Source organism: Thunnus thynnus, chromosome 22 (assembly GCF_963924715.1).
Source record: "Thunnus thynnus chromosome 22, fThuThy2.1, whole genome shotgun sequence".
In the NCBI taxonomy this organism is placed as follows: Eukaryota; Metazoa; Chordata; class Actinopteri; order Scombriformes; family Scombridae; genus Thunnus; species Thunnus thynnus.
The window spans coordinates 14,684,589-14,756,677 of NC_089538.1; the positions used below are offsets into that span (position 1 = coordinate 14,684,589).

General features: G+C 39.2%; 1 long non-coding RNA gene across 1 annotated transcript; it reads left to right on the forward strand.

Annotated features, from left to right (window-relative positions):
- Positions 1 to 16,583: 16,583 nt before the first annotated feature.
- On the forward strand, positions 16,584 to 20,827 carry LOC137174330 (uncharacterized). The gene is made up of 3 exons (XR_010925339.1): positions 16,584 to 17,150; positions 19,977 to 20,196; positions 20,288 to 20,827. It is a non-coding gene; the product is annotated as an uncharacterized lncRNA (long non-coding RNA).
- Positions 20,828 to 72,089: the final 51,262 nt, after the last annotated feature.

A 72,089-nucleotide genomic window follows, 5' to 3' on the forward strand; every position in this document is an offset into this window, starting at 1 on the left:
GACACTGTTGTCATTTTGAACCCGTGGCGATGTAATCCATCAATGAGAGGTGCGGTGTCATTGCTCGTTTGAAGATATGATTTCTTTTCTTCCTCTGTGGCAACACCTTTGACAGCCGGCAACAAGTTTGGAGATAAGACTTGAAACAATGCGCTAGGGCAGGAACATTAGGAGCTTGTTTGGGGATTGACACCTGTGCTTCAGATGAACTGTTGGGTATCAAGGCTCAGATAGCCGACACATCTTTAAATCAACAGCTTGTGACCTTTTCTGAATGCCAAACCGAGGGGCCTTTGTTCGAATCACAGTGACAACAGAAACGCCCTTGCATTAAAGAAGATGGAACTCCTCAGCTCTTTAAACTGACTTTTATTACAGCGCTTTGTATTTTGGAGAGGCCAATTAAAATACTGTGTATTCTGTTAACTCATCACATGCAGTTTAGTGAGCCACATGCAACACTCTAAAAGCCTCTGTGTCTACACAACTGTTGGCGCATCCACATGTGGAAGGGTTTTTTAAAATTCATGCGGGGTGTTATGTAGCTGAATAGCTTGTTTTTATCTTTTTGCTGTATTTTTCTCTCTCTTTCCATCCATCTTCCTCACTTCTACTCTCATGTTTACTGTCTAACACCCTGTCTCTTTTTTTTTTTATCACAGCTTCCCCTTCTTTCCATCTGTTTGGGTTTCTCCCTCAACCAACCTTGGTATCACTCATTTTCTTCCCAGATCACCTCTGTCTCTCTCTCTCCCTCTATGTTGCTCCCTTTCTGACACCTCTCTCGACTCACTCCGCCGTCTCTCGCAAGTTTTTCCGTCCCACATTCCCCAGCTCACTGATTCTTCTCCGCATCTCTTTCTGTCCTCCCCTCTCGCCTTCTCTTGTTCTATATCCACCTCTCCCTCTCCTTCCTTCTTTTCTGTCTCTGTCATCCTATGTGTGTGTGTGTGTGTGTGTGTGTGGAGGCTCATTGCCATGCCTAGGAGCAGGTGCGAAGTCCAGGGAGAGAGGTTTGGATAGACGAAGCGCTCCCTGACAGAACAGGAACAGGATCGGTTGAGGAGAATTAACCCAGCAGGCCTCTCTCTCCCCACCTTCCCTCCATCTCTTTCTGTCTGTCTCTCTCTTTCACTCTCTCTCTATCTCCATCTGTTAGGACAAAGCTTCCAGAGACACACACACACACACACACACACACTCAAGGTGCAAGTGAAAAGACAGTGGTGCTGGTTCACAATGAGAATAGAGTCTAGTACAGGTGCAAAAAAAAAATCTTGTTTTGCTCTTTTCTCACTCATTTCTCAAGTTTGTTTCCATCTTTTCTCACTTTTTTTTCCTGCAACATGCAGAGAGAGAGAGAACAAAACACGCAACGTACATGGAAGAAAGAGTCATGAAAATGGGATAAATGTGGAATTCAAATCTAATGAATACATGTGAAATCAATTTTCCACAGCGCCTATATCCTATTTTTCTGTCACTCTCCAAGGAACATCAGAAAGCTGTAGAAGTTTAATCTGCATGCCGCACCATCACATGTAGAAGACCGATGGAACAATATGCAAATCTGGCTTCCATATATCACATACAGTATCACTCACCTGATGTGGTGAAATCCACAGTGAGGGAGTTAACCAGAGGTGTCTGTATCATGTGTTATTAATTTGTCTAGCTGTCAGTGGAAACACACATATGTCTGTATTTATTTTGGTGCCCTCTCAGGCTCCATTAGAGGGTCAGGTTATTGCTTTTTGATTGTATTTATTCCCCTCTGCCTTTCATTTCCGCTATCTTCACCGAGCAATATTACCTGGAAATACACTTCCCCTCCGCTGTTGTCAAAATTTGACTGATTGATCTTTAAATAAATATATAACTGTTAGTTTATTGCTTTTCTATGATGAAATGCTGTTACTGTACAGGGTAGGAAAGATCAGTGTTGAAATCTGTCTGTCTATCCTCATACTGTATATTACATTCAGTGTATATAACATGAAGATTATTGGCATGTATGTAATACTGCATAACAGTGTTTCATGTGCTGGCGTAGCTGGCCGGACTGGCTTCAATCAGTAAAAATAAAATACAGTACAGTCCATGTCATTAAAGTGTAATTATATTAAGTATTAGTTATTAGTTAGTGCTACTGTTACACTACATTTTAGCAATTACCATTATCCTGTAATCACCACTTGTAGCTGCAAGGGCAGGTGTTCAGCGAAAGTTACATTGTGTCGCTTTAACACTCCAAATACATGTGAATATATGTATTATATGGATTAAATTAAGTGCAGTACAATGCATTTGACAGCCAAAGCACAATTATGTTGTTTTTTTCCTGTGCAGTGAATGGATGGTCATGAATAAGCATGCTACTGTTTTACCATTGTCTTTGTTGGACACCCCAACTTTTTAACACATTGCTAATTTTTTGTAGTAATGCTTAAAATGTAAGACAGCGAATCAGAGTGAGGTATTGCCATGACAGCGGGGTCACTGGTTGATTTTCTTGGGCCTGTTTAACTTTTGCCAGCATATCTAAAGCCTTGATTATGAATGTACCAAAAAAAACCCCCCCAAAAAAAAACGATTTTCTGGGCTATTAGAAAAAAGAAAAAGAAAAACTGCTGGACAACATCAACAGGCTTCAGATAACTAACAAAACAGTAGTAGTGACTGCAGACTGTGACTGAGGAGGATGCTGGGTCACTGCCTGCTGCTAATGCAAAAATAAGAATGAGAAAATCAACAACTTCCTATTTCTGTTCTACTATTCCTATTTCTTTTCTTTTATTATTATTATTATATTGTTTAATAACTTGAACCCCTTTGGACCCCTTTCAAAATCAATTCCTGGTTGAGTCATGGTAGTTAACGAACCATTTGATCAGATAAAAATAAAAAAAATGAAATCAGATTTGTTTTTTTATGATTCACAGTAATGATGCTGGACTGAGGCGAGAAAGAATTGCGCGCAGGGTTTGCAAAAACAGATTTCTGATATGACTGTTTATAATGATCATTAGAGCCTGTATCTCACAGTAGCGGTTGCTCCTTATAAGCTTCCAGGATCTCACAAGAAAGGCGCCCAGCAGACAGTGCAAGAGGCGCCGTGGAGGTGCAGAGGAGGAAGTAGGAGATGCAGTTAATAACAACTCTCAATATAATCCTGTCCCCAACCGATGCCTTTGGATAGAAGCCAGATAAGAAGGGACAGGAGCGAAATCAGCGGGAGGGTGGGAGGGGAGGGACTTGGGATGTGTCACACTGCGTGGGGATAAATGTGGAAGCCTGTAAATAACAGCACAGTGCACGAGTTAAACAGGCAGCGATAAGTCGAGAAAAAATGTGTTGGCGCTTCATGCTTTCACCCGTGTGTGTGTGTGGTCATGCAGGATCCCCCTTGCAAATGCTGTTGCGGAGGAAGTGACACGGTGAGATAACGGGGGAATTGATACAACGTTGTTGTTTCGAACGACAGCATGAAGAAGCGTTGGGTCGAGATGTGTGCTGTGCTTTTTTTTCCTATGTATGTTATTTGCTGTATGTCCAAAGAATTCCTAACCCAGAGAGACTGCAAGCGGAAGAAAGAGGAGAGCCATTGCGACAGTCTGCCTGCTGACTGTTTAAACTGACTTTGATTGACATTGTGGGCTTTACCGGAGGCATAAATCCAAAGTCACAAGAGGAACACATACTGTAAACAGCAATAAATAAACAGGGAAAGACTCATCCTTGCACCCTATAGCCTTGTCTCTCTACATTACTCCCTGGCAAGTAAGATGATCCCCCTAGACTTTTGTTCAACACAACCGCACTGAAAAGCACAAGTGTCGCCATGAGAATCCCAGCCTTGTTTTACCTTCCTGGTTTTTGGCGTACAGACAAGATTGGGGAATTGTTGACTTGATTGCACTCTCGGTAGTGGTATGCCAGGAAAGAGCATGCAATCATTTGTAATTTACTTAATTTACGGATGGCAGTTCAGAGCATGCAATCGAGAACAGTAGTGTGCTTGTGTGTGTGTGTCCCTGTATCTGTGTGTGCTAGTGGAGAAAGCTTTGTCAAGTTGCATGCGGCTCGGCTGCAGAGCCCCATAGATGTATTTGTTCATCCCTCTTGCTCTTTGTATGACGTAAATGAGCTGCCCCTCACAACTGCTTTAAAGAATCCGCACTATGGTTGGGACTGAAGGGAGGCTGACTCACTTTTCAACCATCCCGATGATGATGGTCTGCATCTGTTGATGCATTTCTGTGAGTGTGTGCCTCAGATGCCTAATTTTAATTGTAATGTCAGTAATGCACTATTGATGACTTCATTCTTGAGTTGCACAGACATAAACAGCCATAAACCCCTGAGGTAACCATTACAATAAATCACAAATAAACATGTTTTGGCACACTGGAGACTCGTAACAGAAATCGCTCAGAGAGTAAAATCAAACCAAGTGTGTGCCTCCGTGTTTATTTCTATCATTGTTTGTTCATGTGTTTGTCTACCACAATCCTCTGTGGTTGTCTGCATGTTTGCATTATTGACTTACATGTGAGTTCATCAATAATTAACAGCTTTAGCAGCCTTGCCACAGGCTGGCATTGTTGCCAGAAACACACTCAACCCACACTCGACCCAACACGCATGCACATGGACAAGGAGCCTCCGACTGTTGACCAAGGGCTCCTCCTCCACCTCCTCCTCCATCATGGTAGCTGTCAGGTCATCTGAAATTGCACATATTTATTTTCACATACACACATATTGTATCAGCTTATTCAGTTACTGACTCATTAGAAGTCCAAAAGGACCAATTTTACAGGTAACTATCATGCAATATTAGTCAAACACCTCTACAATTTGTTTAAGTATTACCATTAGATTAATAGTTCATGAATTTGACTCAGCTTCCATGGTTTTAGTCAATAAATCAACAGCAGCATTACATAACATTTACTGTTGACAGCTTTCTTTCTTTTCAACCTTTTACGGATGTTCAGTCACAGAGGGTTATGAGAGATAACAAATAAAGAGGCAGAACACAGACAACAGAGGCAAAAGAGAAAAGAATCCAAGCAGTCTGACAGACTCTGCATGAGAAAAGATCTCCCCCCCCCTCCCCAATTTTATGCAGTTATCTCTAATTTTCAAGAGCTGGAAGAGGTATCAGAGAGATTTAATTTAATTAAACAATGGTCGTGCCATGTTCAAGGTCAGATGTGCTGGCTCGGACGTTACTGCAGAGGCAATGCAGTGGAGGTGAGGACCTGGCACATACAAAGACCTTTAACAATTTCTGTGAATGATACATAATACAAATTTTAACACCACATGAGGCCAGTGAACCACAGGCAAAAATTACACTAATTACACAGGTACAAATTGGCCCAATCATATTTTCCTCTTGGATAACTACATTTGAAGAAATGTAAATATGGGTGGTTTTAGGCAACTGAACTAATGATAACACTGCTGTTTTTCTGATCAGGGGCAGTCTCTCCTTGCAAGATGCAGTACTCTTCCCCACACTGTCATGTCGTTTGGGCATTACCAAGTAACACTTCCAGCTATCACAAAGGAAGTATGGTGGAATTCATTAATTGCAGTGACAAAATACAGCTTATTTTTAGCATTGTGAGTAGTGTCATGTTTTCTACTCAATGTTTGCTACACTATTCAGTACTGCTGACTTCACTGATATACTAGTAACTCAAAGTCGACTTAAATGCACAATATGGAACTTCTGCCGCTAGGGGTCTCTCGATCAAAATAATAACAAAAGACGGAGTTTAATGAAGTTGTGAAGTAGGATGGGATCATGGGAGACTTATTGTTAAACAACCAGCTTCTCCGGGTTGGGATTACTTCAGTGTTTATCGTTGGGGATGTTTTTACTCGGAGCCGAATTATCCACAGCAATCTCCTCCTCTCCAGAACAAACAAACCTGGTGATTAAAACAGGTAAAAACACTGAATAAAGCAGTATCACATAAAAAAATCAGTGTTTCTCCAACATTGTTTGGCAGGCACAGGGCATCAAGTAGGGGCTGCTAGCTGAGCTGCTGCTAACGTTAGCTGAGCTTGTTTTTCTGATAATTTAAGATCCAGATTAAGATCCAGGACAACCACAAAGCCGATGTATTATCTTGTATGCGTATACTCTTTGGTAGATGCCATTGCGGTGGACAACCACAACGCCAATATATGCACGTGTACTGTTTGGTAGAGGGGGTATGATGCCATTGGCAGACGACCAAATGAAATGGATCGTTACCTTGATTAAAATTATGGATTTCTCTGAGTTTGAAAATTGTTGGACACTTTTGGGGTAATGTAAGTACACAACTCATAAAAATATATAACATAGGTCAGGTTGTTTTTAGACATTTTAATGCGAAAGAGTTGCATATTATAGCTTTAACTTGGAAGTTGTACTGAATGCTGGATAGACTGCTCACTTTCGTGAGTGCAACTGCTTAGTAATTTATTCAAATACACCATTGGAATCTTACAGCCTACAGATGCTGTGCCTGCAGGGTTGGCAAGGAGCAAAAATTGGCTGTTGGTCAGGTTACTTGTTTTGCATAATGGTGTAAATAATACTCAAATTCATCTCCAGACAATTCTTTTTTTCTGTACATCTCATGATATGAAATACTCAAGTTGAGGTGGGTGTTTGTTAATTGGTTGGAACATAATACACAAATTGAAAGAATACAGCAAAAACCTAAAATGAAATGTCTTATTGTTATGGTAAAAGTGTTAATACTGAAAATGATCTTTTTGGTGGATTTGGTGACTCCAGTGGTATACAGATGCTAAAGTACCATTCAAAACATGTGGTACTCTCTGTCAGAAAAGGACACATATCTTAGTGTATAGTGGGTCGGAGATTCATCAGAAGACAACCCCCTCAGTGTAGCCTCACCCCCAACTAAACCAGCAGGGTTAAACCACAAGTCCAATGAGTGTTTCATTAAGATAATCCAAAAATATTCTACCACTGCTGGCTTGTTAATGGCTAATGAGCCAGTTCAATAGCTGTTAGCTACTGGCTCCACTTTCCTGCATCTGACATGCATCATCAGGAGGTCATCGGGGGATGTTATTGTGGAACATTTTGCAATTTGCATATGACTAATTAGATTTTTGCCATAACCATTAAGCAACATGTGAGACTGCCCCTTTCAAAAAATACATTTTATAAATGCAAATTTGAGTATCTTTTAAAAAAAATGTTGTAGAATGAACCAAGCAGACCTACTTTACTGCAGTTTGCCATTATTAGCGTGTAGCTCATTAGTCCAGGCGCTAATGGTAGCTTGTATAGATAGAAGCCAAAAGAGACAACACAGGAAGAGAGGAAGGGGGAATGGAAGGAAACCAAATACAATACTTGGCCAGTTGTCTGTTTGGAGAGTTAGACTGGATAGTCCATTCTGGCAACAATATATATTTAGTATTTGTTGGCATCTTTTGGGTGGGTTTTTGCAAGTCACATAGATCCTTAATTGTAGGCCTGTAGCGGCCACTGCCAACAAAAGAGCCTCTACGTTTTGAAAATAACAGTTATAGAACCAATAAAACATTTAAACCATATACTGTACAGTCACAGGAAACATATGAGACAGTGTGAATAACTTTTTACATTGTCCACAATTTGTTGGCCAATCAATTTCCTCCCCTTTCCGTATCGGAAATGAAGTCGTCTGTGATCTGTCTCTGTGAAACTGATCCTCCCCCTTAAATGGCGCAATGACCGCAAAGCCAAGTGAGCGAGCAACCCTCAACATAGTCCCTCAACCTCTCTCCCACTCCGTCCATCTCACCCCTTAACTTTGAACCCAGATCAATAGCTCTAAGTGTAACACAATCAATAGTATGGGTATTGCCTTGAAGCCTGCAGCGCCAAAAATATACACAGAAGCAGTTAGGGTCAGGTGGCCATTTTTATGTTTCCTGGAATGGCAGAATGTGATGAATCATGAAAACAGATTAACTGCAGTTTACAAGCATTATTAATTCATTTGTCTCCTACTTCGCTCTTGGTTTTCATACTTCATTTTCCTTTTTTGTTGCTCAGCTTCCTTTCATTTTCTTCCGCCTCCTTCTCCTCATCCCTCCCTTTCTTTCTTTAGTCACTCCTGCACATGTGATTGGTGTGAGGGATCATCTAGGCTTCAGCATGGATGGATGCATGGGTCAATATCTATCTAAAGAGGATTGGAGCTCAAATGAGGGCTGGACTACCTGAGAAAGCAGCCAAGGGAGAAGATGCTGAAAGCTAAGTGAAGCACAAAGCTCTGAAACACAGGCAGCGGCAATTTGCAACTTGTGAATTTTGCCCGGCAGCCAAATTACAGTTATGTATTGATTTTTCTTTTTTTACCCTTTCCTCCAATTTCTGTCATGCCCTCTTGCCATAATATTTTCTTTATAGTAATTTCTTTTCATTATTCTCTTTTCTCTTTAGCTGTTCTTCATGTGCCTGACATAAATGTGTGCACAAGCACTCTACAGAGTTAGGACTTCTTGCTTTATCCTCCCACTGATCCAGATAACACATACTGTAATGCTGTTGACAACACAATGACAACGGATGTCCCTTTTTGAGATTCAGAGGTCTATTTTGAGATTTATAAGCGATTTAAACCCATCTGCTCCTCCTTACCAAACTATATTAGAACAGTGAAAAGTGTCATATTAAGTGTGATTGGTAACTTGCTTTAATCAATGTGCAATTAGAAGTGTTGGAGAAACTGCAACAGGGTTAGTCACTCGCTTATTGCTATGCTTATTGATGTGCACCACTGTATGTTAGTTACATGCAACTAAATATAACTTGGTATCTCACAGTTCATATTTACATACATGCACATACACATATAATGCACATACACATTTAATAGAGTAAAAGTAGTAATAACATTTTTTAATGTTCTTTAATCAAAAAAAAAGAATTATATTTAAGAAGAAGAGAAGAAAAGTGATATTCAGCAGGGCTTTAGTTAAAGATTATTGACACTCAGGTCATGTCTGTGTTGTTTTTTGGCAATAGTTTGTCATTTTGGGAAATACGCTTATTTGCTTCTTTACTGGAGTGTAAAAATTATAATTTGGGATTATGGGAGTTATGTGCTGGACTATTTCTTGGCCGGAAGCAGTGATTTCCTTCTGTGGAGACTCCAGGAAGTCACTGCTCCAAGAAATTGTCTGGCACATAACTCCCAGTAGAACCATAACTGTTTTACACTTTGTTATTTTGGAAAGATTAAACAAATTAGATATAACCTGTTATGAGAGATTTTGAGGTGTTAGTAGGCAACCAGGTTTTCTGTTTTGCAGTCTTTATCTCCAGTCTTTGAGCTAGCCAGCAGCTTGTTTCGTATTCGTCTTTCCAAACTTGTCAAACTTGTCAAACTCTTCAGCAGTCAGTACTTTTTCACCAGAGTTCGATTGGTAACAGTGTGGAAAATGTCTTTTTTAAAACAGCATTTAGACCAGAATTTGGACTATTTCTAAAATGCTGGCTATGTCTTTGATATTCAAAAGGGACAATTATGATGATGACATGAAATATTAGACAAATATGGAAATCAAAGCCACTTGGTGCTATTTTCTATTTTCTGTAAAGAAGTACTGTATGTCATTACAAAGCCAAAAACAAAGCTCAGTACACTATGATTAATATATAGTATTCCTCAATAATGCAATTGAAACAGCTGAGTGTCTCTGGAACAACTCTTTAAATAATTTCTTGGAAATTTCCCAGCAACACACTCCAACTAATGTTGACCCATGGTGCTTAAAGCAGGCAAATATAAATAAATAATGCAAAGAATAAAAAAGGAGATCCCACATAAATCAAGTAAAGTGCTTAATTATATAATTAATCATGCATTGCGCAGTGCAAAACACTAAAATAGAATTGATTACAATGCTAAGTGTCTGTAATTGATTCATATAAGTGGACACAGATAATTATCACCAACCCAATTAAAAGAGAGGCAAACAAGTGATCTCATGGAGGAGCAATACTTTCTGTCTCATTTCAAGAGTCCAAATAATTTATGAGCATAGTTATTACTCTTGTGGCTCTCAGTGAAGAGAAGTCCACCAGAGGGATAAAGCATGGTAAACCCAGGGGCCGCTTTATGAAAAAATACAGGGCAGGGCAACGCTTGTTCAGACATGGCTGACATGGTTTTGATCACATGGCCGTATGTTTCTCCTCTATACTTTACTAAGCCCAGGGTGCTCTGGGAATATGCAACTGTGGCAGGTGAATCAGCGCAAGCATTTGTTTGCTTCACGGAAGCAGGAAGGAGAGCTTGACGGACTGCTCAGCATGCAGACCAAAGGCTGTGGAGAAACATTTATTTATTCCGTCCAGGAGGAGGCTCGATCCCAGGAGGAGGCCCAGTCCCTCCAAGAGTGCGCACTGTTCAGTGCTGTTTGTGTGTGAGTGTTTGCATATTTAAACAGCAGATATGCTGGCAAAATCACTCTACTTTTTCACTCCATACTAACACAAATACCTTGATTTTCCTTTGCCCGTGACTCTCTCTCAAGGATGTCGTTAGGAATCAGATGACAAGCGGAGAAATGATCAGTTATCTCTAATTCATGCTGATACAAAAAAGTTATGTATTTAAAGTTACTGCTTTCACTTTGAATATGTAATAGGAACTTCATCCAAGTAGCTATTATCATTGTCATAAAAAGAGGGATTCTTCACTTTCCCTCCCCCCTTCTTTCCTCTGACATTTAGGTCTAAAAATGACTAAATGATGAAAAAATCTTATGCCTTTGCAGCAAAAAAATGTACTAGTCAGTCCATTACAGTATTAAGTAATTTTTGGAAATGTTCAGTTTTTAAAGCTTGTGAAAGAAAAGAGACACAGGAGGACATCAGGTGATTAATGTGTTTGATTTAATATTATCATTGCCATGCACTCCAGTGTATTTTGCAGGCACATGAGGAAAGAATTCAGATCAATTCAATTCTGTACTTTATTGCCATGCCAATACAGTTGATAGGAATTTGCCTCAGTACATCTCTTAAAAACAGACAAAAACACACATTATGTAAAGCAGATAAAACAAGAATGACAAAAACAGTTATCACATTTATACATTAAAGTCTACATGCATAATAAAATAATCTATCTAATATATAAAAAAAAAATCCTAAAGAGCTTTGTGCTGCTACATTTGTTTTAAAGGGCTTGTTGCTTTGTGCTGCTGCCTACCTACTTTTATAGTGCTTGTTGGCTAATGCTTGCTCTGCTATTACAAGTGCTTGTGCGTTAGAGTTCAAGTATCAAACAGCCTCATGATGTGTGTTGTTCCTGAGGTGGGATGTCCTACACTTAACACTCTGGAGTCTCCTTCCCGAGGGGATGAGTTTGAAGAGGAGTTAGCAGCGTGAGAGGAGTCGGCGATCACCTTTTGCGCCTTGTGTCTGATATGTGTGGCATATATAGAGGAGACAGAGGGAAGGTCACAGCCAATGATCTTAGATGCTGTGCGTACCACTCTTTAAAGCTGTCCCCTCTCAAGGGCTGTTGTGTTTCCATATCACACTATGGCTGAGAAGACGAGGACACTCTCCACTGTAAAAGTGCAGCATCGCCTCCGCAATCACACCAAACTTTTTATGCTGTCACAGAAAATGAAGCCTCTGGTGGGCCTTATTATTTATGTAGCTGATGTTAACCTCCCACTTCAGTGTGTGGCATTTGGTGGTGCCAAGGAATTTAAAAGTGTCAACCCTCTCCACTATCTGGTCATTAATGATCAATGGGGGGAAAACTTCTTTACCCCTCTGGTAGTCGACTATCATTTCTTTTGTCTTAGCTACATTTAAAACCAGGTTGTTTTCCTTACACCACTCCACTAAGGCCCCCGCCTCAGCCATGTAGGCTGATTTATCACTGTTCCTTATCATGCCTGCCACTGTTGTGTCATCTCCAAATTTAATAATGTGCACAGATTCAGAATGGGATACACAATGGTTGGTATATAGTGAGTACAGCAGAGGTGAGAGAACACAATCCTGAGGGGCCCCAGTGTTGAGTGTCAGAGGCCTAGAGGACATGTTACTTACCATAACCACTTGCTTCCTATCAGACAGAGAATCTAAAATCCCGGTTGCTTAGAGACTGATTCATTCCCAACACCTGGAATTTATCAAATAATTAAGGGGCACAATGGTATTAAACGTTGAACTAACGCTGACCTGTTAGCCCGATAGGCAAACTGAAACATGTCCATCTCGACATTGGATAAATGGTTATAGACCAGTCGCTCAAGCACCTTCATAACAACAGAAGTTAGAGCAACAGGCCTGTAATCATTCAGACCAACAACATTAGACTTCTAATGTTGTTGGTCTAACATTAGACTGACAACAGCAGATTGAAAACATGCAGGGGCTTTGCATAGCCTGATAGACCAGATAAAAATATCTGTGAAAACAAAGGCGAGTAGGGTGGTGTAGTACCTTAAAGTGGATGTGGACACATTGTCTGGCCCTGCTCCCTTCCTGCTATTTTGTTTGCAGAGCAGGGCTTTAACCTTGTGCTGTTTCACCACAATAGAAGGAATTGCAGTCTCTATCTACTGCTCCGAATTGTTCATCTGACAGCAAATCAAATCTGCAATAGAATTCATTCAACTTATCTGGGTGTATGGGGTCCTCATCCTGAGCTGTCAGTTTGCTCTTGTATCCTGTAATCATCTGAGACCTTACCAGACCCCTCGGCTGTCTTTGGATTGTAGTTTGTCCTGCAGACCGTCTTTATACTTAGCCTTAACTTTTCTCACGGCCTGCTCAAATTCATATCTGGCTACCTTATAGAGATCTCTGTCTCCACTCTTAAAAGCCTGTTTTTTCTTCACACATTAAGTTAGCTCCTTACAAAACCATAGTTTATCATTACTGAAAACAGTCACCATCTTTGATTGGATGTATGCATTTTCTGTGAAATGAATGTATGATGCAATCATGTCAGTAAATTCATGTAAATCACAACATGTATCTCTAAAAATAGTCTAATCAGTCAAATGCAGACAGTCACTTAACATATTAGCAGCCTGGAGGGGCCATTGTCTCATAGGCCTAATGGTCCGCTTGATGGTTTTCAACTCATGGTGGTACTGGGGGATGACAAAAATCATATTGTGGTCTGCGAGGCCACGGAAGGCTTGCATCACAGCATGGAATGCCTGAGGGATAGTGTTATAGCATTGATCAAGCATTTTCTTACCTCTGGTGGCAACATGTATCTGATGTTTAAACCTAAGCAATGACTTTTTCATGTTCACAAGTTTGAAGTCCCCCAGTATGAGAACAGCTGAGTCCAGGTGTGCGTTTTCTACCTCCATAATCCGTGTAGCTAGCAGCCGGGCTGCCAGCATGGCTCCAGCCTCAGGGGGATATAAACAGCTACCAGGATGACTGAGGTGAAGTCCCTCAGTAGGTAAAGGGTCTGCATCTGATGGCGAGAGTCTCTAGCTCTGGCGAGCATGACTGATATATTGTTTTGGTGTCGGTGCACCACCTTTTGTTCACATAGAAGCAGACTCCACCACCCCTCCGTTTTAGCAAGTTCTCAGTATGGTCTGCTCGGTGAAAGGAGAAGCCCGTTTGATGTAACTCAGAGTCGGGCAGTCCCTTGTTGAGCCTAGTTTCTGTTAAGCACATTACAGAGCAGTCAGAGATGTCCCACCTGGAGCTGATGAGGGCCAATTAATCCTTCTTGTTGGCCAGGGATCTGACATTAGACAAGATTATGCAAGGCAGCGGACAGCAATGTTTGAGTCTCTGTAGCTGCACCAGGGCACCTGCTCTTCTTCCTTGTTTCCTGGGTTGAGCTTAGTGGTGGTGTCAGTAGCCTTCGCCAGTGACTGCCACTATCACCTAACAAAGTCACACAATGAAAAAAATAACCTAGGTGGGAATTGCTGTGTTCTGTCCTGAATGTGCAGTAGTTCTTCATATTTGAACAAACAATCCACTGTTCAATCCTCAGACACACGACAAACAAATGGCAAGCCAAAGCAGCACCATGTGTTGCGAAGAAGTGTTAACTGTTACTATTTTCAATAAACAATCTCTAAATTAGTACTAAGAAATCTGTAACACCTCAAGTTATCTTGATGACACTGCAATTCCAAAAAAGAAAATAATTTTCCCTTGGGATAGAGCATTGTTTCTCAACTGGGGGTCCGCTGACCCCTAGTTGACCATGGTGTAATTGCAAGGGGTCCGGGAAATAATAAAATATATTTTTCAAAAAGGTCCTATGGCCTTTACAGACATACTGTATTTCCTCAAATAGTGACCAGGACCTTTATGTACCTCAACTACAGAAGGTAACAGGCCTTTATTTGAAGCAGGCTTGTGTTAGAGGCAGGCCTTTGTTTCTAATTCCCTCTGTTTGATAAGTATAAATGGTCATATTTTAGTACCAAGCCTCGCTTTGATCTGCTCCTGTTTGCCCTATTAAAGTTATTGCATTACACCATTAATACAAACTCAACACTTCCTGTATCCATTTCAAATTAAAAGCCCTCTAGAATTTCAGTAGACAGAAACCCTTCAATTCTTAACAAGGCTTTAATTGTGAAACATTCACAGGAATGTGTTGTGGAAAACTCTTTGACTTGCATGGTTCAGCATATGGCACTTGAAATGTAGCTACAAACAAACAAACAAACACACAAGCACAAAGAAGTTTTTCACCGTAGCATTAGAAATATGGAGAAATGGCTCAAACTAAACAACTAACGGTCAAACAGACTCTGGTCCACTGGAGAAAAAATCCAAGATGGAAAACAAGAAGAGGTAATATAAAGAGGATTACATCATGTTCATGTTGATTGTGCATAACAATAAAGCACTTGTGTATTACAATAAAGCAATGTAGGTTTTCCCTACAATTAATTGAATGCAGTTTCTGTATCCGTCAAATTATTTGGGGGTTTTTTTGGGACGGGGTTGATTTCTCAAAATATGCAAGGGGTCCAGGGCACAGAAAAGCTTGAGAACCACTGAAATAGAGAACAGGCTACTTAACCATCATTTAACCCCAGGTAACTATCCTCCCATCAAAACCAAAAAGGAAAATTGGAGATGGGTGAAAATCACCAAGGGCAAAGGGGTCCTTCTAAGCAGATAAATAATGTACTCAGGCACTGGTTTGAATTCATATCACGCAGCCACTGGATAAAATCATATCGCTTTTATTCTGGTTGCAGGAGAAAGTTCGTATCACATTCTGCAATTGTGATTAGATTCCCTTAGCATGGCTGGCGGGAGGGGGGGGGGCAATGAGGAAGTGGGGGGTTTGGTTTGGAGGTCAGACAAGCCACACTATCATAGGATTCCCCCCCAGTAAATGATTTAACTGTTAAGGTTAAATTCAAGGGCATCTGTAGAGTGTCTCAGTGACTCAGATAGAGAAGTCTATCAGACAAGGGGGTCCTGATACTGTAGTCATCTTCAGATTGGGGCTTGGGTCAAACCAGATCACCCTCTACTAAATGGCATTGGAAAAAAAGGACATCCCAGTTGTTACTTTTAACGTATATAATCCAAATATACAAAGAACAGAGTGAAAAGAAGTATGGTATTTGTATTGCTGTTTTTTTCTTTATTTTAAAATGTTTTCTATCATTTTAATGTTTATCCAATGTTTTCATTATATTATGTAAAGCCTCTGTGTATGAAATGTGCTATATAGATAAACTAATAAAGGGTCAATACCTTGACCCAACTGAAATCATTTAATTATTCGTTCTCCAACCAATAGACACATTAAACTGATATGATAAAAAGACTGTAATGAAGCATTGATAAATGTACTTTGCCGTTGACATCTACTTAAAAGCTGTGTAAAGGTATGCCATTTAATTTCCTTGAATTCCCTCATTCATCTTCAGGTAGCAGATACCTTATCAGGTTTATCCATTATGTGTACCAAGATTTAATTGTGACAACTAGCAACAGGCAGCTTTAATATACCCACACAAATGTCAAACAGTTATAAATTTGTATTCTTTGTCATGCTTTGCAGTGTATTCAGTGCAAATCCTGCATGTAGGAAAAGATGACATCCCGGGGATGTTTCAGATGCAGCTTTATGAAAAATCTATCTCAACTAGAGTTGTTTGTTCTCTGTGTATTAGTACATAGACCCACCTTTTCCCACTAATGCTCTTTCTGCATTCTAATCAAAACATAGAACTGTGGCTCAGATCATCAATAAGATGTGACAAGACTGTTAGGGGTAAAATTGATAGTTGTGAACACATTAATTTTTCTTTACCAGTTTTATTAATTATACTTCTACTATACTATATTACCATTACATTAGATGAAAAATGAATATATGTTAATGCAGTAATGCCTGAAAAACATTTGAACTGGACTTTCAATAACCTCAGAACCATTAATTAATCTTAAAATAGGCACACTATAATTGTGTTGCCCCCAATTTTCTGCAAATCCCAAAGAGCAATATTATTTTTATACATGGAGAGGTCAGTCTGAATATCCCTCTTTATCCCAGCTTAGTCATTTTTGTCATGCAGCTTTATGATTTGTTGATTTGTTAGTTGGTCTGTATCAAAATTCTACATTAATGCAGGCATAACTTACATATTAGACTAACAATGGTATTAACACTAAAAACACTAAGAATGTATACTTTACATAACACTTGTAAAATACGCAAAATAGCACTTTTCATAAATGGTAATGTGGTACAAAAACATCTATGTAGTACATTAATCCCATTTTTAACCCATTCAATCATTTAATATATTTTTGATAAACTATACCCAACATTTAGATGTGTACTCAAACAAAGTACACTTTTAATAAGTGTGCTAAATAAAGTTACACTTACAATACAAGCATTCATGATTCATGATTGTCATATTCATGACTGACATCACTATATTTTCATTGAAGTTGAGGTCAAATTATGAATCGCAATATAAAAGAAAGGGTAGAATCCATTTTGAAATGCATTTTCTCCCCGCTTTATTTGTACAGGTTACTGCATACTGTTGTGTCAACGTGAATGATGAGCACCGAGAGACTTGTTGTCCTTTCAGCGTGCCTGACATCTGACTTCACTGTATGTATTATCCGTCAGTAGTGCCTGGTGATGAGGGCATACTAAATGTGACATTTGCGATTGCAGATGAGCTTGCAAATCAAGGCTTTACTGCCATCACCAACCAGGGCAGGCACATATTCATTTATTTATACTCGTAGATTGCTACCATAAATCAGAGCATTATAAATCTTCCCCCTCATCAATAGGCAATCTGCTAATGCATGCAACCGATCAATTCCTGACTAGCAGAGCCAACATGCAAAGCAACTCATCTCTCTCTCTCACACACACATAGCTCTCTCTAATATATACAAACAAGCACATTCATACCCTTAGTGCAAACACACATCCCATTTAGGGATCAGTAGTTTGATCAGAACCAATATGTTGTCACATTAATTGCCTCCATGGGTATAAAGAGGCTTAAGAAAAGATGCATGAAAGGGGCCCTGTTGTATCATAATGATTTGATTAGTATTTATGCCAACCAATAAAGATACAGTCGAGATCCCCGGTGGCTAATAATGAAGGTACTAGCATAAGAGAATAACTGCAGCTCAGAAAAAATAGAAAATCTTAATGTGTCCCAGAGTTATTGCTGTTGTTTCTTCCTCATTCAAATCACGAAGAAAATGTGCAGCTGCATGAAATATATTTTTGCAGCCCATGACACCTGACCTACTGGGAGCCAAAGGACATAAAAAGAAGGGAAGCAAAGGCCATCATTCCTCTGCTTCTATATCTTGCTTTTAGGAGTCGGCGCCACACATGCAAATAATTGGACAAAGGCAAATGTCAGAAGCGGCTTGTTTGACTGGGGACAGTCAGCGACAGATTAACATGACAAGACTTTTTTTTTTTTTTTTTTCTATTGGCTGACACAGAAGCTGACTCTCATGACAGGTTAATACATGCATATTCAGATTCGCCTCTTGTGTTTAGACCTAATAAAACTCCCTAAGCTCAAAAGCTGTCAATTGCTAGCTGTATGGTATTACAGTGCCCTTGCATGGAAATGCCCATTAAAATTCAGCATGATTTAGACAGGTTCAAGCAGGTTCAATGGAGGTCAGGGCAGTGGTTTAATCAATCAATCAACAAACATACGTGAGTATGCAGCCTTATCATGAGTACAGACAGTCTTTTGCCATTTTCTATCAAATCATTTACCTTCACTGTGTATGATTATTTGGCTGATTTTCAAGTTTATTACCATGTTGTAGTCTAAAGAATGTTATGTCCTTATTGTAAGATCCACAAAATACTTACCAAGGCTACCTGAAGTTTGTCTGTATTTTGGGAAGCCTAGGAGACATTGAGAAAGGCTTTAGTCAAAATAACAAAATACATGCAAAGAAAACTTTATTTATTTATTTTAAGTTTTTTTAAGAGTCTACAGCCATGCTAGCAGCTCTGTCAAGCTGTTCTTGGGCACAGTAGTGTTTTTATTGCTAATCAAAACACCATGATTGCTAAAAATGCTTATCATAGGCCCTAATGAGACGGTAGCTGGTGCCTGCTCTTTTCACACATAACGTAGCTTTTGTCAGGCTGGTCTATATGTTTTGCTATTTTATACCTCACACTCCATATACTGTAGTGTGTCCAAGTGGTTAATGTTATACTTGCCAATATACTAGCACTACCAGTACAGAGTGAACATCAACCTACTGTAATTACAGGACAGGCAGCCCAGTAAAACTGTGAGAATATGCGAAAAATGTGTTGCAGGCTTTTGGCAGAAGCACTCTGAACGCATGTCTCAAGGGCTCTTGAGAAATGCCAGAGCTGAATAAGATGAGTAGAAAGTGTCCTTGACGATTCTTCTGACATGGGATCTTCCTGGAAAAGACAGCTACAGTGACCGAGAACAAGCTCTGAAAATATTGGTGTGAAATAAGGACAGACGCTGTCTCCCATAAGTCACTAAGCATATATTATATACAGTAGAATTTTATGCGATGATTCAAGTTGCTACAAAGAAATACAGAAAAAGAGATCCCAGGGTCATTGGCACCAATGATAAAAAAGAGTCCAAAAAGCTGTAAAACAACAAAACCACACATGAAAGAGTTTTCCCTGAAAAACACATCATTTCACCACAAAGACAAACATAGACAGACGAACATATCAGCAAGCAGTTTAAAATATAGGGTGTCATCTTAAGCTGCCATTGCAATATGAAAATGTATCATTTTCAAATACTTAGTATTCTTTTTCTGTGATTTTTTTCTGAAATGTGTCATCCTACATCATTTAATCCAATAGATAGATAGATAGATAGATAGATAGATAGATAGATAGATAGATAGATAGATAGATAGATAGATAGATAGATTTTACAATTCAACAATTCAATGTACTTGTTTTAGAACAAACCCAATTAAACATTTGACCTATTTCTAAACTTTTACCCACTTATCAAAATCCCTGTCTTGTGTTTTGGCCAACAGACAGTTGATGCGCATCTAACAGCCCTGATTCAACTGATGCACATCAGTAATAAGAAAAGCTGAAATGGTGTTTACAAGAAAAACACACCTAGTTTATCCTGCAGACAAGATAACATGGCCAAGGCAAACATAAACACAAACAAGCAAAGCTGTCCGTGCATGCAGACACAGGAAGGTATTCACAGGCACACAAAGGCACAGACTAAAAACACATAGCCAACCCCATTAACCGCCCGCCTACCAAACAGAGAAGCCAAACAGAGTCTGTGTATGCAGCGCTCTGCTTTACCTCACAAGGCGTGCACTGGAAGATTTACCATAGTTACCCTTGACTGCCCCTGCCCTTTCTCCTCCGCAATACAAAAGCAAATATCACCGTGTCTCTCATCAGACAGGACCCCCCATTCAGCTCGGACCCACCCTCAGCACTGCGACTCCGGGCAGATTAATCGGCATAACAACGGACACAAGCGGTTCCCAACACCTCCTGTTGGACATAAGTTAAGGAGATGACATCATGTCGAGTTATTAATGCTGACATTAGTGGAGGCAGGAAAGGGATCAACATGACACTTCTGGTGGAGGATAGAGCCCAGACCCTTGCGCCACAGGTAGGGATGGGAAATGTCACTTTAGCACCAAGTATGCTAATTATGTCACTTAATTAATGGTTTTCATTGCTTAACATTTTTTGGATGGCAGCCAACAGGAGATGTAACAAGGATCCTCATGCAGGGTTATGGAATGCCATCCCCCAGTGCTTTAATCCATTGTACAATGCACCTGGGTATGTTGTGTGTTTGTTTGTGTGAGTGTGTGTGTGTGTGTGTTGATGGCCTGTAATACCTAAACAGGTGGGCATTGGTGGTTAGCAGCTGACAGACTGGAGCTTCAATAACCGCACAAGCACATGCCACGGTGTTTGAGATGTTAATACACAAGTCATGTGGAGAGGGAGCTTCCCTTATTACAGTGGAAAGGAACTTCAAGCTTGTAATGTATTCCATTTTCTGTACAGAGGGGCACCACTGTCCACATACTTGCCTGTGCACTTATCTAGAAGATTAAAAAGTGTATCCACTTGGCTGATACCAGAATATTTTCCCTGAGAACTTGATTTTGAACAATGTAAACATAACTAGACACTCATAGCGCTCACTACAATGTTATTGTTTAGATCGAAATTTTAAAAAAGGAGCACTCCGATAGTTCACTGAAGTCAGTAGGATGTATCCTCCGGTGACAATGCAATCCATCTACTAGCTGTTGAGATATTCCAGTCTGAACCAAAGTGGTGGGCCGACCAACTGGCCTTTTAATGTGGCTAAAAATACTCTATTTTCAAAGGTACAGTGATGTTGCTACTGCACAGCAATGTAATATCTTAAAAGAGCTCCTGTATTGGAAATCCACCCATGTACAATGGGTATGTAATATTTGTCACCCACGACCATACAAAGAGATAAATAGAATTACATTCTTCTTTGGTAAGCACTGTCTGAACTGCAGTTTGTGTGATAGTTGTATACGCTTACAACTTTTCTACTAGGCTGGTTTCTGCCACGTCAGTGGCAGTCTGAGACTCTCATCTCCACAAATCAAAAGTAATGAAATGCAATGTCAAGCCTGTAGTCAGCTCCATGAATCACAAATAAAGTATTAATACAAGAGTAATTAACTTTCTAATTGGAGATTTTGCTGGCATTGGAGTGTCCTGTGCAACACCTCCTCCCTCTGTCGAGACTTAGCATAGCTTCAAAGATACAGACTCTTTCTGGCCCTAATGTTCATACTTTTCTTTTGATGCAACAACTATGCTTTGTTCTCTAACTTCTACAAAATGTCTGATCTTTATGAACCACATTGAGTGTTGTTTATTTGAACAAGCACTCTGAATGCAAATCAGAGTTCTTCCTGTGAACCGAAAGACATGTCAACCTCTGCCAAGATTCTTCAAAATAATATCACAGTACAGTGCCAGCAAAGACCTGCCACTGCTGTTTGACATTTTCTGGAAGGGATGCAGTTTTCTGTGCCTCACAGACTCATGTTTGACAGAATGTAAACCAGCCAACCGAATCGGGCCACATGGGCTCCATCTGAAAGGTCAGGAACTCCTCGCAGCAACCGCCCAATCAGAGCTGAGATACAGCTGTCATGATTGGAGGAAATGGAGGCGTGGAATTGTGTAGCCATGGGGCAACACTTAGCAGAGCGGTGCAATTACAGCACCAACACAGTGAGACAGTTTGAAAGCTAATTCAGCCCTCTGGACAACACAGGGTAAACCTACTAACCTTTTATTGTTGAACATAAAGAAGAATTCTTATCTGTGACTAGTGAACTTTGAGCATTTGTCATGATATGTTTGTTTTATATATATGGTACATTTGTAACATTTTGCACCATCCGTGTGTTGACATCACATGAATTCTAATAACAAACTGATTTTTTCCAATCAGTCAGTTTTGATTGGTTTTGTGAATAAACAGAAAAGCCCCTCCTTCTCTCTGTCTGTCTTCGCTGACAACGTGCCACCCTAACAGAACAACACAATTAAGGGTCACTTCTCATTTGTCTGTGTCCAAGAGGGGACATGGAGACACACACAGTTTGGTTATTAGCATCTGCCTTGAACAAACTGTCCCATGTGCTGTCACTAATAATCCATGGTCATAATCAAAGGTTTTGATTCTTTATATCACAACTCCTTTTAGTTTGTCTACCTGTGTCACAGTAACAAGTGTCCTTGACATCACACCAATCTAGAGTGCTAAAATATAATATTATATTGCTTTTATATACCCATACTGACAAAATAAATCTTTGTCATTCCAACTTCTCAGTCTGTAAGAGTGTATTTTTCAAATTATCAATACATAATTAAAGAGTGAAATCAACTGCTATGAAACATTTAATTGCTATGAATTACCAATTTTAATAATTCCTACTTTTCTCACTTGTCAAATTCATATCTTTCTTTCCAAGAGACTGAACACCACAGTGGATAGGAGTGCAAGGTTAGGGTTACAAACAATGTAGTTATATATAGTATATTATAAACATTTTAGTCTAGTTGTATGTGAAATTTTAGTTCATTTTCATCCTCTAAGCATTCTTTGTCTACAACTGTCACCATATTTGATGTGTGCAATTAACATGCTAACAGATGTGATTCTCTTCTATTGTGAGGTTAGCAAAAAAGGCATTGTTTACTTATATATACCAGACTGTAATGGTTCACATACACAGTCACACACATACACGCACTCTGTCCATGTCACTCTCTGCTGTAATACAACAGACAAATACAGTAGTCATTCCCAAACTCTGGCTTTTTCAATACAGCCGTTCATTCACTGTTGTTCATGCTCACCTAGCATATGTAGCTAAATGTGCGCCACGACAGAGCAGCATGATTATTCAGAGGGTGGATTGACTGACTTTGTTCACCAAAATACTATTCACTATTTCGGTTTAGCTTTGGCAAGCAGCTAAAATGTGATATAAGATAACTTAGTATAGCAAATGTCTATTTGAGAATTTTCATGGTTACATCATGCACTTATTCCTACTGATAGCAAGTTGAAAGATGCTGACTGAAAGTACCGTTAGCCTAATGTTACATCCACCTTCACAGTCCTTGACAATGTTAGGGTAACGTTAGCTTACTTTTTTGTTAATTTCTTTTTTATGAATGTCTGTATGCTAGCATGTTTTTGTCCCTTGTTGTAGCTTCTTGTCTAATTTTAAGTTGGATTTTAGTGCACAGATCTGATACCCTTTTCCTTCCGTAAACTGTTAATGTTAGCTAACATTACTGGCAACGGCAGATTGTGACTGAAATGTGAGATGCTGCTGATTAGTGCAACAAGTCAAGTAGCTAAATCAGCTACTTAAGACAAGATATTTTTGAACAGCAGAGGATACTGTTACTTATCACAAGGGTAGTTTTCACATTACTTCACATTTTGTCATTATCATTTTCAAAGATTACTTTTTATTTAATTTTAGTCTTGTTTTCCTTGTGAAAGAAAAAATTAAAAACTTTCAACACATTTTGTCATATATTTCATTGATGTAATTGGCATTCCAGTGCAGTCAAACAATTGCAAACCTAGTGCAAAATTAAGAACATTTAAATACGCTTGTAATGACCTAAACAAGAACTGAATTCTTTTGAATACCTTTGTAAGAATGTGGCATCAAGAAATAACGGTTTAAATGAACTGTTTTACTAAAGCCGTAACCCGCTGACAGGGCATATAGCATCTGTTCAGCCTAATTCATAATCCCAAATATGACACAATGATAAATTTAGCACTCTAATGTTGCTTCAGAGGCTCAACAGTGATATCCACTCTGCAAAGCTTAAGTTTCCCGGCTTCCTTTTCCTTCTCCCTGGGGCCAAATTTGCAAAAGCGGGTCATCCCAGACTTCATCTCCTCCCCCTGGTAGAGTAGTCTTATTCATCTATCATAAAGCTTCCCAGAGGATTTCCCTGGCAATGTAAATTGGGGTTCTCAAACAGCCAGAGTTTAGGAAAAATGCATCTCATGGCAAGCTACTCCTCTTTGCTCTTACTTCCCTCCCGCTCTTTCCCCGGCCCCTTCTTCCTTATCTGTCTGCTGTTTTATCTGCTTGCCAAGGTCAGACAGGCTTGAGGCGATCAGTCCTGATAAAGACAGGATGTAGAGATGGGTTGGGGATGGGTGGGGGGGTGGGGATAGAGGCGTTGGTGGCAGGGTTGAGACAGGCCGTGGTCAAATGGGTCATGTCCAGCTGTTGATGTCATATCTAAACAGTCCCCCAGATAGCGATGTGCTTTCATATTTGCGTCGTATTCAGACTACCTCCCAGATGCACTGAATATCCCAAAAAGAGATTATCATGGTGTCTCACTGGGTCACAATGCATTCTATTTATCAGGAATGGATATGATTTGCTGACTTGCTGTGGTTTATCTAATTTCGTTTCAAGTCTTTCAGAATCTTTGATACATGCTGTCAGGGAGAGACAGAGAGAAAGGGAAAGTAAGGAGCAAGTGAGCTGAAGAATGTTGATAGGGAAGAGAACAGGAGATCTTGTAACACCTGCACATTCCCACACGAGGCTCTGGGGAGAGATAGCTACACCACAGAGACTAACTCATCTCTCTCTTTCTCTCTTTCCGTCTCTTCCGTGGCAGGAAATGGATCGGGTTTGTGAAAGCCCAAGGCCCAGATCCCTTCAATATCTTCTCTGTGTTCTACATTGTGATCCTGGATTGACTGATTCACCCCTGGGCACCTTTAGGAAAGATCAATTTCACTTTTAATCATCAAAAACATCAAAAGGCTAGTTAAGCCACTTTGCACTGCTTTGTTTTTCTTGAGATTTTTCAAGTACTTTTTTGTTACTATTCTTCATAAAGAAGTGACATTTGAGTTGTTTGCTTAAACAATAGCCTCACTTGACTTAGTTAAGCCTGAGAGAATGCCAAAGCAAAGACAATAAAGAGCAAGGCATCGTAGAAACTCCCAATAACACAAATACACACACGCAAACACAAACATATTTCTTTTTCTCCCTCCACTAAGGGAATGGGAGCTCTATTAAATAATTCAAATGGCTGTCCTAGGATGCCAATCAGAAATACTACAGCCATAAAAGCCATGTCTATACTTGGTGCAGAGTGGAGGCCCTGCAGCAAATGAAGGCATTATTCTTGTTATCCTCCGGAGGATGCAGCAGCGCTAGTATTTCTTCTTCTTCTGCTTGTCGTCGATTTATTTCTTTATTTATTCTCCGGGAGCAAGGAGAGATGTTTAGGTTTTGAAGCAGGACATATCTGCGGGGGAAAGCGACTGTCAGCCTACTTTATCCCCATTTGAATAGTGCCTTTCTGCTTGCTCCAAGGTGAAACACACTCTGTCGGAAACTGGGTTAGAATTTTAAAAAAAAAAAAAAAAAAAAAAAACAACTGCCAAGAAGGCCTCGCAACAATACTGGGGGTATAAACATGTTGAGCCCAACCCCCCAGACCCCCACCCACTTTATATGGCTGTAGTAAGTTATCTGTGCTGTAAAGGATAAATTATTAATCACTGATGTGGGCTGTGTTGTGATCTTACTATCAGTTAGTGTTTCTGTGTGGGATTTGAAACCTTTTATGCGTAATTCAGTACCCAGCAGAGCATTTACCTTTGTCAGTGATAGTATTAAAAATTTTAAGATACAAACATAAAACAGTTGGTTTATAGCTTCAACAAAAGAAAAGCACTCAAATTGTTTTTATGTTTCAAATTCTCCATTTCAGCTTTGCGCTAACTCTGCTGCACTTAAACATATTCAGCTTGAAATATTTGATTAATAAAGGCAATGATATTATTAAAAGTATAAACAAACTGTGAGTGGGAAAATCTACATAGAACTGTGCCCCAAAGAGTTCCATTATGAAGATATTCATATGAATAAAGTGGGTGAAATACATAAATAAATCAATAAGTTTTGTAGTAAGCAAATAAACCATGCCTTTTATTACTCACCTATTATTAGAGTCACACAATAAAATTGTTCCATTGGATTTCGTTTCGTAATTACAGACATTTCTATTTAAAATATATATATATGCCAAAATAAATAGGAATCACTGCTGATTAAGCTCTACAATCATGTAGCTTCCCAAGACTCTGCAACTTAGCTAACAAGCCTACTTTGGGTTGTAATCATCAAATTATTATATACATACATACATATGTATATATATATATATATATATATATATGTGTGTGTGTGTGTGTATACTGTATTTATGTACCTATGTATTGATGTGAGGCTCTGTACATGACTGTGGCAACAAATTTCCTTGAGGGACATCTGAATCTGTCTGTCTGTCTGTCTGTCCATCTATCCATCCATCCATCCATCCACCTATCTATCTATCTATCTATCTATCTATCTATCTATCTATCTATCTATCTATCTATCTATCTATCTATCTATCTATCTGTTTTCCCCCCTGTAGCCATCAGGAGCTACCTTCCTAGCTGGAAGTTATTGAGCCTACTGGGATGCTGGGGCATGTGATTGGTTGTAAGGTGTGGGGCAATGAGACAACACCATTGAAAGTGCCATTTTCATGGGAAAAAATAATGGAAAAAATAAAAACACTTATGTAAAAGGACATCTCACAATGAACATAAGGAAATTAACTCTGCTATGTTGCCTAAACTGTTGAGTTTGACAGTATTTCACAGTTCATTTGTATAGATTACTATATTGCATATGTTTATTTATTTCATAATGTCTTATTGAGTTATTTAATTTTGAGCAATGTGGGAAGCTTCAACATATAATAGCACAACTGAGTTTTCAATTTTTATTTTCAGGACAGCTGGTTATAGTGTTGAACACCAATGTAGCTCTTATCAAAATTAAATCATTTTCCATGCATAGTTAAAAAAAGATGTATATAACAAAATGAAACCGCAAGAATTCACATTACAATTTGTCCTTCCTAGATACGTGTGCTACTGAATGTTAACTACACTACATTTACTACCAATCTAGAATATATTTACCATCTTTTTTCTTGTCCATTGACTGACTGTCATACTGTGATGAAAATTCATAATATACAGATGAATTCAGTGGCAGTGGAATACAGGGGATGACAGTGATGGAAAGGGTGGTGGTGATGGAGGTGGGGGAGTTGATTGTGCAGCGGGACTGATGGAACAGGAAGCCTTGTATTTTGCTCCCATTCATATAGTAGCTTTGGCATGTGCATGGCACTTTAATGTGCTATACTGTATATCATTGTTATTTTTCCACAATATTTCTGTGCAGGTGATTTGTATCTTGTATTAATTTGTTGTTGTTGTCATTCATTAGGCTCTGAATTTTGCATAATCTACTGTATATTATCACAGGTTATTTCCTGTGGTGTATTAATCATCAATCAACGTACTGTTACTTCCATTACTATGTGGTTTAACAACTAAATCAGATAAAAAAGTCCTCATTTTATTGTTTCAATGTACCTGAATGTTTTTGATTGTTAAAAACAAACTGTTGTTGTTGAATGTGTTGCATTCAATTATCAGACATTGTACTGTTTCTCCTGACATCTCTCATTCGTTGAGGTTGCTCAAGCAGTTGCTGCACTGTACTGTTAATCACAGAGAAAATGGAATAAATAACACTAATCATGTAAACTCCAATAAGAGTTATTACATAGTGTCATTTATATGCAGATGAAACAACACTGCATTGAGGGCTGCACTGATTTGTGAAATTCAGGGTTGTTTTTGGTTATAATGCTCCTTTTTATTCACTAATGAATTCTTGCCAATAATAAAGGACTTTAAAGCTACAACCCAACCAACCCAACCTCCCATGACCTCTTGCAGATTGGAGGGACAAAGAAAAAAAAAAGAGAGAAAAAAAAAAAGGCTTTTAGGAAAAATGTTTTCCCCCACTTCAACAAATAGCGAGCAATCTGACTCTCTATGGCAAAGTGAGCTTTCCAAAGCCCAGGAGTCCATCTTCAAACTGTACTAATGGACAATTTAACCACCACTCTCCTCTGCCTCCCAATGCAACTTAAAAATGGAACCAATCCCCCTACCACCAAACCCACACCCACATATCCATTTGGTTACCTCAAGATGATGTCACTCCCCATCCAGGGAGTTTGTGCCCAGCCATGTGTCTTTGTGTATGTGCGTGTGTAAAGGAAGACAGCCAAGGTCATTACTCATTGATAAAGCCCCTGTGGAGTGCTCATGTTATCTCCTTTGCCTGGGGACTCCCCAGAGCAACCCCTACAATTAGCCATCTTCCCCTTACTATTTATCCTGGTGACAACCACCCCGACCCAAGTACTGTAGCTGAGGTGGAAGCACTGTTTAAGATGGGTGTTTACGAAATCCCTGGACATATCGTAGGTCCCTAATCACTAATCAATGTTGATTCAGCCTCTGAATGGGGCAAATGTACACTGAAAAATAATGCAATCCCACAGGAGTTATGTTGTTGTTAAGTATTGTAAATTGTATTGGAAAATAATAATTTGTATGTCTAAATATGTGGATCCTGATAAAAATAATTAAAAATCCTGACTAATACATTTCTATAAGAGTGACACATAAGGGAAGCATTATGTAATGCACATGATATATGCATTATATTTTTATCATATTCGTTGCAGCCAGTAAGAAGTAAGGAAGCCATAAGCCAACAAAATAATCAATTCAATTGTAATTTAATTGTAATCTTACAGTTTCATTAAATCCCACTCAACCCTCTGGACAATTTGCGTTAAAATACTTTTTATTTTTCATTGAAAATATCATATAAATATCACATATAGAATATGTACTTACATGGCATATCTTAGTAGGCTAACCTGTCCTATAAAATATCAAGCTGTGTCATACCTGGCTGGCATGCAGTGATTATACCATGAAACTAAAAATAAATGGGCCTTGGGTTCAACAGCTCATCACACATCTGTCTTTACAATAATAAAGTGGCCTGTGTTATAGTTAGTCCCATATGTTCCTAACCTATAAAGGATTGATCTTAAAGTACAAGCATTTTTAACCAAATTTTCAACAGAATCACCACAATCAGTGGATCCACCAGTATAAACACAAAGTAAATTTGCACGATTCTGTCCTAGTTCAACTTTCCACCAAGCTTTCAGCAACACCTCTTGGGCCAGCCTGTGCAAATGAATTTAGCTGTTCTTTTGTGATCAAGCAACTAGCAGCCTCCCATAACCTTCTACCTTTTTGCTGGCATGGTTCATGCTTAGTGGAGTTACTGTGTCCCTTAAAGGGTCAGTGTATAGTACATGATATTCTGTCCATATTCTTGATTAGTTGTGCTGGTAGATACAAATTTCTGCTCCACAGAGGAGACTGACCAATCCTACAGGTCAAACTGCATCATAGAATAAGGGTTACATTATATAATCTTTGTTCAAATGTTATGTTTTATGTGCAGTAAACATAAGTGCTACTTAGACACTGTTCAGTAACAGCAACAGTTTTCTTTGACCACGCAGACAGAGAGTTTGCTATTCAGAGTTTGTTGAATTGCAGAGCTTCAGTTGCCCAGTAGGACAGAGCACATCCATGCCATGAGGAAATACTGTCAGGGTAATCTAGGAACATTTCCTTCTTTGTGAGAAAAATAATGTCTCTATTTCAGCACAGTCCCCAGGTGTTTGCTTCTTCCCTGCAGTGCAAAGTATGTGCTTTAAAAATGGACACACTTTTGAAACAGACAGTGGAAGAACTGACCTATAATGGATTGGTTATAGACTAGTCTGTGGTTTACTGGCATGTAAAAGTAAAGAGCAGCAACTAGAATCAATAATTGGCTTTGAAAGTTTTGTCTGGAATTTAGAGGTTATGGCTGTGAAAGAATGATTCATACCGTCTTTGTAAATCAGACCCATAAATCTAATAATATTTTCAAGGGTACACAGTCTAGACAGTTGAGAGACATCATTCAGAGTCAAAATGCGGTCTACCTATAATTCAATATATGTTATGATGTATGATTCATTTTTATTTGTCTCAAGGTGTTGCATTTAGGAATCATTTGAATGCCTAATATTGTTATAATTACATGATTTACTGTTAATACAATCTACTTCCATTATATCTCTTCAACAAAACCTTTTTGTCAGACAGGAGACACAATGTAAAAAACTTGTAATCACAAGTTTCTTCATTTGACAATTGTCATTCTAGTCTCAAATGTAAGCTCTTATTTTTTTCTCTCAAAAATATACAAAAGTAAAACCTGTGAGGTCATTTTTCAAACCTCACTGCCACTTTGAAAACATATATATAACTGCCAAAATCTTCTCTATCCTGCTGATATGAGAAGTACTCTCTCTCCTGTGTACAGTCAAAATGAATTTTAAACCCATTTACTGTACGAGATGCACCTTCATTCCCTGAGCCAAACAAATTATTGCAACTAGCAAGCAGCTATCCTTGAAACATTATTAATCCAACCTTTATACTGTGTTGCTTCTTAAAATATTTTGACCAAAGATCCTGTCAATCAAAGCACTATTTTTACATTTTTATTTAAAGCAGCAGTAACTGGCTTTTTCTCTCTTTTTTGGTGACTTGGAGTAGCAGACAAAGCTGTGAATATATATATTTACACCTTTACACATCCGGCAGACATGGAGCACCATTAACTTAACTTGGAGTTATGTTTCTGGCCATTAGTCCAATATTCAATCTCCCCTTAGTGTTGTTTTGGTGTTCATCAACTTCTGAGGAAAATATCTGTCTTTTTAGCCTCTAAATTCTCCACTATGTTCACAGATAGTTGCTGACTTTGTCTGTCAACAAAGACAGACGGTGTACAGTGGGCTTTTCACAGGTTTTGAGCACTGAGAAATAAAATCCAAAACAATGAGCTGAAAGATGCTAAAACACTCCTTAGAGCTGAGGGAAAACTAGGAGTTGGAGCTGGTGTTTCACATTACACAAAATAATTGTGTCCATCCAGTGTTAGCATAGAAAGGAGCTCTTGAATAGGCAGAAATAAAACCATGTATTTCAAGTTCCTAACTTGGTGGAAGTGATTTAGATTAAAAGAACAAAGAGCGGGGACAAAAATAAAAAAAGGGAGAGTCATGTCACGGAGCAATATGAAGCTAGAAGCGTGAAAAGAAGGCAATGCAAATGACCGATCAGCTTTGCTACAAATGAGACAAAACATAGACAAAATCTACAAAAAAAATAGGAGGAAAGACACAAATGTCTCGTGGCCCACAAACTGACAGGAAGTGATCCACAAATGTGCAAAACCCGTTTCACATGTACAAATGGATCCACAGATGCATAAATATGATTTTACATATATTTTTGTGGTGAAACTATTTAAATTTGTAAAACCTATATCATTTTTTATGGGAAATTGAAATACGTGTTTACAGAATAAATTATGTGTATTTGCAAATTGCTCTGCATTTTTGTGAATATGACTTTACACAACACAAATAAAAAAATACATGTTTGTGGGTAGTGAAATATTTGTGGATCATGGTACACATGTGTGGATTGTCTGTGGGTTACAACTATTAAAGTCCAATAAAAACATCCATATTCGTATTGCCTCTATGCTGCCTAAAATTGCAGCCATTAAGTGTACTTTTGTATAGATCTCACTGGCCTTGCTCTCACTCACTTGATGTGCTTCCTTAATCAGAGTAAAATGTCTCCTTTCTTTATTATTTCAAGACACGCACTGAGCCAATTAGCTAATCATTATGGCAAGGCAGGTGGTGCACTAATACAAGATAATAACACACCTTGGGCATTCAGAGCCACCGTACTGCTCAGGGCTTTTCAGCAACATTGCACAGTTCTGTGCAAGCCTAATTGGGTTGTGGAACATAGGAGGAAATGGGGGAGACAGAAAATTACCATACATAAAAAAAAACTGTTAAAACTGTAACTTTTGTGTCTGCGTTTTATTGAAGGGATGAGAAGGACAGTGGCATTATTAAAAATGATCAGTTTTTTTTTTTTTTTTTTAAATGAGGCAAACCTTGGAATGATATATTTTTTTTTCTTCTTTTGTCCATGGAATGTAAAAATGCCTGGAGGACACAGATAGTTCAGATCTACTGTGAAATGAGAAGATAGAAGGAGAAGTCTTCTACTGTATAATGTTACAATTTCCTTCTTCTTCTATATCAGAAGCAAACAAATCAAGATTGTGTCAGCCTCTGATCACACACCTTACATATATATTTGATTTGATTTCAAGTGAATATGACAAAAAAGAATACATGTAGCATGCAGGTTTGCTTTTGATGTAGGGCTCACATTATTATAATGAACCTTTTGTCAAAGCCCAACATCAGAGGAGAAAACCAGGAATCACCTTGAAGTTGAAAAAGAAGACTTGACGTTTTGCAACAAATGTAAAGCTTGTGAATATATGGGGTTTGATGTTGTATTAGCTGTATAGTAGGAATTATTCTATTCATTCAAATCTCTCATTTTCTGACAAACAAACAATGAAAAACGAGGCATCACCAAATCAATTAATTGTAAGTTAAAGGTGCAATGTGTGGAATTTAGTGGCATCTAGTAGAACAGATTTGGCAGAAATGGAATATAATATTCGTAAGTATGTTTTAATCAGTGTATAATCCCATGAAAAGAAGAATTGTTGTTGTTGGGTCCTCTTCCATGGAGCCCACCATGATGCACCACCATGTTCTATGGTAACCCAGAATGGACAAACCAACACTGGCTCTAGAGAGGGCCTTCCATGTTTTTTGCGAGTTCCATGGCCACCGTAGGTTCTCCTACACGCTTGGGGAAGGTGTGGGGAGGCGTTATCAGTTGGTTGCAATCTGCAACCTCACCACTAAATACCCCTAAATCATACACACTGGTCCTTTAAGTCAATTCGTATGATTAAAAAATCGCAAATTATAAGCTTAAATACTTCCCCTTCCCTTGCCAAACATATATTTTGTTTCCCAAGCACTTTCCAAAGAACTTTTCTATGGCAACTGTGGTGATGAACACCTGAAATTTTCTGTATCTTTTCTAGACACCACAATGTACCAGCTGCATATGTTTCCCTGTGTCCTATTTCCTGACTATCAGTCCATAAATACATCTCATGAATGCATGATGAGGGAAGAGCGAATGCTGTCTCACACCATATTGCAATGAAATAAATTCCAGAGTTTGAGTGGAGACTTTGGGCTATACTGGCCATTTTCTTTTAGCATTTCTAAATGAAATGTACACCGTGTGCTAGAAGTCTAACTGTTGCATCAACACAGTTGCAATTTTAAATTTGAGGGCAAATCTTACTGTATTTTGCTGTCATTTGTTCTGTGACGCTCAATTCTTGCTATTTTTATTCTTAAAGATTTTAAGTTCTCTCATGACGATCAACACAAGGTGACATTTCAGGCTCCGCTATCAAAACACAGATCCCACATGCTTATCTCAAAATAACGTTTGACAAGTGAGGAATCCAGGGGCGAGCAGTCACTCGCTATTGGGGGAGTGCTCATGTCTCGACGAATGTGCTTCACCATGAAAGCAAACTGACAGTCAAGAGTGTCAAAAGTAGTTTACTTCCATTACAGTCTCCTCCTGCCCAAGTCACACATCTGATATTCATGGAAACATTTAACACACCCTCACATGGAGCCATGGCGTCTTTCTGTCATTATGTTAGCACCTCCGAAGGGCAGGATGCTGTGTTTCTGCCCCTGCCTTTGACTGACACAGTGGTTATAAGCAATGATAGCTGCCAGGGCTCCGAGGGAGCATCTAAATGAACTGACACTGGCAGTGTGAAGACACCTCACACCAAATCCACTGACAACATTATTATACTAAGGACTTTATATAGGATGATGAGGCCTGGAGAATCAATGTGATTGATGCGCGGCACTCAGCACATAATTCCTCACGTTTTATTTAAGATGCTTGCTCAGAGGGGTTGTTGTGAATGCTGACACTTGGAGAGGTGCTGTCGCTGAATTATACTTGACTGAGACACATTTTAAGTTTTGCTACACACCCAGGAAATTAGAGCTTTACAGGAAGTGGAGCACAGTCCAACACCAGTTTGTAGTCATTTAGGGAAATGTCAGTTGTGTGCAGATTAAGCCAGCAGCAAAGGCAACATGGCAGTTGGACTATTAGCCTGTGCCAGGGCTGTAGCACAGGAGTCCACTATTGAGACATTTTTAAATCCCTGACTTGTGTCAGACTGGGGGGTATTTCGGACTTGCCTCAGTATCTGTCCAGGTCTCGCCTTTTATCTGTGCCTCCCCTGATAGCATTGCTCACAGTGATAAGTGTTGGATTTTACCACTCATGCCCACTCATTTATCAAAAATACATGACAATAAAGTTGTTATTGGCAGCTAACACTACTTCCAAAGGTGAATCCCTAAGCTGTATGATTTCCAAGTACATGCACTCACATATAAAATTGAATTTGTGAAAATAACAGTTTTAGATGGTGCATGTGTGTGTATGTATGAATGACACTAACCTGTCTTACAAAGTAAACAATGAAAAGTCAGCTGCATTTTATTAAAAAAAAAAAAGGTCCTTCATGGGTTCTGGCCTAAAACCTACCCAGTGTATTACAGCCCATGTTTACTATCATGTGGCAGGAGACCAAATCTTCTAGCACATTCCTAAGTTTGTAATTTGAAATATAAATTATGTGACTATTGAGGTTTCTGTTTTTTAACTAATACATTTTGTTCATTAATAGTTGAAAATATCAAATCTGAGCTAAATCAGAGATCACAGCTGAATCAAATTGTATTGAACTGTCCCAAAGACATGACCTTGTTTTTACTCTTATTTGTTCATTTTTATTTATTTTCAGTTGCGTCTTGGACCTGCTTAGACTTTGAATTTCTCAGCTTTGTTCAGAGAGTTTATTCACATGGACAACAGCACTCATTTACAACATGCACATGTAGTTTGTGGAATGGCAGTTTCAATTAAAGATTCATCAGTTCTTTTACCATGTGTATCCATGTTATTGACAACTTGTGTCAGGCACAAAGGCATTCATATAATGAACACAGCCAACCAAAGGATGCACACCCTAATAGAATGTGACACTACACAATGGTATATAAAACCTAACCTCACCATCTGAGAAGCAACAAGTGCGCTTGTTTCCTGAAGTATGAATCCCATATTTGAATGATGAGATAATAATTACAGAATATTCAATATTAATGTCAATCAATGAAGTTAATTTTTTTTAAGTAATACTAAATTCTGCAATGTTTTCCCCACTCTAGTCCAACATCTGTGTACAATGAAGCAGTGCCACACAACAGTGCCCATGTTTTGGCTGCCATATGTCCTGCCCAACTGTTGCTTTATGTACAATCTACAGTCAGAGGTAATGAAACATGCAGCTTTTGTAAATGAATAGAAAAACAAGGCTAGTGCCAGTAGTTACCTTGCTGTCTTATTATTCTCTCAGTGTTATGTTTTGTCATTCAGTTTCTTTATGTAAAAAAAATACATATATATGTATTGAAAACAACCTGAATATCCACATATTGAATCAAACCTTTACTTGAAGGTTTATCCATCTTTTCACAGGATCTAGTTGTAATGGTCAGAGATATAATTCATGTTAGCCTTAGCTACACTTGCAATATATACGGTATATTCCTATTTTTAAGATAGGAAGGAGGAAGATGGGGAGGGTTTAAAAAAAAAGGGGAGAGAAATGGGGGAAATATATACTTTAAGGTTTATTAGGCTAGTGTGCAATCGCAGGCTGCTTGCTCAGGGAAATCGGTGCCCCCAGGCTATATCCCATCCCCATGGCTGCTCACAGGGAGATATTGGAAGAAAGAAAAAGGAGGATGCCTGCATGGTGGGGGATTTGTACGGTGTGGGTTGGGGGAGTGTGAAAAGAAAGAATGAGGCAGCTAATACTTGTGATGAGTCCACATTTAATGGAAAATCTTGCACATGTGTGGTAATGAGTTTACTTATTAGCAAATCACGACCGCGCGCTCCTCAATGCGTGAAAACGTGCCACGAAATCCATCAGCCCACTCAGTAATTTAGACGGAGAATCAAGACTCCAGTCATTCAGGTGTGTCAATTAAGCGGCGCCAAGAGTAGTTTTGTGATGCATGTTTTAACAACTGAAAACAGGTTTTTAATTTTTTATTTCATGACTCGTCCTGAAATAAAAACATGTACACAGTCACTGAAATACTCCCATGAATATATTTATTCACTCAGGCACAATATTAGCCGTAATTAAAGACATAATTTATAATATCAGGATTTGATCATTTAAGTCCTGTTTATCTGTCCACTTGTTTCTGTCTAGTAAATAAACCTATGGAGCCCTTTTATCTCTCTTTCCTACAGAGACCCTCAGCTCATCCTCCTGGCCAAGTGACCACCTGTTCCTCTCAACCCGTCTCCATTTACTCCACCATATGTTTAGCTGCGGCTATCGAACAGCATACGCATATAACTGATGAATAACCCAGAGAGTTAATTCTCTCTTTTCCACCCCAAACATGTTATGTATTTATTTCTTTAACTGTAGAGCTTGCATTTCTTAAAATGAGATATAAGTCACACTTAAAGTGATCAAATAGGAAAACAGGTTTCACTTATGTGACACCTTTAAAGTACAATGAAACTGATTTCATAAACACTGAGAGCTTTTAATCTCAGAATAAAGGAATAAACGCTAAAGGAGTTATTATTTTTATTTTTGTAGGATTTTAAGTTCTGTGGAGTCACACTGTATCACAATGTAGGAAAAAATTCACTATACCCAGATAGCAAAATTGCTGTGGCCCAAATCCAGCTCGACACACGACCCTTTTGGCACTTTCATCCAGCCCACATACTGTGTGGAATGATGGCACTTGGGCAGTCCACTCCTGTTTCCCAGATCTGGGGCCACAAGCAAGCTATATATCAACCAAGAAAAACCAGATAAACCAAAACTGGCCCACATTCAGAATACACATACCTGAGAGCACCGCATCTTTGCCAAAAAAGGCCCACATTTGATTTGGGATATTTGGGCCATATCTGCTATTTTACATGTGGGCCATTTCAGACTCACATCCATTTTGTCCAGGCCAGGAGAAGACCAGCAGTGCCGCATCATTGCCTTGAAGTGGCCCACTTCTGTATGCTATCTGGGTAACCTCTAAAAATGATGTGTATCTCTCCCTCTTTGACCATTTGATATGTATCTAGATAAACAGTCTACAATGTGATACAAAAACAAAACATACATTTGTAATAATAATGACAAGAGATTCAAAGCTTATAATTATTAGCTCAATATTTTTGATATCTGATTTTTTTTTGAAAGTACAGGTTCACAATTTTTCCAATTCAGGTATGCATATGAACATTAACACATGCTTTTCTTGTTTTAATCATTCCTCCTGTTCATATTGACCATTAGGTGATTACTTCATAATGCATTTGCGATATAAGTGATGGGAGGGAAAAAATCCACAAGCCTCCTTCTGTACAAAAATGTATTAAAAAGTTTATATGAAGCTCCATCCATCCAAATTAGACAAATCAAGTAGATATGTTTCAACATTACAGCCCTTTTAGTACAAAAGTAGCACTTTTTGTTATTATACTTCGACAGCAGCTCGACAGGGAAACACTGTCTGTGGAAATACAAAGAGTGATTTTTTAAAAAGTGGCAGATATCCACTTGATATGACTAATTCAGACTGCTGAAGCCTCATATAAGCTTCAGATCAACTTTTAAATGCATTTTGGCTCAAAATGACTATGTGGACACACTGTGGATTTTGTCTATCACTTACATAGAAAGCACATTTGAAGGGAATATTTGAACAGGAGGAATGATTACAGCGAGGAAAACCTCTTTCAGTGTACATATGGACACCTGACTGTTTTTTTTTAAGACAGACTTGAAAAAATTGTGAACCCATCCTTTAATATCAAAAATGAGACTAAAATAAACTGATAATTTATTCAGTTTATATTCTATACTAAACCAGAAATGTCCCAGATAGTTATGTCATCTGCCACACAAACAGTACCCAACATGGTCAGTGATACACTGGATAACTTTATAACCAGCCAAAGTTTCACTAAAATGCCACTGACCGGGTGTTGTTTACCTCAGTTCCTGGCTCCCTGCCATCATTCAGAATGTGGTATTGTCAAAAACTATGTATGGACACTTGTCCCTGCAAATAAATCAACACATGGCTTCAATAACCTGAATGAGTTGGGGCCAGTCAGAAGTAGCACTAACACTAACTGTTGATGCCGGCATCACTTTCTCCTCTCTGCAACTTTACTGTCAGCACACTTGTTGCGTTCTTATAAAAGTAGAAAGGTTTATGGTGCCACCAGCATTTTTTTACAATTCAATTGAGCATTTTTAAAAACTGGTAATGCAATGTAAAAGATTTCAGGCACTGTTGCACATGGCAGTCTGAAATATCTTTCAGTGTGAGGATGTTGTGGGTGTCTTGAAGCAGGCGTGTGATAGAGGAAAGTAGCAAGAGGAGGTTGGGTCCCACACACTGACACACACAATAACACTAAGGAGGACAGTAAGAGAGAGAGCTACTTCAAAAGATCATTTTTGAGGGCCAGATCAATTATTTTTCCAAAAGTCTTGCCGAATTTGGCTCAGATCTGTGATTCTGCCGATAAGATTATTTATTTGTACATTTGTATGTTATTGAGTTGTGTATACATTGAGATGCTCCAAACAAATTGTCCCTAGTGGGATTAATAAAGTTGTTTGTATTGTATTGTATTGTACTGATGGAGCCAAATCTCTGACTCTTGTATTGATTTTCTGAGCCGTATCTGTTCATCTTCACACCTCTAGTCCTTGTAGTTAATGTACAAAATGTCATTCTTAAAGCCATAGCAAATTATTTCATTCTGTATTGCTTTGGAGGTGCATAACATCTACATGAATAATGGACACAAACATCCCAAGGTGTTTTCTTTTTTGTTATTACTAACTTAGATTTAATTCTTTTTGGACAGTCTCCCCTTCCTGTCCCAAAGGTGTTGAGGGTGTCGGATGCTGTAAAGACTGCAAAGCCCTGTGTGACTGATCTGTGATTGACTTGATTTGACACGCAAGTAAGTCAAGAGTCTCTTTATCCTGATGAATGGGGATGGATATTGCCATGTATCTCCTTCGATACACAACAGCCAAACATGGGGCCTCGAATCCACTGATGGATGTGTCCCAAAAAGGTGGTGTCCTTTGGATGGCCTGAGGGCACTTCCTCCCTAATCGTGACAGTGTAGCTTCACGCATACCTAAAGCTCTGTGAAAATGTTATGTTTCACTTTAACTTTAATTGCATAACAATGAATTAGGTCAGCGGTAACTATATACAGTACATATTTACTTAGCTTGTATTGTCATAGATAAAAATAATTGTGCATACAGAAACATCAGTAAGATACATTATATGGTAAGTTCCACAAAAGCCAATAAAATTCACTAATATGTAGACCAGAGCACAGACATTTTGATCAGTCCATAAAATGAATTACAATGCCTCTACAACTGAGGATAAAATTAGACTGTTAAGAAGCCATGTCAGAGCTGACTTCCTTTTTCCCTCAGACACCACACAGACAGATGGGAGGATATAATAAGGCACAAACAAAGCTTAGGGTGCTTAAGAATGAGTGCAGAATAAACCAAATCCTCCCACCTTTATGGAGAGGCTAAGATTGCTTTGATGGCCCTCTGAGATACCTCAGTTTCACAGCTGAGCCACGTCAAGAGCGATCAAGTAGACATTGTGACCTGCTATGTACCAAAATGTGGACATAAAATAGGTCTCTTATAGAGTAGAAGACATTTGCCCTGGGATGAATGCCCTTTTTTATATACAATTCATGTAGAGGTTAATATTACTTTGACCTTGCAGTTAATGCTTTGTGGTGGCTTTGCTTGTCTGACCTACAAAAATGATCTTGAAATTATGATGTGGATAAGGGTGTCAGTTTGGCAAAGTTATGGACCTTTGGGTATACAAATCATTTTGGGTTTTTTTATAACTGTGACAGTATGCTTAATAAACTGTTTTTATACTTGGATTAATTCGCTTTTGACGATGTAGCTCACATGTTTTAATATTAATGTAAAAATGCTCCAGAAATCAACACATTAACTCCTTTTCTGATGATCTGAAGGCAGCTGGATTCGCCATCAGTCACTTTTGAGAAAAAGTGTTGCTGAATATCTTGCAACCAAGTTTCTCAACAACATGTGGATAAAAGATGCAGAGAGAGAAATCTAAATGGAAAGATCAGGGTAATGTAGCTATTGTTTGTTTTATACTAAATATAATATATTACATCTAAATTAGGTATATCATAATGACAACTGTACATGTGTATCTTTGGTTGTAGAAAACAGTACAGTACATGTATTTGCAAAACTGTGATCACAAACATAGTAACAAGGCAGGCCAGGACTCTACTAGTGGTATTTTACATGTACAGTTTACATTATTGTCAAATCATTTGTCCATCTGTAGAGAAATAAAAAAGCCTTCTCTGTCAAGCCAATTTGTTCTCCCTGTGCAAACAATCACGACTGTGAGGCACAGCGAAAGCAAAATACAAATCGCTTACTAGTGCAACTGCAGAGAAGAAAAAGGGTTTGACAGCATCAGCGCATTCTTTCACCGCGCTGTTATCTCATATCACGCATCCATCTGATGATTCTGATATTGTAGATTTCTTTATGGAATAAACATGGTGTGGAAAGGAGAGAAGGCCCGGGCCAAGATTCCAGAGACAGGCTCTGATTTGATCACACGCCCAAGGAAAACCTAAAAAGGTAAACCAGATTGGATGGCCAAGACAAAATAATTGGACTTGTGTTGGTAACCTGAGTGGACACAGACCCATTTATCTCCCTGTCTGAAGCAAGGGAGCAAAATTTCAAGTCCAGAAAAGGTCACAGTTAAGATCCCTGATTGTGGAACCATGTAAACTATTACTGATGTAAGAACAAACCCTTGTGTGGACTTTCTTTCTTTTGCTTTGACTTTAAAGGTGCAATATATGACATTCACCCCCACTAAATGTCAGCAAACAACTATTTGCTATGTAAAGATATAGTGAAATAATGGCGACCTGAGCAGAGAATGAAGTCATACTACCTCTGTGTGTTGTACGTAGTGTGTGAAGTCCATGTGAGTCCCTCACTGTCCTCCCCATGGCCATTCTCAACATGCCAGCTGGGTAACAAACTTTCTCAAATTACAGCTAAACAGTACACTAAAATATGTTTCTGAAAACATTTGAGGCATGAAATAGGCAATGCAGTAACAGATTCTTGATCCATATTTGATCAGCCTGCCTAGTTTGACAGTTTGATGTGAGTTTCGTGAGCTGTCTGTTCAGGTGCTGCTTTCTTTTTTTTCAAACATTACTGAGTAAACATGGTGTACATTTGTTTTGGTCTGAGATGCTAGTGCTAGTGCGACACATAGTGGGGCTGAGTGTCATATATTGCACATTTAAAAATGTCCTTTTATGGTTTTCAGTTTACTGTGTAGTAACAGTATTTTTGGAGCTCACAAGCAAATCTTTATTTATACAGCAGTTTTCAAACAGAGGTGACAGTTCTTTATTGGAGAAAGATGGAAAAGTAACACATATAATAGACAGAAAAGGTAATACATAACAAGACTAAGAGTCATGCTAGTGACTCTGTGAAGCTATACTTTGCAACATGTGGCTCAAAGCACTGTTTGTATAATAACAAATTCATGACAATATTGACATGTGTTTAGCAGGCATTTTTTTACCATATTCCCCATCTTAGTTTATCACGTTAGCATGCTAGCATTTGCTAATTAGCATATGTGCATCTGTTTTAATTATTTCACCTTCAATTTCTCAGAAATCAAGTTTTTTTGTGTGAGTTTTTGATAGCCAAAAGCAGCTACATTACCCATGAGCCTCATCAACTGTTACTATGGAGATGAAGCTGGTTCATTGAGTCACACACACACACACACACACACACACACACACACAATGTTGGAGTGCTTTATTGGATGATGTGGCTCAATATTAATTGAGGAAGACTCTGTGCTTTAAGAAAGATAATTTCATATTAAATATCTTTAGCCACATATTCTTGGAAATATAAAATTAAATGAGCAACTTCACATTTTACAATCACAGGCTATAAAACGCCTTTTCTTAACAGAGATAGCCCTGTAATGCCAAGAGAATCATATTTGATACATGAGTTTTTGAGACCTCTACATAATCAGTGTGATACTACAGATTTCACTTGGTCTGGATTTTCTGCCCCTTGGCAAACGTCAGAATAATAAAGAAAGCCACTTTGTCCAGCACGTCCCCACATCTTGAACCCCCATTTGTGAAGTTTTGTTGGCATATAAACATGTCAATGCAATTTGCCCTTGAAAGGCACCATGATTTTGTCAACAGCGTGACATTCTTCAGGAGGTATGCAAAGAAATTGTTTGTGTAGTTTTTGTGACCATGGCCTGAGTTTCCAAAGTTTATCTTTCTACACATCATCATATTGACGTTGTCCTGAGAGTGAATCAGTGTCAGCAATTTCAGGAATCGATCTTGAGACATCACATCACAAACTGGGAAGTGCTTTGTCTCCATCTCCCAATAGGCTTGCGCACTGGGCCTTAACCCCATGTGCATGTATATACCCAGAATTTACTCAGTTTCTTTGGGAGATTTCTTCACTGACTTTCCTTCTTTCTGCACACTGTACAAGTTTGTTTGTTCTGCAATTTCCTGTAGCATTTCGTCAGTCACAAAATCTTTGAAATACATGTATGGTGTCCAGTCAAGCCTGTCTTCTAAGTCCTTCTCAACACATTCATCAAATTCAGCAGCTGGAGCTTCAAATTGTTTTTTTTTTCCACTGATACTCTTTCCTTTTCACTTTTCCATTTGCTGACTGCTTTGTTGTTGTGTCCTGTGTTGTTGTAGGGCCCTTGATTTCTACGCTTGTCTGGTCGACACTTTCGTCTTGCAAGTCTTCCTCGTCACTGCTATCTGAGTTTCCCTCAGTACACATTGCAATAAGAGTTCATTCCTTATTATCATCATCATCATAATCATCTTCCCCTAACTGCTCTGTGTCACTTGAATCACCATCCATAATCATCTTCAAGACATCTTCAACACTGCTTTTTTGCCATCTAAAAAATACACACCAAACACAAATTATTGAGTATTTCCTCTCTGAATTGGTCAGTTTTTAAGTGAAAATCAATGAGGAAAAGACAATTATTAGCAAGTGAGCGATGGCAACATCCAACTAGTCATCGATCGTCATGATAGAGCAGATTGCATACATAAAAAAATACAATATAGGCAATAAGTGTCTCAATTTTAACTCCAAATATGAAATGTTGAGGATATCATTAAAATCAACAGTAAGGATAACGGGCTACTTCCAGGCAGTGGGTACTCTGATCCGTCCACCAGACTGATGCAGTCTGTCGGAAATCCAAAGAAGAAGAAATATGTCATTCCTGGGATCTAAAATCTAAATTTTTTTATTGAAAGACCATCATCAAACAGTTACATAAAATAACACAAATAACGTAACAGCTCAGATAACTACACAATGCGAAGACAATGATTCAAACAACATGCAAGCTGCGTGTTTTCAGTCATAGCAACCACCATAGCAACGATGGAAAACATTGCGTTCCAACAATTTTCTAGCGGGACCAGAAACAATCTTAACATCATATACATTCACTGAACAAAGATCGTGAAAATAAAATGCACATTTCTCACTAGATATGTAGAAATGTTATCTAAATGCATTTTAATGCTGAAACTATCTTAAAATATTGCATTTTCCACTGAGAATAAGCCATCAGCCATTTTGTTTTGTTATCGCAGACGGAAACTTGCCAATCACGTGACGTAGTCGCAAGCCAATAGAAAAAAAACCTCACAATTTTAGAGCCCTTATTGTGAAACTACAGTGTTTTGTGCTGTGGTCCAATGTAGCTATTACACATTTTGATGTAAGACTGGGTTGATTTTTACAGCTGTCTTATTTTGCCACGAGAGGCAGCACTGAAGCACAGGCAGCCTTGGAGCTTTTGTTTTGATATTGCTCATTCTGTTTCATTGGTTGTTGCAGAGACCTTGGTGAAATCTTGATTGAGCTTTCGAGGACCACATAGCCTTGGAGAGAAAAAAATTGAAAGAGCTGTCTGGTAAATAATGTGATCTACACCGGATCACACACACACACACACACACACACACACACTCTGTCCTGTTCGGCAGGATTACCCAAAACTGCAAGTTACAAGGCATCCCAGCAAAGGAGAGGCAGCTTGAGGAAAAAGGCAGAGAGGAAGATAGAGACAGGAAGGAGAAGAGAGGAGAGGAGGGACCGAGACGAGAAACAGAAAGGGAGAGAGTAAGTGGAAACTGCATGCCAAGCTTTGTAAAGCATCAGGGATGAAACATCGCTTTCCTCATAAGATGATTATGTTGTTAAATGAGATATGGCAATACTCTTGTAAGCGCTTAATCCAAGGATCTCCAGCTGCCATGCAAATGTAGCAGATGTCAGCAGGATGACAAAGCCGAGGAATGAGCAACCGAAATTCTCCTCATCCTCCACCCCCCCACCTCCTCCTCCTCCCCACCTCTGTATTATTTAACAGGGAGGCCTGTGGTTGCTGGAGCTCATTGTACTAATTCTATTCACACATTCAGTGGGAGCCGTGGCAAAGCACACAGCTGGTCAAACCTACTGCATGCAAAAACAGTTTTTGTTTTCTTTAAGAGGAAAAAAAAAAAATCTCTGAGAAGTAGCCAAGCTTTAAGGCTTTTTTGAAGTTGTCTACACTTGGTAATGCTTGGATGTTCTGACCAACTTCTAAGAAGCAGTTTCTTTCTGAAGTTTCTCTAAGCTTCGCAGCGCTTTCATGCAGCTCTTTGGGCATTCCCAGTTGGGATGCTAAGGGTGGGTGGACCGAATCGAAGTGGATTTCCTTGGGGGACATTAAAGTAAAATGTTTGACTCGCCCCCTAGGGATTCATGTTGATGACATCATGACGATGGAAGTGCGAGAGTGCGCCACTCCAGGCCCATTAAATCGGATAGCATGATAATTTAGTCTAATTTGCCATCAGTCCCACTAATTGCATCTGACTGTTGGCTCCGGAGAGTATTGTAATTCCCTTGAACTGGTTAAAGTGACTGTGATGGGCTATGCTTGGATTTGGTTAATGGCAGGCGATATCTGATATGTTCTGCTTATTCTTTATCATTAACCTTCCTCTTAATAGAAAAGGTAAGGAATTACATGAGAGAGATTTTTTCTGAAAAATTGTAACTCATAATTGTAGTGCTCTCTAGGGCTTATTTGCTCTATGTTTCCTCTTTAGTTAGAGCCTACCCCTGTAAGAAATACATCTAAGCATTCTATGTATCATTTAAACAGGATCAGTTCTTTCCAAATAGAAAACAAAAGTAAGATCTAAAAAAAATTATATGACAATACTGTACGTTGAGATCAAGCTTGTCAAATCACACTCGTCGAAAACATTTACTGTTCAGCCTACCGGGAGGCGCTTTTTCCATGCAAAAATGATGTCTCTAACTGCCCCTTTCTCTTTTCCTTCCCCTTTTCTTTTATCATTCTTTTTTTTTTCTTCCCCGACTCCCTTCTGCGGCTCACAGAGCTTTGTGCTCATGTTTGAGTTCTCACTGGCTGACAGGTTGTCACAGATAATAAGTTTTAATTCCCCGTGTGGGACCAAAACTCACTTGCCTTGTAATTTCCTCATAATTTTATTCCCTTTTGAAGCCCTTGAATGTAGATTGGTGAGATGTCAGTTATAAGTGTGGTAAGCTGCGATTGTAATGTATTCTGCTGCACTAAGACTGGACTCTTTGTCAAATTAAAGGGAATCAAGCGCGTTCTTTTATGCTGTAATGTGAATCTAACATTCTCATGTCACAGGTGTATGATCAACGATGATCTTTATTTTATTTATTTTGCTGGTTTTTTTTACAGCTTAGGTTAAGTTTTTGAATGCTGTTTTTTTCAAAATTAAAACTTAATTTTGTTTTGTTATTTCAAATCAGGTGATCAGGACAAAAAGAAAGATAACGAAAACAAGTTAGTCCGCATGGTCTGCATTTTGCTTTAGTGTGACAATGCTGCTATCTGTACAGTGAAACAGGGCGGTACTGACTCTGGTGAGTAATATGATCTCACACCAACCTCTGATCCCCATTTGTCCCAGCGGTGATGTGTCTAAACGCACCACAGCAGTTCTGATGGACACTTTGCCTTGAGCTCCTGTTCACCCCTTCTACCCCTCAATGCCACTTTCTCCCCAATCCAGAATAATGAGCCTTTCAGAAATTCAACTCAGGGATCCCAGCCCAGTGGTGTGCTCTGCAGCCCAGATTTCTTGCCTCTTCCTCTTGCTAAAGCCTCCGCTAGCCCCGGAGCTTCCAGGCCGCTGAAAAATCGCAGCTCTGTCGGCCAAGTGTGGCCGCTGTTTCAGCAGGATAAGTTGGCCAGGGGAATATTGTCTAAGTCACCCTGAATGTAAACGAAGCACCCTTTGCTGTCACCCCAGATGCCTGGCCTGTCTTCTGCCTTGGATGGCTGGTTAGGCATTCTCTACCTCATAAAGGATGCAGCTGTGCTGTAGAAAGAAAGAAAAAAAAAATAAAGACGAATTTATGCCCAGACCCTCCCCCATTCCAACACAGAATTGTCACAGTAAGGTTCAGGCTTCCTCCGAAACCCGGTGGTTGGAAAGTCTGCCTTGTTTTACCGCCAGCCAGCCTGGAAACTAGCAAAGAAACAAGAACTTATGACATCCTCCACATATATACTCTGAATAATCTACTGAGGACATTTTTATGAGACAGGTGGATTATTTCAGCGAAGACTGATGTGCATGTATTCAGGATTAGTGTCATTTTCTGTGGGCTCTTTACTTGCGTGTCATGGGTGTTCCACGGTGATTCCCTATGGATCCCATGTGATGGATGCTCTTAATGAAGGGTGTTAATTTAAAGTCACCTGCAGGCTATAGCCATTCCATCCATAAGGCTGCATCATCGCCTATCCAATGTTCTCTCTACACTGACAGAGGAAGGCCCAGGGAGAAGTGAGGAGATGGAATTGGATTTGAAGCTCTGAGGCAGGTAATAAAAAGCAACACTCCCACACACCAAGGAATGTGATTTCCCCAAGTACCCCTGGCAGACATGTTGAATTTCTTGCTGTAATGTATAGGCGACCAAGCTATTCATAACACAGAAGGCCCTGGTGAGTACACTAGCTCAAGCTTGTTTTCTCATTAAAAGAGCCTTTCCTGGTCAAAAATGCACAGGGTGAACTTTCATCAAGCCGTATGTAATGTACTTTCATACTTTCATTACATAAAGTTGCCCCACCTCAAAACCTCATTGATTTCCATGGTAATGGCTTACCGCATTGAGCAACCCTTTCATTTGATTAGTGACACGGAAGCAGGTTACTAGAAAACATGCAGGCACATGACTAAATGATAAGGCCGGAGTGCCCTGCTATACAAAATCCAAATCCATCATTTTAGCCGCAAATTGAATGTAATTTTCCCCCTTTCAAAACATGTATGCATGTAGAAGGAAGGAAGTACAGGATGGTTTTAGAGGTAGGGATAATTCCACAATTTTGACTTTACATAACAATAAAAAACATCAAGGTCAGAACCACTGGTCAAAGCTACAAACTTGACAAAGCACGTCAAATTGGTTAAAGATAGTGAGAATGCCTCAACCTCTTGAATGGGTAAAAATTATGTCTTTCATTGACTGCAAAGTAGATAGAAATAGTGTTCATGTTACCAGATAATCTACAAGAAATGAGCACTTGCATGTATTTGATTGACCAATGCAGTGCAATCCATGTACCTGCCCGTTTTTAAAACATTGTTACAAACATTGATAATTTAGAAAAAGACACGTTTTTTATTTTCCAATTTTCGTTTCAGAATAGGAAATCATTTGAGACAATGGGAAAATGGATTCAGCTCCTTTCTAGATGACATATTTCATTTTGGCAAATGTTAGTTTCAACATTTTTTAGCTGTAGCCCTCTGCGTCAAAACACTCCCTTTTCATCAACATAATGGTCCCCTTGAAATGAATGAGGTTTCTGCATCAGGAGATTGCCTCGTAAACGAATTTTAAACAAGACACAATGACATATGAGGATTTGTATCACTTTTTTAAAGTATAAAAGTAAAAGCAATGAGTAATGCGATTACTTTCTTTACTGAATAATGAATAAATCTGTTTGCAAGTCTAAGAGTGATAACTGATTACTGATTGACTGTTACCTTTTTTAGCAGTGCTTCTTGAAATGAGGAGTTTTTTCATTTTCTCCAACCAAGCCATAGACTTTACACATGCTTTATTCTTCAGGTGGATCATTTGCTTTTGAAGTTAATTTGGGAAATATTAGACTTTGAATTTAGTTAAATGCATTTCTTAACCTTATAGAAGCCATATCATATGTGTCCATGTGTTCAAGTCAACATCGTCTTCTCTTTTGCACTATTGCAGGTCAAAACATGCAACAGCATCATTATGGCATTAACATAGGAGTCAGAAATGAAACACTGTGTTAACTGAGTATTAAGGCATCAATTATGGTCTCTGTTAAGTGTCATTTACATCAGATCCCTGGCTTATCTTCTTTGCCTTAAAGCATGTTCCATGGAGGTTTGTGCATGTAATGAGCTCAAGTCCGTCAGCTCCTGCAGAAAAATAGCTGAGAATCAATACTTGCTTTTACATAGGTTTTTTTTTTTAACATACCAGCCTGTTTCCAGAGCTGCAGTTCAATGGATCCAACAAAAAAGTACATTAGAGTCGTGCTCTCTACACAATAAAGAAGTGAGACAGTCCTCACAAAAGCCTCTGGATGCCATGTTGAACATGGTCAGCAGCAGGTGTCGGTCCTGCCTGAGTCTGACCTTGCGGAAATGCAGCATATTTCAATTTCCCCTTCAGTAGTTCCAGAGTGGTGTCCGGAGAGGGTTGGGGAGAAGGCTGTCCATGCAAAAGGGCCCTCGGTAGCTTTCTATGCAGGCCACTAGAGCAGCAGGGATGGCCCTAGGCTGGAACTAAGCCTCATGCCCGCCTCACTGACACTGATCCGCCTCCCTTGCATCGCTACACAGCCTGAATAAAGCAACCATGGTCAACATGGGGAACAGAGGTTGAGGAAAGTGGAGGTTTTCGCTTTGTGTCATCTCAATGATTTTGTCTTGCTCCTGAGGCATGAAGCCGTTGACTTTCTCTGCCAAAAATCATTTTCCCACCAGTATTTGCATAAAACACAACTGTATTACATCTCTGACACAGTAGGAGTTTTTTTTTTTGTGCTACTTTTTAGGTGAAAGTGCAGTAAGTACAGAGCAGCCACTCTCTCGGCTAATACTCCATGAGACATTTGGTGAAGAAACATCATTAGTTTATTTTAATGTGCCACGATGGAGGCTGAGTGACACTAATGGGGGTCTGCGTAAAAAATGGTGTCAATCTTGGCACTGTGACGGTTCACTGAACAGCACATTAGTGCTAAAAGTATTTCAGGTCTCTAAGAATGCCTTCTCTCTCTTGAGGCCATATGAGAGGGGGTAAGGGGCCATCGAGGCAATTCAAAAATGTGTTTCAATATTCATAATAGGGGAAAACTGGGAGCACACATTGTGAAAGAGACAACCTGGAGAACAGGCAAGGAATGTCTCAATCGTTCCGCCAAGCCTCAACCCTAAAGATGCATTAGCAGGAGTGTTGAATGGATCTCTTCTTTCTATGCAGATATCCACAGTCAGCAAAGAGGATTTGAGTCGAAAACATGTGACCATCCCTCATTCGATCAAAGAAAGTACTTATGGGATGCAAACACAGCAGAATGTTGTTGTAGTGCAAGACCCAGGATGTTGCAGAGAAGATTAATGAGCAATTTGCAGTGTGATTATTAAAAGTTCTGATCATTAAAGAAATGAGATGTGATTAAGTGGTAAATACTGCTGGACAAAACTAACGTAGAGCGCCTGCTGGTGGATGTGGAGGCAGGGATATCAAAACACCTCGGGGTGTTTTATGTGTGAACTGTTTGACTCGCTTCGCAGCAAACCAACTGCCAACCAAAGATAGAAAGGAGAGAATAAGAGATAGACTTCACTGCCATCACTTTCAAAACATGTAATAACTGGGAGGTGACAGGGGTCAAGTGCCTTCACTCTGTCTTCAGCAGAGACAATTTGATACATAAGACAGATAGACGGTGAGTCATTTTACCACTTGACATTATTGCAAAATAAGTGGTCTTCACTGCACCGCCTGTGACAAGTCATGCATCAGAGGTCAGGCATCCCCAAGGGTTATAGCCCTCGAAAAATACAGTGCTGACAGGTGAGAATTTTCACATCATTATGTAATCATCAGATGAAGTGCCCATTCAAAACGCTGTACATTTTGAAAGAAACTGTGGCTGAAATTCATTATTTGATATTTCAATTTCTAAATGTATCTGATTCAGTCATTTGAAGCATTGAAGCTGCACTAATTAAAATTTTTATATTGGAAATTGGTCAAATGACAAGGTGTAATGTGAAAAGTGTCTGACAAACCCATTGAGAATTTTTGCCAGACTGCAGCTCTCTCAGCTCTATGGAGTGTTTTAGCGTCTTTCGGCTAATTGACTTGGTTTTACAGTTTGTAACTTTAGTGTTTGATTCACTTCAACCACTCTCATCATCTTTGATTCTGATAAATACACTGTGCCACCTGCCCAGCACCAAATGACTAAGACAAAAAGTTAGTTATAAACTAGTGACTTTACAGAGCACTTAGCCATTAAACCTGCAATGCAGAACTTTGTCTCTCTCTTCTGGCAGTGAGAAGAAATACACAAACACTGTTAACACGTGCTTACATCATAGGCTCCGCCATAGCCTACACCATTGCTGCTGTTGCTGCTGTAAAACGGTGGATAAATTGTTTTGAGCGTCACACAACTCCCATGAAATGACTTGTTTCACTATCAGAATTTGATGCATTTGGTCTGATAATATTTGGAAAGTCTAGAAGAGCCACATGATTAAATTATTTTCTCCCCATTTAAGTTAGCGGAAGGCTAAACTGGAAGTTAGCCAGCTCTATGCTATGCTATCTCATGCTCTATGGTTAGCGAAAACATCGGAGCAAATTTCCAATTAAGCCTTATTTGGATAAACCGACCACATTGGGAATCTAAATGGTTACTTTCTCACCTGAAAAAATATTAAAACTTAAACAAACTGACATATGAATAGTCCTACACTGAAAATTACAACAACTTTTAGATTTTAGATTTGCCGGGCATCCCGACCTATCCCGACTGGTGCTTGGCCCTCAGGTATCTTCATCACAAGATAAAACACATCACTACTGGTGCACCAGTACTGGAATGTCACCACAGACACCATAATTAAGAACTCTGTATACTGCAAAATACAGAGAGATTTACCTGGCGGCGAAAGGCTTAGTCAGTATTGTGTGTTTGGCAAAAGCTTGAATGTAACCGACATTCATTTATATGTACAAGTCCCACATTCCAGCTTTGAAAGGCCAGATGTTAAGCTCAGGATTTGTTGGTAGACCAAAACAGAGGTAAAAGGAGAGCAGATATTGGACTTGCATTCACCAGGTGGCCGGAAACACGATTCCAAGTGAATCCTAACTTTGCTCAGTGTTTGTTTGATGTTTAAACAGGCAACTGCTTGCTAACACATTTGCCACAACAACTTAATAAGGTGATAAAATGTCAGTGTTGTGTTTACAGCTTTCTGTGCTGCACCCAAGTGAATGATAAATCTGCAGGTTTAAGTTACTCAGTAAAAAAAAATCAGATAAAAATGCAGGTAAAGTATGTCATCTGCAGGCTTTTGGAGCTATTTTTTTTAAGTGAATGTCACTGGGGAAATAACCATCAAATATAATGTCACAATTTATATCTTAACCTAAAGCATTAATCACATTTCTAGTATGTAACAGTTGCCAAAGATGTTGAGTCTCAAGCAAGGTGAAATGTAGATATTGAATTAAAAGAATCTGCTCAGACGAATGAGAGATTCTGCATATAATTTGTTAAAAGTGACAAGCTGTACAAATCGAATGCAGAGAGAGAATTAATAATTCAGACCCACAGAATCCTTCCTGAGACAGAGGGGGGAAAAAACACAGGAATAAGAAATACGATCCCTGGTGTCTGCTCAGTTCCCTTTTCTTTACAGGTTTCATGAAATCTGGGACACTTAGTTATACAGTATGTGTTTAGAATTTATGCATGTGTACTTTTGCAAAATATCTCAAGATGAAGCTTGAGTGCTGAAATTCATCTCCACAGTTCAGACAAAAAACAACCTTTTAATATAGTCGTTATCAGTTGAACTTGCTACATGAAATGCAGAGGGTTCAAGTCAGGGTCAATTGGTAATGACACTTCACTCGTCCAGTATGTATTCGACAAAACACAACATGCTGTTTAGATTTGCATCGCTTTGATGATCTCATTGAATCACTGCCTGTCAGCATGTCCACAGGGGTTAATAACCCAATCTACTGCAATACACCTTTCCTAAGTGATTCAGGAGAGGTGGAGTGACCTTAGCTATCTCCTTGTGGAATATGACTGACTTGTTTATTGTTTTTCTCTTCCTTCCTCGCCCTCTTTCCTGTTTGCCCTCTATCTATACTTGCTTTTGATTTGCTTGGCCTCTGGTATGCTTCACGGAGATGCCCTTTCCATGCATCGCCCTGGGTGCTGGTGCTGGTCTGGGAGTTTTGTGGCGCCCCTGTCCGGGGTCGGAAAACCCTGTGGCTGTGATTGTCCTCTACCTTGTGATGCCAAAGCATCCAGAGGATTAGTTTGTATTTTCCTTTTTTACCCTCCCTCCCTTCTCTCTAGTTCATTCACACACGACTGTATATTGTTGGTGTGCCAAAGCTCGCGCATGTACGCGTTGTATCCATAAACCCTCAGGACAAGCTGTTGGGGAGCCCCACGCTCACACTCAGCCGCATGAACACACGTACGCGCGACTGTTTTCCCGCCAAGCAGGATTTGTAGTATTTTCCCCCATGAATCTTGTGGCATTCGCCCGATAAGCTTCATCCTGCCAGTTTCTAGCTGCCTGGCACCAAAATGTGTGTGAAGCCTCTGAGACCTCCTCTATCATTATTCATGAACATCATTATTTTGCAACTGTCTGCGTTCTTTCTATGAATTTTACCGGCGCTGAACTGTAGGCGGCCTCTGGTATCAGCATGTAACACTCAGATTCTTTTGGTTTTCACTCCAAAAAATTAAGTATGTGTGAACCATCCTAAAACGTGCTGCTGACAAGCATTTTGCTAAATCTTTCTAACACTCAATCGTAACCTCTCCTCCTTCCCCACCCTCTAATTGGTTTAATGTACAGTGAAATAGGGTCGGCTGTTTTCTTTTAAACTTAAACTGTGGACAGATCCTGCTTGTCTCGCCGAATGGCTGTCAGGTTCAGTTAGAGGCTTAGGTAGATTGAACAAAAAGGATCCGTTAAGCTGAAAATCCAATCTGAAGTGGGCTGGTAGCAAAGTATTCTTTAATAACTAAATGATGCATGAACTCCAACCATGGCATAAGTCAAAGGCAGGGGTTAAAGCAAGGACAATGTACTTCTCTTACTGCATTAGTCTCACGTATAATGTTGAAGTTATGCAGAGAAACTTAAGCACGCTCAAGCACACATTTATTTTCCTTGTCAAAACAGCATACAAACCGCTGCGTTCTCCGGTTGTATTAAGCTGCTACTTGTGTTCTGGAAAAAGCACGGGGGTCATATTCTTGGGGGAGCCGCAAAATTGGTTGCTAAAATAAAGTTGACCTCGCACCTCTTGCAGCAAAGAGAATCTAACTAATGAAGCAAGGTCTGCATCAATGAGGAGCACAGACAACGTGTCAACATGAGGTACCTGCGTCCCCCTATTATGCAGGATTGTTGTACACAACATGCCAAGGCTATCCACACTATTATCACAAGGATATTCCAAAAAGCAAGAAACCAGAGAGCTAAAACAATGGTTTTTTAAGCGTTGTGTTTAAACCACATTAATTTTAATGGTCTTGCTGTCACACTTGTTAACACTAATTAAAGCAAGTATTTTGACAACGGTATACCCATATCCGCTTTGAACGTGCTACACATGGCCTCTTTGAAGTTAAAATGTGCAATGCTAGCAGCAATGTCATGGAAATATTGGTCAGAGAGTCAGTCCACCTCTTGCGAATGATATTTAGCCTCAGCTATACTTTGTGTTTAATGCTAATTAGCAAAAATGTTGGCATACTAACAGGATTAAACTAAGATTGTGAACATGTAAACATTGCATGAGTTACTTTACCATGTTAACATGGTCACTGTGAGTATGTGAGCATGCTGACATTGGCATTAAAATCAGAACATCATTGTGCAGAAGTACAGTCTCACAAAGGTGATTTGTTCTGTTAAAGATCCCCTTTAGACATGTTTTAAAACATATACAAATAATCTGCTTAATCATAATAATTAGTATCTGATATTGGTTTTCCAAAAAAATGTTGAATTAGTTAGAAATACTTAAAATTACATCAACTTTTTTCCTCCTCATTAAAAGAATCTAGAATCTATTAATATGCAAATGTGCAAATATTGCTCATATTGCGTCATCGAAAAGTCCATTCACAGTGTACACTGGAGGTTTCAAGTTTCTACATTACAACTGTGTAAGTTTCACACTGGACCACAATTGGCTCCGAAGTAGTTGTGATGTCACAAATCATATTTGTAGGTACAGGCCTTAAAGTCAGATTTTCGGTGAGCACAGAGAAACTTTCCCCCCTTCAGCAGATTAATATGAAGACAGGTTTCTAGTGTCCAACTCTGTATATCATTCTGCACAGTGAAGCTCAAATACTCAACTGAAAGTAACAATAGGTGATACACATTTTTGACTGGAGCGGGACTTTAAATACATCCATTTGCTGGTTATCATCTAGCTGACACTGCCAATACCATATAATTTAATTTTAATATGACGTTGTATATTATTAAAAGATGGTTAAAAAAAAAAAAAGCTCTAGTTTCAAAAATAAATTTAAGGTTGGTCTAGACATCCTGTGTTCTGTTACTGTATTTATTTCTATTTTAAGCTTCAGCCTCTTTCATTAATGCATGCATGAATTCAAGTATGTGTGACATGATAAGAAAAACACCAATTACTGTTAATGTGAGGTCACTGAGGTCTACGACTTCGTTTCCCGTGTTTTTCATCAAAGCATCATTTCATGTCTTGGGGGCAACGTCTCACCGTACCGTGTTCTGAGTTACATGTAAGTTAGCATCCTGTTCGGTTTCAGTACACATTATATTTAATCCATTCCTCAGTCATCAGCAAAGGCCAGAACAGACATGAAGCCCTAGTCCAAAGAGGTGCCCGGGGCTATACTCCTCATCCAGACAGACTTTGCACACAGCTGAGGGCTAGAATAATTCCTGCCCTGTCCCCTCTGAAGTGGGGAGCGAGAGAGACTGAGAGATGCATTGGCCTACATAACCATAATGAGCCTGAGCCGTTCACGTAGAGAGATCTAACACGGCGAGACGTGCGGCCACGCTAATAGGGGAGGCAGTGAAAACTCAGCCTCGAAATCTACGTATGTGGGAGTGGCTTGTGATAGGGTATTGATGGGCCTTTTTGCTAATCTCCTTTGAGAGGTTTGACACTGAGTGAATGGGAAGAGATTTAGTGCCCCCGAGGAACAACCAAGGGGAATAATGAAGCTCCGCGTGGTCTTGTGATCTCACGATGGTCATAGGAATACTATTAAAATACAATACAGCAATTATAGTTTAAATCAAGTAAAATCCAGCTTAAAATGCTGAAAATTGAAGAAATCATCCTAAAAATTAAAGATAACTTTAGGTTAAGTATGTCCATAGACTATACTGTATGTTCCTTTATGTGTTTTTTTTCTATTTAATGCTATTTCTATTACACTGTGTCCGGTATGTAGTTTATATTTTATCTTGTTAGTACCACAGACCATTATCTTACCTTGAACTGAATTGAATTTGAATGGGTTTGCTAATACATGCACACACACACACACTCGAGCACACACACACACACACAATTCACACAAGCACTGAGTAGTGCCAATGTTAATCTGAGCAAATGCATGGCCCATTAGCTGTTTTGCGGCAGTAATAAAATTCCTGTGCATAATTCATGGCTCTGTGCTCTCAGCAACTGTCATGATGTAAAGGTGGAGCAGCTTGAAGTTAACTGCATATCAAATTTTAAATAAGCTATAGAAATAACCTTAAAGTAAAGATTGATTTGTCTGGTCTTTTGAACTTCTATGTATGTTATATTGTTACAAGTGATAGCTTACTGAAGTGCGTCAAAGGTTCAAATTGGTTATTAACACAGGAGAAAAAAAAAGTTCAGTGATTAAACATAATTTTTTCTGTATCCAATTAACAACATCACACCTTTGTAAAGATCTTTCCTATTTCTGTGCACCTAATTGTCCTGCTTTATAGTCTATTTATGTTCACTGTATGACTCCCTGTCTCCTGTTCCTCCTCTCTTTTCTGCGTTTCTTGTTATTTGAGGGGTTGTACAGTTTTATGTAAATCGTGCGATGATAAAAAAGACAGAACATTTCCCTCTGAAATGACAAAACTGCCATGATTCCACCTTTTTTGTCTGTGGATTTGCTTTATTCTCATGGATGCTCTGCAATCCTCCAAAGGTGGCACGTCGTGTGTTAACCAAATTGAACCTGACAACTGTCTCATTCATTTGCAGCCAATGTTTGTTCCAGAAGTTAGAAACAACAGCCTCTTGCATTCTTGCATCTCTGGCAAAAACTGTAAATGCTTGCAAAAAAAAAAAAAAAAAACAAAGTACCACGTCACCTCGAGGCTTCTCTCTCTCCTTCTCTCTTTCTCTCTCTCTCTCTTTTCTGATGTACACCACAGACAACACCATACATAAAGAACCCTTCTTATCTTATTTGAGCAGTTGCTTTAGGTATTTCTGCAAACTCCAAGGGGCTAGAATTATAAATCACTGTGAAACAAGATGGCAATCAGGGAGTATTGTTGCAAAGAAGACTAATGAAACCACCCACCCTGGTAAATGACCTGCAGATCTGGTGTGATACTGACTTCCCACAGTCACCGAGATGTGATACACTGGATCTCTCTCACGCACAGTCTCCCATGATGCGCCTTGAGCTGGCCAAAGCCAGATAAGGCCACAAAGGCAAACCAATGGGGCTCTTTGTCTGTTTGTTCCATTATGGGAACGCAAGCTTATTTCAGATTTGGCTTGGTTCTGTTTAAAAGCCACAGAGGACATTATAATTTTATCTGAGAAAGGAATAGAACTGTGTGCTAGCGCGAGCCAGTATTCCCTGTGGTAATTCACGTTTAATTGTAAATATGTGCTACAACCTTTCTTTGGAATAAATTAGCATGTTTACTATTGTTGCTCTGTACTTCCAAGGACCTCAAAATGATCAAAGGAGCGAGTTTGTTTGAAGAATGAAGCATTCAGCATATTTTAGGTTAACAAGAGCTGAGTTTCCCTCTACAGCAGTTGGCTAGTGTCATCTCTGCAAACCACCCTCCCCTCATCAAATATGAGACATCATCTATTTTTATCTTCTTCTTTTTTTTATTACTATGTTCACGTCTTTCCATACATGGATATGAACGCTATGCCTCCCAAACGACATCATTATCATCTCTGACTCCCATGCTAAATCACCTCATTTATCTCTCATTGGTGTGCCAACTCTGTCAGAAAACCCCCTGAAAATAGGAAACAAGCATAAAAGAATTTTAAAAAAAGAGGAGTCGCATTTCCATAAACGGCTGAATCACACTTGTAGCATCCATAGGAATCAGCACCGACTAGGATTTAATACATGCTGCTAGCTGCACCCACACAACATATGGCTCCATTTAATGTAACACAGTTATTGGATTTACTCCAATATACAGTAGGTTTCATTTAAGTTAAGTTGTTTACATGAGCCTTTAAAAACCTGACTCTATATGTGTTCTGTGTTTTAAATGAACCAATGAGTTTCTGTACACCTGTCATGCCATGTCCACCTATAGAACAGTCTGCCAACAACACAGAACATATTGAATTATTATTAGGATGATAAAAGTCTCACACACAAATGTAAGAGTGGTATCATTCTTCTCAACTAGAGCAGCAAGAACACCAGTGAGAGTATTTTTCCAAATGTCAAATTACTCTCTTAACTTTCTGCAAAATTCCAATTATGTACAATTATTCCAAACAAGTTAGTAGCTGTGGCTGTGTTATGTCTGAGCTTTGGCTGTAGACTTTGACCACATTTGGGCTCTTATTCAGTTCTAATTGCGGGCCACATTCGGTTGTTTATTTGGCTCGCGTGTCTGGCTGACTGCATATGTTGCTATGTGAGTCCTGGATCTGTAAACAGGCATTTAGTTGCTGAAATTATAGCCATAACAACTTGATTGCAAAGTCCACAGTATGTTTAAGCTGTTTCTATGACTTTGGTTTGGAATCTTTCCGGCCTCTAGTGGCCAAAATCCGCTTAATGCAGCTTTAAGGTAAAAGTTAATGTCTGAGAATATGCCAGACAAGATAGATATAATGCAGCATATTTTCTCTTATGTTCAGTTTTCATGTTTTTTGAGGTGTTTTGTAAATAAATTCCAGATTGTGTTTTGTGGAAACTAACTGTAATATATGACATTACAAGACAATCTGTCTGTGTTTGGAGTGCACAGTCGAAACAGTGGTTTCAATACAATAGATGTTATAGTCTCATTGTGCTTCGGTGATTAATGCAGTGGTGAAATAAAATGCCCTTCTAATAACTCTGGCTGCCTACATAGCATCCCACTTGGTCTGTGCTGTGCTCCCAGTCTGAGCTTCCACCTTTAAGTCCAAGAGACGATTAACAGGATCATACTTCTAACAAATGCCTTTTGTGATGTCCTATGTGTGAATGTGTCTGTACGTGTGCACGCGTGTGCTTGTGGCTGTGTGTGTGTGCGCATGCTTGTGTGTGTTTGTGTACTCAGAAAGGATTAAGATAGAGTCTGAGTTATGGCAGCTGCCTTAAGAGGGAAATGGAGAGGGTGGGATAGAAAAAGAGAGACAGTGATGGAGAGAGTGAAAGAGAGAGTGTGAGAGAGGGAGACGGACCTGGCGCCCTGCACTCAGCACTTTCACTGACTTAGCACAACAGTGTGGATGTCACTGACTCTTAAATCACTCCCAACCTTCTTCGAGCTCCATTTACATTTCAGGGAAATTCTCCTGCCCTGAGCCAGAGAGGTTGTTTTACTTAACTGTCTCAGGATACAAATATCAATTACTGTAATGTAGTTCCTCCTGAAGTGTGTGCAGCTGCTGAATGATAGGGGAGCCAATGCAGCCTTAAACACAAAGCTCTCCTATTCTGTAGCATTATCAAACATCTCTCTCTCTCTCTCTCTCTCTCTCTCTCTCTCTATATATATATATATATATACATATATATGTGTGTGTGTGTGTGTGTGTGTGTGTGTGTACAAATTTCACCGAAATATACCCAGATTTATTTAAGAGGTCGATTGGTTCAGCATAGTTTGCAGTAAATGGGGCTCAGAATATGCTTCTACTGATTTAAATTGAATACGAAATATGGGAAAATGCAAAATCCATTCAAGATGACCTAAAAACACCAAAATATATATCAAGATTGTGGCATTATCCAATTTTCAGCTCTTTTTAATAATCCAAATAAACAAGTAGATGCTCCAGATTTGTTTTACTAAAATAATGATGGCAATTTGGTAGTTGAAAACACCATGTTAGAGATCTTTTAAAGTATCAACAGTACTCTAATGGGCCATCAATGGGGCATCTATGATTGGACCCGAACACAATCTGCGCTCCGTGATTGATGGCCTGTGCCCATTACGAATCACTCAAGAGTATTAGATTGCTCATTAGCATGATGACAGGGAGAGGATAGATCTTAGGTTAATTACAGATGAAGAGTCTAATAAGGGTGCCTTCTCCATGCCTCTGTAGGGCACTTGTGAGTGTACTTGGGAGTGGTGTTAGGGAGTAGACAGAAGACAACTTGCAGTACACTGACAAATATTTACTGGTCCGGTGAATTGCCATCGAAGAATGCAGTCCACACACGTCGCTGGTTTTGACAGAAGCCAAGACGCATGACAGGTTTGCATGCTTGTTTTTTTTTTTTTTTTTTTTTTTTTTTTATAAAAGTACATCCAAACTTTTGGTGACAGCTAGCTGCATCTTGATTTCTCTATCTTAATCCTCTGAGCTGGACCCAAAACCATGGAGAGGAAAGCCGCATGCTCATGGATAATAGCTGCATACAGAGTTTCCCCCCCAATCCTTCAGTCGCTCCAGAAGTGCAGAGCTCAGTCTTGATAGATTTCCCTTTCTGTCTCTGCTCACACACACAATTAGGATTTCAAGTTTAGCTTTTGTACTTGGGTGAATTTGACCCCAAAAAAGACCATATTAATATAATATTAATCAATCGTACCTGTAGACCTGTAGAGTTGTACCTGACTTTCTGCTACACTCACAAACGACACACCCGTTGCAATAAGGCAGCCTCTATAAACTTCCAATGCCCTTCATACTCTTTTGCAGACTTGCGAACACTGCAGTAAATAAATGTAAAACAGCTGCAAACACTTGCTGGTTTGTGTGCTTAGGCGATATCAGAAAGCTATGAGGATGCTGAGGCTTCTGGCTGTTTTATTGCTCTGCATGTGGGCAACATCATGACATTTGCTGGATGCTAATTTCTGCTGTTGTGCTGCTGCCATCCATCCATGTGCAGTATTTGTATTGGCATTAATTGTGAATTCCTGCTTATTGATGCCACGTAGCATTTCACGAGAACAGTTTGCTCTAAGTAATGATTTTTAAAGTGTAGTATGCTTATGTGTATAATTATCTCCTGTGTAATTGACGTTACTGCATATTGAGTAGACTGCTGGATTTAGATGCATCCATTTCTCTTCACTAGATAGTATATTGAGTGCAATGATGGAGACGCTCTGTGATGGTTTGTTGGGAAAAGACCACAGAAAGTAGTCGGTTCCTCTTAATAGCCGGCATTGGGCTGTGCATCTAAAGTGGTTTTGACGTATCTATTCTCTGTGCTGAGCTGGGTGGATGTTTGTGAGGAGTGATGAAATCAAAGCCTGCGCACTACCCATAAACTCTATATGTGCTCTGTACTCACATAGAAATCATTTCCATGTGCGTTGGCTGACTGAACTATGTCTGTATATATGTCAGTTTTCCCAGAAGGCATGCAACAAATTTACAGTAAATATCAGAATCTGTATATAATATGTTCCCGTGTTTATTTCGAACATGCTCTTGCATGCATGACTTTGTCACATATATTGTGTACGTGTGGGATTTCTCCATTCCTTTTTTCTTTACATGTCTACTTACTAAGTTTCAAACACAACTTTTCACTCACATCGTTTTTTTTTTCCCCTAACACACTGTGAGACTAACCCAAGGGCCAACCCAGTTCAAATCCCCATATTTTTTGCCTCATCTTCATTTGAAACACAATGCTTAATTCCCCTGTTGGTATTGTACATAAATAACCACTCTCCACCTCTTATCTACCAGAGATGAATCGTCCCCATTAATGCAGTTTGTGCTGCTAAATTATTTAGCGTGGAAGATGAGTGAAATATGTCGGGTTATGAATACTAGCAAAAGGAAGCCAGACTGAACCTAGTAAGATAATGGTAGTGCAGCCGTCTCTTCTCATCTGGGATAAAGTGTACTATAGAAAGCAATAGTCTATTATCTTAAAAACCCCGCTCAGAGAAAGAGTTATTTAACATCTTTCTTAACTTCTTAACCCAGCTATGTCTAGAAAACTCTGCTGTATGCTGGATATATGCTTTGGTCCGTCCTTGGTATTTCATTTAAAAGTGAAACCATATTGGAACATCTCTGTGTGCTCCTGTAAACGATGAAAGGATGTGTTTAAGTTTTTTTGTGTTTTGAAACTGTATGTTCCTGAACTCTTGATAACCTTCAGAAATACAGAGTAGAGAGTGTCTGACAGTTTTGGGGAATTTCAACCCAAACTCATCTTAGCCTCTAAGGACGAAGAAGAACACTTTCATTGTACAGATTTTAGTCTCCAAATTTAAATAAATAGTTCTCAAAAGCGCAGTCGATCATGTAAAGCAAAGTACTGGCAATTTTGAAAATTAAGAGCTTCCTCTATTTCACTGAGCTGTATTTAACACTACTCACAATCAGTGTCCTCCAGTTGACATCACTCAGAGGACAAATTCAAAGGTTGTTTAGAATTTAAAAATATTTGCCTGAGTATAATAAATGTGCTTTGTGTTTTGGTGAAGAGCCCCTTTGGTAACTAAAGTAACATCAAGGTGCCCTGGTTGGATTCATGTTAGGACTCACTGAAACCGTTTGATAAAGTAAAACAAGTTATTGTTGTTGACACATGCAACTCCATTATAGGTGACTTTAATTTACCTTTACTTTAAGTATTGCATGGTCCTTCATGATTTTAATTAAATCTTTTGGAATCTTTTGAAATATCAACTGTATAAAACATTTTTAAACTCCTGAAAGCTGGCATGGTATGTCCTTGTCATACCTTAAAGGTATAAAATGCAGGATTTTCCTAAAAAAAAACAAAACAATGTATAGACTCATACAAAAGTAATCCCTCTCAATCATCACTTATGACCCACTAGAAGCGTGTGGTGGTGTATTTATCTGCAGAGACCCTGCCCCCTGCCTGTATTTTCTTATTTTCTCATTATTTTGTAGTGTTTGGGATGCTTCTGGGCATTAACCTTTGGGCAGTGGGTGTGTAGCTCCCAGCCAATAACAGCACGCAGGATGTGAGGTCAGGACTCATAGCGTAGCGACCAGGTTACATCGCTGTCTCCGTCTTTCTCCTCTGCTCTGCTCTGCTCTCTGTCTCTGTGTCATGGATGTATAAAGGGCTGCAGGTCTGTGTGTCTGCCTGACCGAGGGCGGAGTTGAGCTACACACACGCAGAGCGGAGAGGCCACAGCGGACAGGAAGAAGCTCTGCAGTCATACAAAATCCGGCAATGTGGCACCCTCCCACAGGGTTGTGTGGAGGTGTGGGCGTATGTTCTCGCCAGCACCACTCCCTCTCTTCATTCTCTCTCTAGCTCACTCGACCACCGCTGCTCTCTCTCTCTCACTCTGAGCCAGGGAGGAGAGGCCAACTTTGAATGCTGTATGTTTACAAACACCAACCGACTAATCCTGCATAGTATACCTTTAAATACGGTCATATGAAATTCAAAAACTTAATGTAAAGACCATGAAAACCTTAATAAAAACAAGTCTCTGTGAGCTAAATGGTGCTAGTGTCAGCATGTTGTGCTTGTGTCAGTTTGCAAACATGCTCACAATTACAATTCTTACATCCTGATGTTTAACAGGTATAATGTGTACCAGGTTTACCATCTTACTTAAGCATGTTCGCAATAACTAAAGTGATTGCAAATCATCCTGTGGGGACATCAGTATCTGTACTGAATTTCCCTGCAATCCATCCAATAGTTGTTGATACATTTCAGTCAAAACCAAAATTAACAAACATATGGTGTTAAGGGAAAAGTAAAGGGGATCCCCCAAAGTCATTGGGATTCATCTTCTAGGCACCATGGATGTCAACACCAAATTTCATGGCCATCCATCCAATAATTGATGAGATATTTCATCCAGGACCATGGTGGTGGACTCACCAATCAAGAGTCATGCCGCTAGCATGGCTAAAAACACCACATCCCTCTACTTATATATCAGTTTAATCACTGCAACTCATTCAAATGTCAAACTTCAGATTCAGAAATAGCTGAATATAATGTATATAAAGTATGGTATGACATGTATCAATCAGTGCTAAATTCTACAGATGTTTCTCCAAGCTAGGGCTGATGCCTCAAAGGTTCAAAGCTTTGTTTGTTGTCATAGTAACTGATGCAGAAATGTAATGCCCTGTTGTTCTGTTTTTTTGAAGCTCTCTGTAGGCTCTGCAGGAATATTCACACACATACACAGGTTGTTACTGAACACACAACAGTAAACATACAAAGGCTGTGTCTGTTGCATTCTGGGTAAGAGACAGGTATGTTGGCTAGATTCTGGCTCATGAGTTTGCCTATACAGTGTTTTATCCTCACAGATGGTGTACGTTTGCAGGAGCCAGCCCCAGTGAAGGTTGTTATACTTTTATGTTTTTCCTTTGATACATATTAGTTGGTTCTTTGTCACATGTATCACATCCTCACATAAAATGAATGTTCCATTTGTTTCTGATCCATTTCACTGGTTCAAGAGACACACGTCTTTCAAACGCTGAAACGCACAAATGAGCCTGACAATGGACGCTGTTCAGGATTTTGATTTATCCATGTTCAATTTTAGCCAGAGCCAGAACAGTTTGGACCCAGACGTGGAGAAGGTAGCTGATTAAAATGTAGGGTCACTCTTTTTCAACCAAGACACTGATAAAATGTTTCTTTATGCTTGATTCGGGAATAACAGACTGAGAAACAACTGAGAAGCTTTGAACGGATCATTTTTCCCTAAATTTCCCAATATTTGAGTGTTGCTTTAAAAACGTCATCTTTAGACACCTTTGACTTGTGTAACATGTAAAATGTACAGGTCATACCAGACCAAGCAAGGCTGTAGCAGCAAGAACACACTGTGTACGGAACTGAGCAGTGATTTGTTTAACTGCCTATGAAGTCAACATTTCATTTGTAAGAGAATCAATGTGTTATTACATCTTTTAAAAGGGACTTTAAAGTGACTCAAAGCAAGTCAAAATATTGCACAGAATGTTTCATTGGTCATTTGGTTTAGTCAGACAAGATATTGTGCTTAACTGTGTTATAGTGACTGAAATAGATGAACATCAGAACTGTTACAGACACTGTTTTAGAAATTGCAGCATTTAGGAAACATTTCATTAGAGAATCTAATTTTAAAGAACTTAATGACTCCTTGATATCAGTGATCTGTCTCAATGCTGGGTCAATTATCTAAGCTTGTAGGACAGCTGACAAGCAGCATTTTACATCGCCCATAACAGCTCTGCACTGGTTTTATCACACTAGTTTCCCATGAGCATGCACTGACCCCACCTTTTAAAGCGCAGCTCATCTTAATTGCCTAGAAAATTACCATCTGTGCAAAGAAAAAGCAGCATCCAAGGCTCAAAGTTTGTCTTAATTCCTTCTGTCCTGGCTCTGTCCGAGGAATAAAGTGCCAAGCTGGAGGAAATGCGTGGTAATTGGTGTACTCTGTGCTGTGGGGTCCTTAGGTTTGCCTGTGGCATCATTTCCACTGTCCTCTCATTACTTAAATCAGTTGGCAAAATTATCTTGCATTGCATTCCATTTTTAACAAGTTCTTTAAAGCATTTTCTACTGATAAAGAGGTATTAAAGTTATTTATATTTGAGGTCTCAACCCAAGGAATTATATACATTTTAATTATTAGTGATATTTTGTGTCAACCTTGCTATAGTATTTTACCCCACAAAGCTATGTAATACCCCTAACTCCCTCAATATGTTTAAGGATCTATAACATATAAATATAAAAATGTATAGAGATACATAAATATAGCTGTTATTCAGTGAAACATTTAAGTTTGATAAGGAAAACCATACATCATACTGTCGAGCAGCCCTGGCACACACTAATCTTTCATTGTTCCCCTTATGGTTAGTAATGTAATCATTTGCCAACAACCACTGTTACTATGATATCCATAGCAAATAGACAGTGACTACATCAATAATATAATCACTCCTGTGACCAGATGTGAAATTAATCTTAATATGAAGACATCAAGTCATTGGTCACAGATCTCACAAGCTTGTATTTTATTAGAGGAGGAAAATATGCTTCTGACATAATGATTATAACAGCGAGGGCTTTTTATCTTACAGAATTCACTAATGAATTCGGTGACTACAGCACTGACATTAGAATGAATTTTGGAAAGGCCTCTTGTCTAACAGTGAGACTGCAGGTATATGTATCTCCTCACCCTCCAGTTGGAGCAAGCTTGTAAACCTCTATCAGTCTAGTGTGGATGGTTGTATGAATTTCAGGGTAAATTGACTGTTGCTGTTGCTACGCTTGTCAAGCCATCCCCAGCTTACCCGACTCGTTTTGAGAACCCTGTTAAATGGTCTTATATGGTCTAATATGCACTGGATATCTGTGTTATCATGCTAAAAGACTGATGCATAGCTTTCATATTTGGTCAAGACAGAGTTTAGATTTATGGTGTACTGTTGGTTCAAATCGTACTTTTCACTTTTAATATTACAGAAGAAAAGGCTTTGAGGATGTGGATTAACTGATGTATTTGATGATAACTTTATCTCAGATAATGAATTTGGCTGCAGATGCTAGAGTAAACTTCCCCAAATCCAGAGAAGACCAGGACAGAGCCACTAACATTTCCCTACACTCTGATATAGTGGCATCCAAATACTACAAAGTGGACATGCTACTCATGAATTGGGGCTCCCCTCGTTGAGATCTGCTGATAGACATAATAGCAGAGCAGAGGAGAGAGACTGAGATAGTGATGTAACCGACCTGCACGCTGGTATTTGACGTTTTTTTTTCTTCCCGAAAACAAATAATTTTAAAAAATATTTGTATGAAACAAATATTCTTAAAAAAAAAACAACACTATTTGTAATAATGCATTTGGGCACTCCCCTAGTGTGTATGTAGCTGTGGCACTGCATTACAGCAGACACACACACTGTTTAATCAATTCTTTACACTTTCGCTATTGTATTTTTAGTTTTAGAAAAGCTAAGAAAAAGATGCCATTCTCCAAACTCTTTATATGCTTAATAACTCTCTTAATACAGCCCATACACACACACTGCTTCAGCATCTGGGGAAATTCAGGGCAACGTTTGGTAAGCTGTGATTGAACAATCACTATTCAGGGTAGGGGTTTAGCGAACAGTCAATTATTACCACTCCAAAACATGTTATGGTGAGTGTTTTCTCAGAGACATTCTAGACAAGTGCCTGGTCAGAGGAATGAACAGTGTCACTGAATGACTGTTGTGCCTTGCCTGGGGCGAGCATTCATCTGCAACAAGGCTTGACTAATGAAGAGATTAAACCTGCACTTCTTTACCCACATTCCTTCAAACACAAATGCAAATACACACAGAGAAGTCATCCAGCATTCCACTCTTCTGTAATTTGTCACGTGCGTAGTTGGCTTGTGTGGCGGAAGACTTACCTCAGAGATTCGTGCTTTACAGCAGTGTTTTTCAATCCTGTCTGGGGTTCACCCCTGCCCTGCATGCTTTAGATGTTCCCCTCTTCCAACACACCTGATTCAAATAATCAGCTCATCATAAAGCTCTGCAGAAGCCTGATAACGACCCCATTCATTTAAATCAGGTGTATTGGAGCAGGGAAACATCTAAAACATGCAGGGCAGGTGTGCCCCAGGACCAGGATTTAAAAACACTGCTTTACATTACAGTCCAACATATCTGAAATGTCCCATCTTACATTTTGTTTGATTTAATATCTGGTGGGTATGTGTGATATGAAAGCATGACAGAGTGTAGGGTCATGTTTGTGTGATCTTTTCTGTATAGGGAAATAAACAATGAGTGGAGATATGTGTGTTTGTAGCAGACGAGGCAGCCAAAAGCAGAAGCTGATGCTGGATTGGAAACCTGATGTCAAGCCACACAAGATGCAGCTAATTCCCATTGGGTTGGGATGCTGTTAGACTGTGTCCTTGGTAACAAGACAGGAAGGGAATACCAACGCTGAGAAGTGGACAGAAATGAATATGTTGTACTCTAGCTACATTATCATCTGACAGTTAACTGCAGGATTATTTGTTAAGCATAAATTCAGGGACTCAGTAAATACATAGCCATATTTTCCCAAACTGGAGACAGACCCTTAACTGCTGGTGAGCCCTGGACTCTCTTATTTTTAAGGTTTTAGAGAGCACTTGGGTTGGCATTCAGGTTGTTAGGATGAAATATTTGACATTATTGTGTTAGAAATACTATTCATAATATTTTAATCACATTTCTGATTAAATTTGGGGCATGTGTGGTGTCATGTCTTATTACCGCCAGTCTTGGCCAGAACACAAAAATCTTAATGAGGTTTTCCTGGTCAAATACAGAAAGATCCTGAGCAGAAGCCACAACATGATCATTTAAACTTGTAGCCTTATGTATTCCTTACTTACAAGCTCTGTAAAAGTCCACACGATAATTACTGCAAAGTACTGAAACAGCATATGGAAGAGTGTCAATTGTCTTACTTACATTAGGTGTTAATGTGAGTGTGAATGACTAAACTCTGTTTTGCAGCTTGTGTATTGTCTGAGTTTCATTTTCTAATAACTTAGCTTGTGAGTATGATGTTGTAGGTGCCAAATTTCAAGTCTTAAGCATCAGAACTTACCAGCTTATGAACACGTCCTGGTTTTACACCATGTGAATTTAAGCAAGGTATAGAAATGATGGGATGAATGCATGTAACATGATGTGTGTGTAGTTATAGTTTTTGAATTTTATTGTGTAATTACATTATTCTCAGACTTGCCAAAGTTCTTGGTTTGTGACACTGCTGCTTGCCCTCTGTAAAGCTGAGTACTGGGGGAACCACTGGGAATTTGAGTTGGGAGTAATGTGCTGACTGGAACAGGAGAGCAACACAGTGGTTGTGCAACACTGATCCAGCCACACATGTGCAGCTATGATGCGCCAGCTCAACAGGGGTCGAGTCCTTCAGCCCCACCTGTAAAAAAAGAAAGTACCAAAATACTTGTTCTTTTCTGTTCAGTTTACTTTGTATTAATTCTATCAGGGTAAAATTTTGGTTTGATAACAAAATTGATAACAATTTTGGTTTGATAACGTGCTATTTTAAGGTGTAAGTAAGAAGGCACATCTTCACCTCTAGATCTGTTTTTACTATAGAAGTAAAATTATACTTACAACTTCTTATACAGACTGATGCAAATTAATTTACTCATTTAATTTACTATATGAATGAAGAACAAAAACACATAAACAACAGAACAGGAACAAAACACACAACAGTGAACTCCATGCATGCATAAACAAACAAGCCAGGTTCTGGGGATTAGCGACCTTGTGCTCTTTCAGTTATATTAAGGTTTGGGTTTTTTCTGTTGGCTCTAACATGTCTGAAATTAGCCAAATTCCCAAGAACATGGCTAACAAAATGGTAAAAAAAAACAAAAAAACAAAACAAAACACAGTAACAAATCTTAAAGCTGCTATCTTTATCCTTCACTTAGACTATAAGGCTTGACTGACTTCCTTGTGGACCTGTTGCATAATGCCCTCACACACGCTACACCTGTTTCTTGCTCTTTCTTGGATACTGAGAAAAAATACAAAGTCGGGTCATTAAAAATGCACATACTGTCTGTCATCTGTCTTTCAATCAGGCCAAAAGAAAAACAGTAAATTTGCAGATATCAAGCTAGGCCATAGGCTCAGCTAGGTTATAGGCTTAATTACTCACCGTTGTAATTATGGACAAAACTTGATATGTACAACATGAAAACTTTCTCCTGTTTGTTGGTGGCTGCAGGTGAAAATGTGTCGATAATTCTGTTTACATTTATCCATGGTACAGTAAATCTGTACCATGAAAAAATCCGAAAAAATATGCCACTGTCGATAACGAGGAAGTGATGTCCTAACTGAAGACCCACCTTGATGAGAGGGCTGACAGATTGCATTTTCATTTTGACACCAAAAGAGCATGGTGACATGTAAATGCATTAGACTCGGGGCGCTGTTTCGCTTATTGCATTTGAATATTGTTCACCGTACAGCAGATTAAGTCTTTGAAGATGAAATGTCAAATACCGTGTTCATTTTAATATTCCAATTGTTAGAAAATTGCATTTTCATTTTAAGTGTGAAATTATAATGCTATTGTGTAATTACATTTTCATTTTCAAGTTTACATTATCATTTTAATATAGTCCCCTATAGGCTTCCATACATTCCCAACACAACAAGCCACATGCACGGCCTTGTCTTGAGTTGCCAGATGTATCCAGGTAAAGCTTAACATCTGATGGGACACTGGTAATGCAGAGCAGAGGCAGATGTATCATTTAACTAATATTCATCTGGCATGTGTTTTATTGTTTATAGCATTTTGTTACCTAATATGGACAGCGTCTATGTGCACACGCTTACCTGAGTTTGTATCTACATTGTCACAGTAATCCCCACTTCAGACTCAATTCCATTTGCCTTTTGTGAAGCCCAGCTCAATAAAGCCTGAAATTTCCCAACCACCTACTGTCAGAGGTCCCCCCCACCCTAACCGCTCAATGACAATAACAATCCACCGGGGGAGTGATGTTGGGGGACCGATTGCAGGTCTGCCCAATAGGTCTGCCAGTAAATTGCTTTTTAATGTTTCGCACAATAGCCCAAAACAAAGCGGATTGTTGTCCGTAAGCTGTGTGAGGCCATTTAAGTGAGTGTGATACATGACTCACAAATGACTCCAGGTGTCAACGCCAGTGCGCAAAAGAAAGAGGAGACAGCTGTGGCGATAGGGGAAGGTGAGCGTGAATTAAGCGTGCGGGTCTCAAGATCTTCAAGTGAAATTGGCTGTCTGTGGGATAAATTCCATGGCAGAGGCTGTACTGATAAAAAGTGTTCTTGAACTGAAGCTTTGCTGGAACCTGTGCAATATATCCAGAGTCAAATTAGATCTTAATCAGATTCATCAGTGTAGCCAGTGCTTTCAAGTGAGACTGAAGTGTCTGAGTGTGTGATTATACTCCATCAGAGGTGCTGGTCACAGCTTATCATTGTTTTTTTTTTTGGCACATTTGGATACTTCTTATGTCAAACTATTTTACACACACAGTAATTGCTGATAACAGTCTCTGCAGAACTAAAGGGAGAGACAAAAGCACTACAATTGATTAGAGAACAACTTTACATGAAATTTTTAAGCCTAGATTCTTCCAAATATGCTGAGGGGGAATGTATTTTTTTTCATCTCTTTCCACTGAGGACTATAGTTCCAAGCACCGACCCCTGCTGTGTGCGTCAACCATCCGCCTTAAACGCACAATATGTAATTTCTGCCGCTATGGGGTCTCTCAGTCAAAACAATAACAAAAGAGTTTGATGAAGTGTGGGATCATGGGAGTTGTTGTCTTTATTGTCAAACAACCACCACTGCCAATGAAAATGGATCTGACATGACTCAGACAGAAGAAGAAAAGAGGAGAGGCAAAAACATGTTCACAGATGAGGTAATATATCAAAGTTATAATTCATGTTATGTCATTTAATTCTAATAATGAATAATCTTCTTGGGTCGTTTGGTTCACTCGTACATCTGTGTTTTACGGGGACAGCTTTGGCAACAGAACCAAAGCAAATAGCAATAAATAATCATGCTCCATCACGAGTGAGCATTACGAACAATAGTTAGCAATAGAGTGGCTAGCTAGCTATTTCGCCGAGTTCCTTCTTCATTCTCTGATGTGTCATCTGGTCTTTCCTGTGTTTCCCTGGAAGTTACAGCAAGTTCCGAGAGCTAAAGGGGATATGAAGTCATTGACGCCAAATGAAACAGACCATTACCTTGATTAAAATTACAGATTTCTCT